The sequence below is a fragment of the Cannabis sativa genome, chromosome 5 (genome assembly GCF_029168945.1).
Source record: "Cannabis sativa cultivar Pink pepper isolate KNU-18-1 chromosome 5, ASM2916894v1, whole genome shotgun sequence".
Taxonomy (NCBI): Eukaryota; Viridiplantae; Streptophyta; class Magnoliopsida; order Rosales; family Cannabaceae; genus Cannabis; species Cannabis sativa.
Genome location: NC_083605.1, coordinates 4,737,930 through 4,809,635, shown reverse-complemented (window position 1 = coordinate 4,809,635; position 71,706 = coordinate 4,737,930). Strand labels below are relative to the sequence as shown.

Here is a 71,706-nt window from a genome sequence, read left to right as displayed (position 1 = left end):
ATATAAAATATTTTATATATGTATTTATTTTATTTTTTATTAATTAAACATACTAATTTAATAAACAAAATAATAATATTCACATAAGTTTATATATCACTCTACGTGTGTTATGTTTATTTTTTTTAGTAATTTTTTAGAAAATAAATAATATATATATAAAAAAAATTGTTTATCTTTATCTTTTTCTTTGTTTATTAATTGTGTCGTGTTTATTTTTTTTAATTAAATAATTTTTGGAATTTATAAAGTTATGTTTATTTATTTATTTTTTGATGTAAGAATTATACTTCAATAAAAAACTCGTTCACTAACTCATTAGAAAATAATCAATATATAAAAACAATAGAAAGAAAATATGCTTATTTTAGTATAGTATAAATTGACTATGTCTATTTTTATGTTTACAATTATAATAAACGTACTAATAATATAAAATACTTTGTATATATATGTTTATTTTGTTTTCTATTTATTAAACATACTACTTTAATAAACAAAATAATAATATTCACATATGTTTATTATATCACTCTACGTGTCATGTTTATTTTTAATAATTTTAAGTATTGATTTATATTTATATACATTAATGTTTATAATTTTGATATTGTATTTTATTAAAAAAAATCTTATTAAATCACAATAATTCATACTAAAATAGATAATAAACATTTATCTTTTAATAAAAAAATAATTTAACTTGTTTATTTTTATAAAACTGTTTAATTAATTTTACGAAATTGTTTATTTTGAGGCTTAATAAACATATTAAAAATGTACGGTTTCATGTAATAAGTTTTCAAAATGTATAAATTTTTAAAATAATTTTTTTTTGCACATTTTTTGTAATTATTTTGTTTTTGTTGTCCATTTATGAAAAAAAGCTCAAATATAAATTTTACAATATTTATTTCTAAATAAAATCATATTATGAATTTCAAAGTATGATGATAAATATATTGTTTCATTGAAACATTAAATTACTAAAGTCAAGACTAATAATTAAACGGAATGCCAAGTGGTAGGCTAATAATTTTCCACGTGGCATATTGATTTATGGTCCAAACAAAACAAGAAGTGATGTCCACTCATGTGTGTACAGATCTTCATCTTCATCTTCATCATTTTCATTCTTCTCTCCATTTTCTTCTATACCTCTTTCTCATTATCATTACCATTCTAACCAACACAACACTTAAACTAAACTCAAGAGAAAAAAAAAACCCAAAGTACAAAACAAATTACCTTCATTATATGACTAAAAGATCTAAACAAATAGTACTATATATATGTATGCATATATGACTCATTTGCTAAGGAGTTGTCCTAACACATCACTAGAATTCCGTACAGGGTCTTCCTATGGATTCTCAGTTTTTAGTAAAAGAAGCAATTTGATTAAGTCTAAGGAATTCAGTAGAAGAAATTTTGTGGTGCAGAGTTGTAGTACTTTGCCAGCTGGAGAAGTGGGATTGGTGGAGAATGAGACAACTCAAATTGGGACTAATGTTAAGGTAGATTTGGCTACTCAGTTTGGTTGGAAAGTCAGAAGATTGGCTCCAATTGGTGATGAGATAAGAGAAGCTGCTCAACTTCAAGCTCTATCTTTTTATGAACCCACTTTTATCTTTAATGACTTTTTCTTTGAGTTATTTAAGGTTTGTTTTACTCTCCCTACTTTGATATAAGTACAGGGGGTCTTTTTTACTTTTACTTTTTACAGTTATTTTGCATTAAGGTTTAGTTTTGGTAATTTTATAACATCTATCTAATACCAATTATCTATAGGAATTATCAAAATTAGGAGATTTAATAGAAGAAGTTATATTAATTTTTATATTTTTTTTTATTATTCTTTAATTTATACCCAAATTTATAAATCATATTCTCACGTAAGCATTAAAAACTCTAATTTTGATAAGTTATAAAATAGGGTATTTATTAATTAAAATTATTTTACAATTATATTTTATTAATTTGTAATTAAAAAAAAAATAGTTCTTTAACTTATTCTGATTTAATATGCTTTATTTACAGGCTGAAGTGCTTGCTGGACTTTTGTATAAGCTAAGAAACTCACCCCAAGATAGGTACATCATAAGCTTTATAAGAACAAATTTTTATTTTATTATTTTTTTCTAATTAGAGTTTAAGAAATTTGATTCAATTCATTTATTTGAATAATTAATATATAGGTATGCTTGCTTGGTTGCTGAGGCTGAATTAACTGGTGATGATGAGAAAGCTTCTAGTTCAGATTCCAAACAAGGACTTGTTGGAGTGGTAGACGTCACCGTTTTGAGAGACCAAAACGTACTTAACCATCTTCCACCTGATTCACAAGAATACCTTTACATCTCAGGAATTGCTGTCTTGGAAAGTTTCAGGTTTATGCTTCTTCCCAATCTATAAATATTAATACTGTGTATTTATATATACACATTGTACATATTTGACTCATAATGATAAGTAATAACAGGAGGAGAAAAATAGCAACTGTGTTGCTAAAAGCTTGTGACATAGTATCAAATCTATGGGGTTTCAAGTACTTAGTTCTGAGAGCATATGAAGATGATTATGGTGCCAGAGAATTGTATTCAAACGCAGGCTATAAAGTTGTTTCGGTTGATCCGCCATGGCAGACCAGTTGGGTTGGAAGAAAACGCCGTGTTCTTATGGTCAAACACAACAATCTAACTCCATAGTTACACTTGTACATATTATGTGTCTTCTTAACTTTATTCCCATAACACTTTATATTCCAATCTTTATAAACCCACTTTTTATTGATGCGTTTCAACAAAGTAAAAGAAGAAAATTAAAGGAAAAGAGATCAAATGTTGAGAACTCATATGAGATTGAAATGTTAGTAAACACAACTATGTACAAATGCCAAGAACCCAAAAAAGATGGCAAAGCTATAGCTTTTATTAAGCTAAGAAATATTTCTGCAAAGAAAATTATGGAAGAAACAAAAAGAATACACTACCTTTTTTTTTTCCTTTTTCTTTCCTCTCAACAAAAATTACAACTTTTTCGGTGTAAGAACTGTGAGATCCCGCCAAAGAGGGGAATGGGGTTAGTGTTCCTTGCGGATAAACAATGGCTGTGCAATGTGTTGTTCTATCCTAATTCATGAATTGTCGACAGTTCGGAGCTTTACATAGACAAGGGACTTTGAATTCATCTGGTTCGTCGGGGTCAAACAGGTAGTCATACCTGCCAAAGTCCCAAAAAAAGAAAGCAAAAAGAAAGATACCAATTAGAACAACTGATAATCAATAATCATTCACAAACAGCAAGAGAGGGAGATAGAGTAATACGTTAGCTCGTCGCCAGCAGCTACGTTAGTCTTGGCAATAAGAACAATCCGGCTTTCATCATCACCAACACTCATGATCCTCGCGTAGCAATTGGGCATGCACTGTATCAAACATAGCAGGGAACGAAAATTGAAGTGAGAAGAAAGCATGGCGATTAAGCAAATAAACAACTATCAACATTTTCGAAATAACTTACCGAATGATTGATTAGACGGGCTATGTTTCCTTTGTCAGTGGCATCCACCACTACCTCTTCACTGATCTTGAATAGCTGCATAGAAGGAAAAGACAGTAATTTTAAAAATAAAGATTGGATTTTTTGCTCTTTTCTTAAACAAATTAGCTAAACTAGAGAAAATATTCAGATCAGTAGAAGATTAACATAGACTTACATAGCAGTCTTTGCCTTCCAATCTATAGCGTGCCTCTCTAAGATCAGCAATACTACCCCTCACCTGCTCTCCGCGATATTCAAGAACCTACAGACAAACAAACGATTCTCATTCTTACAGGCCACAAAACAGAAACAATACTCTTCTCATTTCGTATAGAAAGTGTCTCCTTTGACACAACTGTAAAATGAATAAACTGTTGTACCATTTCTCCTTCTTGAATCTTTCTACGTGCGAAGAGTCCCCAGCCATGAATCCCAGATCTACCAAAGCAAACTCGATCATTTTCGGTTCTCTGCAGTTATCATCGACCAGACAACAAGTCAGAAATACAACCTGGGATGTTCTTTATAGAAACTAGAAAAGGATTCAAAACTTGCCTGTAAATGGTAAAGCCGTTCTCTGAACGACGAAAAAGTTTTAGGTTCCTCAACAACCTGCTGAAAGAAGAGATAAAACAAGGGAAAAAGGAAAAATCAAATTCTCTGGCAGTCTCGCATATAAAATCTTTGAAAAAAAAAACTCAAGTGAAATATAATTTCATGAAGTACAAAATTTACCATAAAAGAGTTCAAACTTCGAATTGCTTCAACAGAATGATGGGAAGGTCCTCCAACTTTGTGGGTAACGGTTTCTTCTTCAGTTCTCTAATAACAAAAAGAAATAGATGTGAAAAAGAAGAATAGCTCATCTCATCTCACCACAAAATACTATTAAGCCTAAACATGCAATGTAAGAGTAGCAAACTGAAGCCAAACCTCATAGGAAATTATTATATTAACTTACCTATTATAAATCATTGCTTCATACAAGTTTTTTTATCATCCAATCCAGTAAAGGTAAGCACACAAGTGTAAAAACATAGCAAATATGCACTGTGTGAGAACATCCAATCATGCATGAAAGATTAACCCTTACGAGAGACAATGAAGTCCCGATTTCCACTGATTTCACTTCAAAATAGTTTAAGGTCCATGGGATTTGATAAAATTATAGGACTGAAATAGAATGATTTGGATCGGGATAAACTTAATATTATCTCTTGTTTGGTGTCCTATTAGATTAAATTACTATCAAAATATCACTTAACCACCAGAAAGTCCTAGTAACAACCAAAATAGAGAACTAAAACGATTACAGAAATAAACATCTACGGTGACTTACCTTTTTGTTTTTATTTACTCTTTTGTATACCCGGCATCTAGCAGCAGATAAAGGCTCAGGCTCGACAGTTTCAACAGCTGCAACCTCTTCTGCTTTAATTCTATTGGATGAAATTAATCTTGACCCAGCCCTCTTCTTATTTTGGAGAAGGCTTTTGGCTGAAAAAACACCTACAGGTGTCTGTATGATTAAAACGGTATCTGGATTTGGAGCCCTGCACATTGTACGAAAAGGAACGAGTTAATAAAAACCATAGATGGTACTCACACAATAAACGAAAGAGTAAGAATATCAAAACGATCTCATACCTGTGATAAGCACAATAAGAAATCATCTTTGTGGTCTGTCTACCATTCTTTTCCAAACAGTGCATCTGTAATTATTACATCCAAAATTGTGTGTCAATAATGAGAGCAGTTGAAATAATTTTCAAAATCGCTAACAGACCGAATTCAAATGATCTCACCTCCATGCGATACCCTGCCCTTGATGCGCACATTGCATGGTAATAAGTAGAACACTTGCAGCATTGCATGCAAGAACCATGGATTTGCTGACAAATAACACAAATCTGAAATTCATAGAATAAGAATCACTTCAGATTTACAAAATACAGTAGCTACCCGAAAAAGAAAAAGCCGCGAGTTGTCCTGTCCATTAATAATTTGGGGTCCTCATTTAAGCTCGTCATTGAACTAAACAGTAATAAATCAATAAATGATTAGATCAAAGAATCAACCTTGACAAAAGAATTAGATGGAATACTCAATATCCCAAGAGCAGGTTCCATTATTTCGTCGCTTGCAAAAGAGACTTCAGGCCTGAACCAAGCACATGTAACATGAACCCACAGTGTCTCAACATCTGTAGGCTTTAGAGCACCTCCTGAGGAAGATAAAAAAAAGACGTCAACTCGAAATAGCACATCGAAACGTAACCATTACATTTATTTATTATTTAATTGATACTGAAATACCAGATAAACAATAGTTGTTCCTTTTCATAAAAATGTAACGGCAAAAATATAACTACTCAAAAACTTGCCTTTTACAGGACAGAGGCAACATTCTCTCTTCACTTCTGGAGTTTCGCATGCTTTGCAAACCCATGAAGTAAAATCTCGAACATTTCTTGCTCCATAGCATTCTTGATGAACAGCTATTTGGCATCTGAAAGATGAACATGTAAGTTTCCAAATACACACACTTTTATATCTAGTAAACAAACGGTCAGAGCAGGTCACATCACGGTCACAAAACAATACCTGTTGCAAATGATAATTTTGTTGTAATCCCAATCTTCAACCCATCTACATACAGCACATCGTTCTGTGGTCCATTTAGCATGAACAGGTTCATACTTTTCTGTAATAAGAAGCAGTTAGGTCACCTAGTTTCTGGAGATTTAATTATATATATGTATACAAAATTTGGAAACTATTTTTTTTCTTTTAAGAACAAAAGCACACAAACAACCTACCCTGCAAAAAGGCAAGCAACTTGTGCTTTCGTTCTTTCATAGAAGGTTTTTTAGGCTTGGTAGACACGAGAGCAGTAGCGTGATACTCTGCCAACTGAAGCATCTGCAGATTGAAAAAGATTGTACAAAATTATACTTAATTAATTTTAGATGTTCTTCCATAATTTGGTTTTTATTTAAAAAATTATTCTTAAAATGAAGAAACGCCAAATAAATAAAATATAAATAGTTACAAAAGATAACTAGAGTACAAACCCATTGTTCCAGAGGCAACATAGAACCTTTCACCCTAACACTCATCTTCCAATTTCTCGATTTAGCACCAGTGTGTCGCTCCCATTCACTAAGTGCTTGCTTTTCAGAGCCACAGAATCCACATTTGCAAACAACTCTGAAAAAATAAAAATTCAATGTAACATAAGAATGAATTATAAAAACACAAACTAATGTTTCTATGTTCTCATTAAATAGAAGGCAATTCCTTTATGCAAAAAATACTTAAAAAAGTAACATAGCTAACATAATATCTTTTTAATTTCCGAGCAGACAAAATTTGGAGAGAATACGATAATTTTAAAAAGTTATGCTTACAAGTGAAGGCTTGGAAAATATGTTCCTTCTACACCATTGCAGAGAACTGTGACTTTGTTAGGAAGCACCAATTGGTCATTACTTTTGTTCCATCTGCTGCAAAATAATCGTGACATAAGGAGATGGAAAAATACAAGCACGAATTACAGCACATAAAACGTCTGAAAACTTTTAAAACGTAAAAGACAGCTAAAAGCCTAAAAATAGAAAGTTAATAATTGATAAAATGAAAAATTCGACAAGTGATCAGACACATGGTTTACACCCATGAGGTTTGTGGTTCGATTCCTCATGGGGACCCGCCCAGCAATTTGCTAGAGTGGTATTCAAAAGAAGGGCCAAATACAGCGGAAATTTACTTAAAAAAAAGTATTTACTAGCAGCTTGAGTGACTTACTTGACTTTTGGTTGTGATCCCTTCTCTGAATCTGACAATTCGAAATTAAACTTCGCTTTGCAAGTTGGGCAGTAATAATCAGTTCCCCCCAAATTCTTCAAAAAAATAAAACATAAATAACCAATCAGGGAAGTCTGCAATGTCTTCTGCCTCCCGGTATTCAAATAGAAGCAAACAAAGAAAACATCGAAATCATGTGTATATATAGTTTGAAGGACAAACCTTAAAGAGGTTGCTGGAAATTTTGTCACACTCAGCGTGCACCCAAACTTTACAACCATCGCAACGAACCTGATTAAAGAGAAAAAATTTACAATAGTGAGAAACATCATGGTAAAAACTAGCAGTCATCCGCAATAGGAAAAACTAAAAATAACCATAAAAAGGTTATATTTTTTTCTTACCCAACTTCCACTATCCGAATGGTTCCAGATCTTTTTACATATGCCACAATAATGATTTGATTTCGTTAACTGCAATAAGAATTAATGGATTTGAACAATGCACAATAACTTTGAAATCCAACTAGCATACACAAAATAACAAACACAGAGCAACTTAGGCAAGACTAACCCTTGCACAAGATTTGCATAAAACATGGTCCGATGGATTTGAGGGATTCTTCTTGGTAGTCTTCAGGGGAAGGCTCAAGCCACAGCCTTCACAAGGTTGTGTGTCTTTTTTCTTTAAAAACATATTCTGCATAGGCAATAGAAGACAAAGAATTAGTTCAAATGAAGGAGCTGAACATATATTTATATTTCTCCACCGACAAACTACCATCTCTAATAGGGTAGTGATTGCTGCGAAAACTAAGAACAGTGATTTTCATCTGAAGCATCTTTCCTCAACAAACTAACAGACGTTAACTGAAAAAGATTCTACAAAGTTTGGTTGCACAGAGAACTTATTCTCAGATCATCACAGTGAGTGAAGCATCAGTAACAGTTACAAACAAACATATTGAGGAATGAGTTCAATTCCATTTGAAAAATTCATGGGAAATGTTTTAGCAATTCTACTACATCTACAATAAATTTAATAGAGGCTGGAAACTTCAAGACAACTTGCCTGGTTACGAAAGTGACCATGAGGATCCTGGTTAGAACAAGTATCCTCTACAACTCCATTAAGGATAGACACATCATAAGTTACATTGCCAGCCGCCACATTTATATCAGCAATAAGTTTCTCTGTAAATCCTTGTTCTGCCAAAAACGCCTCTTCGATTGCCATTTGGAATTCACAGGGCACACATTTGCTTAATTCGGATTGCCCCTGAAACCTATTTAGATAAAATATTACTCAGTATCACCAAGTGTTAAAAGTAACCGTCTAAAAAGGAAACGGTGCGAGCGCACACCTGTCAACATGATCCATAAATGGAAAGATGTTCCCCCTTCTAACCCAAGCATAATCCTGCTCAATATCATTGCAATATCCAATAAATAACCACATTATTAAACCCAATCATAATCAAATAATAATAACAACAAAATCAAGACTTCAATAAACTCCACTCCAACATTAAGGGAAGAAAAAGTACCCGTTGATTTCCCGAATACCCAAAGAACATAACACACGCGGCTAAAGGAATGCAAGCCCGCAAAACTAGTTCGGGCGCTTGAGACATTGGGTCAATGACAATGGCAGGCCAAAAGGGCTCCTTCCTCCCTGGCTTTGCCCACACTATATCACCTGAATAAAAGTGTTCAGGTCCATACAACCCATCACTCTCATTTTCATCCAGCAGATAAGGTCTTCTCTCAATTTCTTCAATTGGGCACCTGTCATTCTCAACCATTTGTTCATGAACCAACGTAACAGAATTCCTGGAACTTAAAAACTTTCTATATTCAAAATCCTTAACACCATTCACTCTTCCCTCAACTCCATCCTCATCTTCATACAATGTAGAATACTTAACAGCCTTATATCCATTCCTCTCCAAGTTTTTAGTCTTTTTCACATTAACACTACAAGTTTTCGTGGTCCTCAAGCTAAAATTCTCCTTTTTATATTCGATCTCATCATTTAATCCATTATCACGCACATTAGACTTACTATCTTTTCTCCAATCTTCAATTACAGAATCATTAAAACGAGAAGGAAGAACCTGAACTCGACCCCTTGAAGTTCTAACAAGGGGTGGCCTTGGAACCTCCACCTTCCCATTTATCCTCTCAGTCACTAAATCTGGAGCCTTTGACTTTAACTCCTCCTCCTCAGGTGAGCACGAGGCTTCAGTACACCACGAAGCAGAGAATTCCTTCCCTGTTGCAACAGAGCTAAGTAAACCATGGAAGCTCACCGGAATAATACCAGCAGCAACCTCACCAAGCAGATTAAGAGGGTAATACCCATTGGTTTTCTTCTTCTTCCTAACTGAGTTCTCGTCATCTTCACCCGCTGACTCAAACGGTCTACACCGTTTCAGACGCGGCATTTGGGATTTCAAATTCCGCTTAATAATCATGGCTTCAAAATCAGGAAACCTAAGAACAAACGAACCAACCCCCCCACTCCACGAATCTTCCCTAAATCCAAACAATCAACGATTCAACAAACCCCGCACTTTCACATAATAACACACACCATAACCCTATACGATTTCATCGTCGAAACCCCAATTCACAAAACACGCCCATAAACCCTAATTTCACAGAGATTGCAAAAAAACAGGGGGCAATTAAGAAAACAACGAACGCCAGAGAATCCCACACACCCAGATGGAAAAATCAAACAAAGAAAAGAAATTGAGCAGAAACAAAAGAATGCCCAAGAAAATTTGATCGAATTCACAGTCAGATGAGAAAAATAGGGATCTCTCTTCAATCAAGTCTTTTCCTTTCTTTCCTAAACACACTTCAAACTACAATATATATAAAATATACAGAGATAGAATCAAAGAAACTGCAATTTAATCAAGAAAAGTTCGAAATTAGAATTTTTTTTCCTTTTTTTCTTTATAGAGAAGATGAAGAAGAAGAAGAAGAAGAAAACATGGAAAGAGGGGTTTGTATAGGGCGGGTGAGTGGTGACAGAGTTTAAGAGAGAGAGAGAGAGAGAAGGGTCTCAGCGTTATCTTTGTATAAAAGTGTAAATATTTGAGGAGAGAGAGAGAGAGAGAGAGAGAGAGAGAGAGAGAAGCTATAACTTGCGGGTTACGTGTTTGTGGCACAAATCTTCAGTCAGTCTCACTCTGCTCATCACATTCGATTTTCTGGTTATATCTTAATATATATGTAATGTAAATGCTTATCAATTTTCATGGCCTAGTTTTCTGATTATTCTTTTTTTCTTTTTTGTTTAAATTTAAATTTTTATGATTACATTTATAATTGTAAGAAGAAGAAGAAAAAAAATTAGAAAACCAAATTTCGAAAGATCAATTCTTTTTTTTTTTCTAGGAAGAATTGCAAACTCTAGCATTCGAATTTGGTTGGCTTATCTTTTTTTTTTCTCAATTTTGAAGATGGTTGCAATAATTTTGTACATGGAAAAAAAATGACTAAGTTTCAGGTCATCGGCGGCTAACTTGTTTATGTATAAAGTTTCAATTTTTATTTTTTGGGTGGGAAAACGTTCACTGGTTAATGGACTGTATATGGGTCTGAGCTTTTTTCACCAATTAAATTTCTTAAAAATTTCCCCCCAAAGTTCTTGGAAGGGTATTTTTGTAGTTTCACATCTGTTAATAAAAAGGGATTAATTAACTTAATTGTGTTAAAAAATAAATTTTTACGTCGTAAAGATTTGAACTTTTTAATGTATAGAGGTATTTTTAATTTTATTGATTAGTTTTGAGTTCGTATGTAAAAGGTTTTGATCTTTAAAAGATATTTTAAGAAAATGAAATAGATAATATATATTTATATATGACAGATTCTTCATTCTTAGTTATCACTCTCTGTTTTTTCTTTGAAAAAAAGGTTCGATCTTTTTAATAATATCTATGAAACTTTTGGTCTGATTAAATATATATAGGAAGAACCCAATAAAAATCTCAATATTATTCTTTTCTTTATTTCTTTTGTTGTAACGTAACGTTTTTCCAAGGGTAATAATTTCAGGCCATCTTCTTCTTCTATTTTTTTTTTTCAGAAAATAATTATATATATATTTAAATAGATGCTTTGGTTTAATAGTGAAATTCTGGTAGATGGGCTTGGTTTGGATTACCATTTTGTGAAGTGTTAATTATTATTGTTTAGAAAGGAAAAAAGGAAAAGACTTTCTGGTAAAAATGGGTATGGAAATGGCATGTTGAATCACGTGGATATACTTACAACTTGAATATTATCTGTCATTTTCATTGGCATGTTGTTAATAGAGCAACGTGACCTGAGTTTAATAATAATTCATATATATATATATCAAAAATGAGATGGTACAATACAAATTTGGTTAATTGGTTCCCACAATAAGTTGAATTAAGAAATAAGTGTTCATTAATTATATATATATGGCACGAAATCCATGCACCCATCATTAAAATCAAACTCAATAATGAAGTGGGTTTTGGATTTTGGTAATGATATTATGATAATGATAACAAAATAATAAGTATGAATCTCAATCTCAATAAATATGAAGTGGGTTATGTTTTGTTTAGCTAATATTTTATGAATGAATAGTGTTATTATCGCCGGAGATGAATTTTCCGATGGGTTGGGGTATTTTTTTTTTTTTAGAATAATTGAATTTGAAGAAGGTGAAAGAGAGAGATGAAAAATCTAAAATGGGTCACTTTCTCTTTTTAGTAGTTTGTACTTTTTGGTGCTTTAGAGAAAAGGATATGGAATTTGTATGGGTCTTTTTTATGAACAAGTTGACTCATTTCTCATGTCCATTAAATTAATTGTTTTGAATTTTTCAAACTTAATTATATTTTGGTCAAATGGAAAAGGTTTAGGAATTTGTTGAGATAATAAATAGTGGACCACATTCGAAGTTGTCATTGGGTCGAGTTGAAAATGGAGAATTGTAAGTTTGATAATGGAGATGCTTCATATATATATATAATTATTCATAATACAAATACAATGATGATTAGGTATGAATATAATAAATAAGGTATAGTACTTGGATATCAAAAATGCTATACTATCTCCTCTTGAGTTTTTCCAGATTCTTCTTTTTGTTGTCTTGTTTTAATTCATTCTTGTCCTTAGAAAATTTACTATCCTAGAGTTCTCCATACACCATGGCTAGTAATAGAGATGAATTTTCAAGCTAATTAACTGCTCCTTTTTTTAGTCTCTCTCACATGTAGAAAATCTACTTCAAATAAATTAGATTTTCTTTATGAACTTTTTTATGTTCCTTATGAAAATAAAATTACTTCAGATTCTCTTTCTTTCTTATAAATTCATACCAAAATTTTCACTAAAAATCCTTCCTCTTTTGCTACATCCATTAAAATACTTATTAAACTATCCTTCAAGGTTTCAAAAAGAATATATTCAATCATCCAAATTCAGTCAATGCCAACTTGCATCAACATCAGAAGTCCAATTTGTTACCCTTAAAATCTCACTTGAACTCTATCCACAATAGATGGCATATAGTTACACCCACATCTACTTTAGTGTTATTCGCATTGCTCTTAATTATCACGACAAAAAAACGACTTCCAATCAGTGCTTGCATTAGTCTTCTTGACATTAGAATAAGGAAATATCAACATAGTATAACTACTATTGAAACTACTTCAAGTACAAGAACAATCGTCACTCTATTTCTATTTCCTAATGTCAATATGTCTCTTAGAGATAATCAGCTGACTAATGCTCTTAAAGTAGAAGTACAAACATTGACCAATATCGAACTTCTCTTAGTGCCACACTCCATTATCAGATGGCATATCGAATCCAAGATCATGCTATTGAACTCAACATCTCTCAAACACAAGACGCTTTAATCATCTCAGTTGATTCCAAATAAGTTTTGACTTGTACACATGTCCCAAAACAAATGACCACTAAAGAATTCACAAAGCTTCAAGCCAAATAGTGGGTCACCAACTATGAAAAGCTTCACAAACCACAGCTTATGGTTCAAACTAGGGATGTACATAAATTGTTGTAAATCACCCAGAATAATCTGCTTAAACTAAACTGAGATAACCCGACGAAAAAAGCAAACTGAAAAACCCGACGAAATATAAACCGCCCAATCTTTATATTGGGCGGATTGAAAATAATACCAACATGTCTAATTAACCCGAACTAACCCGACCAACGCGATTAAGAGATTTTTTTTATATATATATTTTTATTATATATAATATAATTCATATACATATTTATAAAAAATAAAAACTACAAACTACTATATTTTATTCATGGTGGTTGATTTGAACTTTGAATTCAATTTATATATATATATGTCTCATTATTACAATTAACTAAAATATAACAATTGAATGTAAAAAAAAAAAAAAAAGATATATTAGTGCTCGATTTGGACGGATCAATCCGACCAATTCATTGGGCAGGTTAAAATTTTTATTTTTTATTATTTGGGTGGGTTGCATTTAGATTTTTATAACTCGATCTTTACGTTGGGTTGAATAAAATAGAACGTAAACCGACCAAACTGACCGACGAACACCTCTAATTCAAACTACAACTGGACCTTCTTACCACACAAAATAAGGTGGTTCTATTGAAATTATTTTTGATAGAAGCCAAACAAAACCACCTAGTTGTTTTCGCACCCAATATGTTATGGCACTCATTCAGATAACACATGAAGAGATCATATACTTTGATTCCCAAGAGAAGCCAATTTATGCTTTTAAATCCTCAAACAGGCATAAATATTAGGATGTTTGTAACTGCAATAATTGTCTATAAGTTGATGAACCTTCATGATGTCCCACTCCAGGAAAACGACTCAAGAAAAGGCTAGAAAAGGGCAACAAAAATATTGGTCAATTAGGTCAACCATTTAAAAAATTTGACTATAAAGTCAAGTACAACAACCTACACCAGAACCCACTGGATGGGATTTAGATGATTCTTCAATAACATCTCAGCCACAACTACTTTTGCCTTGTTACACAAAACAAACAAACTAGATGAAGAAGCATGGAGAAGAATTTCCAACACCAACTGTACAGCCATCGGTTCGATCACTTCTTTATACAAATATGATAACCCCCAGCACATCCATTGATTATGATGTACATTTCTCTCCTCTCAAGAGGTTCAAAAAAACTGAAGAGCAAGGTACCACCTCACATCAATTAAAATACAAAATCCTACAACTAGGAATGTTGATAGAGCACTGCAAAAGGTCTCCACGACAGAAGAAGTATTGAATTGGCAAACAAAAATATGATTGCCCAAAACAATGTCTTAAAATGGGTAGAAAGACAAATTGCTCGCACAAAGACGATGGTCAAAGAAAAATCACAAGACACGGTCATCGAGAAGTTGACAAATAAGATTTAACAAACGCATGAAGAACTCATGACCATCATAAAATTATATTCCGCTTCGTTGTAAGTATTCTTGGCAAAAAAAAAAAAAAAGAAATAAAAAAGCTAAAAATTCGGTATGAATCTGCGAAGAAAAAATAAAAAAAAAATAAAAACAATTTTTTTTAAAGAGAATCATATTTTATGGGCTCTCAATCGAAATGATTGTTTCCTTTGAGTTTTATTAAACATGTTAAATGATATAAATACTCATATCGGTAATTATATATTAGTTTACCGAAATAATAATAAAAAATAAAGATAGGTTTAGAAGGGTTAACCCAATAAAATCAACAAAATTATTAGGCGGGTTAAACTTTTTTTTAATTAAGCGGATTACAATTAGATATTTATAACTCAATATTTATTTTGGGTTGGTAAAAATATACTATAACCTGACCAAACTGAATGATATAATAACATATTTTTGGGTTGAATAGAGAACTCTAGTGATCTAGCTAAGTTGAGAATTTTAGTGCTTCAGCAAAGATGGGTTGACTTGTGTGTGTGTGTGTGAGACTTTCTAGAGAGAGAGGGGCAAGAAAGAGAGAGGGAAACATTTAGATGAGATTGGTTTTATTATTTGAGGGGTATAATTGGAACTAAATAAACACACTAACATTTTCTCTTTGATATTTTGTGTGATGTATACTTAGGGACCATGCTTCACATTTAAGCACGGTAACTCAAATCTCCCTTTACAAACTTGTAAAAGCTCGTTACAAACTTATAATCCCTATTTTTTTAACGATAATAGATACGTTAATTAAATAGCTAAATCAACTATTGCAAGAGACTGCAAAGCAAAGGGAATACAGTCAGACTAGAAACAACAGTTACGAGCAAGACAATGAGCAACTTTATTTGTAGGTCGTAAAACAGAGCAAATGACAACATTATTAAGAGTAGATAACAAGTCATAACAAGTCCTTGCAATCACTAATAATTAAACCAAATGTAGAAGGCATCAGAGAGGATTCTGAATTGCTTGAACGACCATCGATCTATCAATTTCAACCACCACATTAGACCAATTTTTCTTCTTTATCCAACTTAAAGCTTCCTTCAAACTTATGGCCTCAACAATGACATGTTGAACACACCCCAGATTATGCATAGTAAAAGCTTCAAGTAAGAGACCATTCGATCCTCGAGCAACAAGACCAGTCCCATAAGAGTTCTCAACTTTGAAAATAGTCCCATCAACATTAATCTTGATCTTATTAGTATCTGGTTTTGTCCATCGCTCACCACTATTATTTGCATTTTGGACAAACAAAAGTAGATCAAATTTTTTAGATTGAGCAAACTTCCATTGATCAAGAATAAAGCGAGCTAATGAGATAATTACCGACGCTGAAACTATTTTTGAGTGCCAAAGAATATCATTGCGACTCTTCCAAAATGACCAAACAACAATGGCCACTTCCTCAACTAGATTCGACTGACCTCGAGAAAAAATGTTCTGGAATCAGCTGGTAAACTCCACAAGAAAGAGACCTCCACGATCCAAACTTGAACGATTCTAACAAGACTCAGCATACGGACAAGACAATAACACATGATAAATTTATTACATAGCCTGATGACAAAATAAACAATCAAGATCAACAAACACATGCTTGGAGTGAAGTTTTTGTCAAGTAAGGAGACATCCAGTAAGGGCCTTCCATGAAAAATGATGAACATTGGGTGGAACTTTAAGCTTTCGAAGGTGTTTCTAGGAATCTTCTTCCATAGACACATGCTAATTACCATTTTGTTCCTAAAGAATATTTTAAGCACTTTTTACAGAGTAAAGTCCAAAAATTTCTTTTGACCAAAACAAATTATCACTCTCGATATCAATTTGCAATGGAATCCCAAAAATCAAGTAACGATCTTTCTCCTCAAACAAATCACCAAAAACCTCCTCATCCCATTCCTTGCAATCAATCTTCATTAAGTAATGTACTGTAAAATCAACCATACCAGGTAGGGCTGTACATCGGTCGGTTTGGGCGGTTTATCCTATATATTTTCTAACCCAATCTAAAGTTCGGGTTGCTAAAATTTAAGTGCAACCGCCCAATTTAAAAAAAAAAATTCTATAAACCGACCAACAGTTTGGGCGGTCTGGTTGGGTTAACCCGCCCAAACCGGCCAATTTTTTTTTTTTTTTTAGTTTTAAAGTCAAAATTAACAAAAATTTTAAAAATAAATTAAAAATATCACATTCCACCAAAGTACAATACCATATGTATGACTTTAAAACTAATAATTAAGTATATAACTTTATATTATTATATATTTAATCATTTATATTATATATAATAAAAACTAAAAAGTTTTAAAAAAAAATAAAGTGCAAAATCGGGTTGGTCGGGTTGGTCGGTTTAATTGGGCGGGTTGGACCTATTTTCAACCCGCCCAATTAACAGATTGGGCGGTTTGTAATTTTTTCGGGTTATTTCGGTTTGTAATTTTTATCGATTTTTTCGGTTCGGTTTGGGCGGGTTATTCGGTTTAGGCGGTTTACAAATTTTTTTGTACAGCCCTAATACCAGGGTGTGAAGATTGGATAAGGACAGGAAAGATCAGGTAGCCAAGGGTTCGTAAGAATATCAATACTGCGCCCCGACCCCACATGCACACGAGCACTGGACTTAACTAGAGATTGAGATTCGAAAATGCTCTTCCAAATGAAACTAGGATTATGGCCTAGTTGGACATTCAAAAAAGAACCACAAGAGTTATATCTAGCCTTATAAATTCGACTAACAAGAGAGATGTCACTAATCAAGAGTCATCAACCTTGCTTACCCAACAAAGGAAGATTATAACCACAGAGACTTCTAAATCCAAGTCCACCAGTACTTTTATGTTTACACGATCGGTTCTAACTCATTTAGCTTATCCCACGAGAACTATTTGAGCCAAAACTCCACCAATACTTGGACATCAGACGTTCCAACTGGCTACACATTTTCACAAACAAAGGAAATACTGACATAACATAGTCAGGCAATGCTTGTGCCACAGTCTTAAGCATAATTTCTTACCAACCTTGGATAAAAAGCGATCCTCCTAACTCTGAATTTTATTTTGCATCTTCTCTTTAAAGAATGCTAAAATAGCAAATTTATTCTTACCCATAATACAAGGCAATCCTAAATACACACTATTAACATCAACATGAGCAATCCCTAAAAGAGGACATATTCTATCTCGAGTCCCTTGAGGAGTATTAGAACTGAAAAATACAAATGGCTGAAAAACTAACCTTTTGACCTGAAGCTTCTTCAAAAATACTCAGCAAGCACAGAACATTATTTGCATCTTTATTATTAGCACGATAATAAATGTAACTACTATCTGCAAACAACATATGAGAAACTACATGTGCGCCATTAGCCACTTTAATGCCCTTCAGATCACCACACCTTTATAAATAATGAATCAAAGAATAGAAGCCTTCAACAAATAATTAGAACAAATAAGGTGAAAATGGATCATCTTGCCTAAGCCCATATCTAGGAACAATAGGCCCCAAAGGCCGTCCACCATGAACAGCAGTATACTGAACCGAATTAAGAGTGGAAATAATGAGGTCCACAAAAAGTTGGGCAAAACCCATTCGAAGCATCATTGCGCTAAGAAAATCCCACTCAATACGATCATAAGGCTTACTTAAATCAAGCTTGAGTGCCATGAAGCTTTCCTCACCTTTACGCTTCCATTTGATATAGTGCATAATTTCAAATGAAACCATAATGTTGTTAAAGATCAACCGGCTTAGAATAAATACAATCTTGTTATCTGAGATAATCCAAAGATAAATAAAATTTTAATCGATTCGCAAGAACTTTAGAGACCACCTTATAATAGAATTACATAGAGATATAGGTCTAAGGTCGCCCATATTAAGCAGATTCTTCTTCTTCGGAATGAGAGAAATATTAGTACAATTAAAATCAGTCGGCAAAGTAGACGAATCAAAAAATGATCTGACTTGAGCCACTACATTCGAACCCACCACCCCTCAACACTTCTGATAAAATAATCCTATTTTTTTTTAAGTAAATCAGTATTTTTATAAATAAAATTTTATTTTTAATATTAGTTAAAAAAAATTATTTATAAACAAGAATTTATTTATTTTTAAACGAAATAAATAATTAACTAAAAATAAAAGAAACATTTGCGACGAAACCTCTTTAATATTCATAATTGTTATACATATGACTTTCATAAAAAAATATAGTAGTAAAAGTATCTTATCTTACGATTTTGTTGCAGTCGTAACTTTTTTTGGCCGTTAAATGTCAACTCAAAAACACGTGGCGACATATTATTAGACTATGTATTAAATAAACTAAAGAAATATATCGCAATGTATTTTTGAGCTGTCACTTAAGATTGGAGATGCTACGAAGGATGCTTGATGACATAAATGTATTTTTAATATTTTTTTAATTGATGTTTACCATTGGAATGAAAAGGAATGCCATACCATATCATAAAATCCTTTACATGTTCTCTTTTTATTTTTTTATTATTATTTTATCACAAGTAAGAAAATTTATTTATTTAATATATATTAAATAATAATATAAGATATTTTAATAATATTTTGAGATCCTTATTATTAAATTATTTTAGAATAAAAAGTGTCAAAAATAACGTAAAAATGAGATAAAATAAAATAATATATTTTTAAGTAATATAGAAGTTTTTGATATTCTTAAAAAATAACTATTAGAGATACTCTAATAGGCTTAATTAATACTTAACAACCAAAACTAACATTCATAAAATTACAACATATAATAGAAGGAGATGACTTGTATTGTAACTATGTTGCCTACAATGTGGCTAAGTGGGCGTTTACTCACCAGATGTACGGATCCTTTTTGGGGAACCTATTTTGTAATGACCGGGAGGTCTAACTATTATCTCTTATTTTTTTTTTTGAATAAAATCATCTAACTTTATTTAACTGCAATCATTCATGATTACAAAAAGCAAATCGGTAGATACCTCATTGCTCAAAAGAAACGATCAGCGACAAAATAGGATGCTCGAGCTAACGCATGAGCAACTCTATTTGCAGACCGTCTAACAAAAATAACAGAAACATCACGCAATTGTTCTAAAAACATTTTACAATCAGAAATAATACTTCCAAAATATGACAACAAAGGAAGATCACTCCTAATTGCTTGAACCACAGATAGACAATCCGTTTCAACAACCGTTCCTTGCCAATCTTGTTGTTTTATCCAGCTTAAGGCCTCCCTAACCCCCATTGCCTCCGCCAATTCAGGAGCCACAATCCCTGCCGACATCTGGTTATAGCCTCTACAAAATGACCATTAGCATCCCTAGCCACACAAACAAAACTGTAAGTGCCATTGCTGTAAAAAATTGCAACATCAATGTTCACTTTTATCGTGTCTGCAGCAGGTTTGGACCAACCCGAATGCCCATCATCCTCTGTTAGAAAAGCTGTTGTAGGAACGAGCAAACTGTCCTGAGCTTTGCACCAGTTCGAGAGTGTGTTCTTGGCCAAAAAAACAACAGAAGCCGCTGTCGATTGAGTGTCCGACCAAACCAGATCATTTCTAGTTTTCCATACAGCCTAACAAAGCACTGCAACATCAGCTCTCTGATCTTTATCCAACTGCTGGAACATGGCTTCCAACCAACCGGCAAAAGAAGTCACGACTTGGACAGTTTTCTTCAAACCAGTAAGCTCCCAACAGCTATTAGCAAAAGGACAATCGACCAAACAATGGTAAGGAGTTTCAGCATGATTCGCACACCTTGGACAACCATTATCAACTTGGACATGCCTAGACCGTAAGCGAGTTTTAGTAGGAAGACAATCCGAAGCCGCTCGCCATACCAGATCTTTAACTTTAGGAGGGACATACAACTTCCAAATGCCCTTCCAAATCACAGAATTACTTTGTTGAGACTCCCCGTTCTTTGACAATTGTAACTGCTTATATGTTGATTTAACTGAAAAATGCCCTGTTTTTTCCCAACACCAAAACCATACATCAACTCTACGACTTAAAGATAAGGGAATACTAAGAATTAAATTAGCATCCCTGTCATTAAACAAATCACGAACCAAGTCGACATCCCAGGCAACATCTTCAGAAGACATTAACACATTTACAGTTTGATTTACTCACGCCGGATGAGAAGAGGAAACTCTCGGATTATCATAGTCAGGCAGCCACGGGTCCAAGAGAATGTTTACAGTTGAACCATCCCCAATACGACACCTAACCCCACTCCGAACCATGTCCTGAGCTTCCATAATACTACGCCACACAAAGCTCGGATTACACCCCAAATCCCCTGATAGAAAACTACCACTTTTATAATAACGAGCTTTGAAAATACGACCCACCAAGGAATCAGGCTGACTTAACAGGCGCCAACCTTGCTTGCTAAGAAGGCTTAAATTAAAGTCTATTAGATTTCTAAACCCCATTCCACCCTTAGACTCGTGAATTGTTAATCTCTCCCAACTCTTCCAATGTATCCCTTTATTATTCTTTGCAGAAGCTTGCCACCAGAATTTGCACATCATTTGCTCCATTTCCGGACAAGCTTCCACAGGTAGAAGGAAGACATTCATGGCATAGCTTGGTAATGATTGAGCCACAGATTTAATTAGCAACTCTTTCCCTACTTTAGACAAGAACCTTCCTTCCCAGCTCTGAATTCTTTTCCTCATTTTATCCTTCAAGAATCCAAGCATAGACGTCTTATTGCGGCCCAAAGTGTTGGGAAGACCCAAATAAAAGCTATTCTCCCCAGCTTCAGCAATTCCCATTAAAGAACAAATTGTATTTTTGACATTTTGGGCAGTGTTTGGACTGAAGAAAATGGTGGGCTTCTGATGATTCACTTGCTGTAATAAAATTATAAATAATATATTTTTATTAATATTTTTTTATTAGGATTATATGTATAATAATTACAAGGCTAATTAGTAATTTTTCCCCCCGAACTTTGACATGTACTAAATCGTGCCCCCTGAACTTTTTTGACCGTTAAAAATTCCCCTCGAACTATTGAGATTGTTAAATTTAAGGACTTTTGTCTAATTTTAGTAAAAAAATACTAACATGGATGAAAGTTCAACGGACATAATTTAGTACATATCAAAGTTTGAGGGACATAATTTAGTAGATATCAAAGTCTGGAGAGCATGGTTTAGTACATAAACAATCACTGAAACAGTAAATTGAATGAAATTAGACAAAAGTCCATAAATTTAATAATTTCAATAGTTCGGGGGAATTTCTATCCGCCAAAAAAAATTCAAAAAAAATAATTTAATACATGTTAAAATTCTGGGAAAAAAAATACTAATTAGCCTAATTACAAATAATAAAATGGTTTAGCCACAAATATCCTTAAATAAAATAAAATAAGAATATAGGTTTTTTTTCTTTCTCTTACACTTCCTCTTCCGCTCGTTTCTCTCCCTCCTTACCGTTTCTTCTTCTCCGTTCAGACCAAGGCCGCACCACCACCTCCGGCCATCCACGGCCCAAACCTCTCTCTCCGTCGCTTCCATCCGCGGCAACTCCGGCAGCGTCCAAGTGTCTCCAATCGCGATTACAGTGGGCAAGTCTTGTCCTTTGGTTTTGAACAGGTAATATTCTGATTTTTGAAAAGAATAAATCTTTGTTTGTATCATTTTGTTTCCATTTCTAAAATCACTTCATGGTTCCTAGCAATATCTTTCTTAGCACATAACATTTGAGGTTTTTGCTCCATTTTACTGTCCTGTGTTCTTAGACACAGTTTTGAGCTTCAAAAGAATTTATAGTACTTTTGAAGTTTCTAATACTTATTATGGTTGTTCTGCTAGACAGGTAAAAATATATATCATAAGCATTCAGCTTAAGTGTTCATGCAATTAATTTGAAATAAAAGGAATTTGCTTTTGTACTGTGACTAAGTTTGGTGCTTACCTTAAGATTAACATTACATAATATTTCTATCAAGTACTAAGTATGACTTTACACTTTTAATATCTATATTGTTTGACAATTTGTAATGATATGGTTTTACTAATCTTTCTTTTGTTGGTCATCTATATTGAAGATACCATTGCATTGGTTATTGAATGAATTCTGATGATTTGAACTCATGTACCTTGCTCTCACATGAATTGGTCACTGATACTAAGTTATTGTTATTATGTAGGTACTTCTATTATGGTTTAATATTCATTGCATTGTGCCAACCTAGCTAAATGGGTCAATGGTAACAATCACTATATATTTTCAACTTAAATCGATCATGATGCTCTTGCCAATGTATTTGGCTCTGGCATTATTGAAAGGTGATATTAAAAGCGAAGATCTTGCAGTGGCTCAAGGAGGCGACAAGGGTACTAGCTACACGAGGTGGAACGACGGGGCTGGGTTCATCAAGCTAAGACAGAATGAGTTGGGAAAGGTGAATCAAACTGTTTGTATTTCTTTCCTTGATATGATTTATATGAAAAAACAAGTTTGGATTAAAATTGGCTCTGTTTACTGAATTTAAGTAGAACAACATTATTTTCATTGTGGCTAAAACTTTTAGCCACAAACTTTTTAGTGCTTTAGGCTTATTGAAATTTGAAATTCTCTATGGCTGAGTTTAGATATCTTGTAGGATGATATTTTCATTTTTTACTTGGCATATAGTTTTGTTTATTCCCTCACTTTCTCACAAATATTTGCAGGTTGCTGATTAGAAACTTCCCATGTATAAGAATTTGGACAAGTTCCTTACATTGTGGGTTTTCTTCCCAAGCTATTTGCTTGGCCCAACAAAGCAGAAGTCTTCTAGAGTTGCCTGATTTTGGTTTTGATTCTTTCAAATATGCTGACATGCTTCAAGACTGCATCGAAAATCGCAAACCCAGAAGGGGAATGGGACTTCACTGTGAAATTTTAAAAAGAGGCGGTTGTTTGGACTTGTTTGCTAATAACATTCTTCTCAACATGTATGTCAAATCAAACTTACTTTCTGATGCACACAACCTGTTCAAAGAAATGCCTAGACTAAATACTATTTCATTTGTTACTTTGATTCAAGGTATATCGGAATCTCAGCATTTTGTGGAGGGGATTAACTTATTTGTTAGGCTGCATAGAGAAGGTCATGAGCTTAATGGGTTTGTTTTTACTACAATGTTGAAGTTGCTTGTGAAGATGGGACGTGCTGAGCTTGGTTGGAATCTCCATGCTTGTATCTTGAAGTTAGGGCACAATTCTAATGCTTTTGTTGCAACTGCTCTAATTGATGCCTACTCCATTTGCGGGCACGTTGATATTGCTAGCCATGTTTTCAATGGGATAATTTTCAAGGATATGGTATCTTGGACTGGTATGATTACTTGTTATACTGAGAATGAGTGTTTTGAAGATGCACTGGAGCTTTTCTTTAGGATGAGGATAGTTGGTTTCAAACCAAATAATTTTACTTTTGCTTCCTTGCTTAAGGCCTACGTTGGTCTTGAGGCCTTGGATGCAGGGCAAAGTATGCATGCATTTGTTATAAAATCACATTATCACGACGATAAGTTTGTTGGTCTTGCTTTGCTTGACCTTTACACCAAGTCAGGGGACATAGGTGATGCTTGTCGGGTATTCGAAGAAATGCCCAAAACTGACGTGGTACCTTGGAGCTTCATGATTGCGAGATATGCTCAAAAGGACCAGTGTGATGAGGCTATTGATTTGTTCCTTAAGATGAGGCAAGCTTTAGTTTCCCCCAATGAATTTGCACATGCGAGTGTGCTTCAAGCATGTTCTACAAAAGGAAATTTAGTTTTAGGGAAGCAAATTCATGCTCATGTAACCAAGGTTTGTCTCGACACAAATGTGTTTGTTTCAAATGCACTAATGGATGTCTATGCTAAGTGTGGAGAGATAGATAACTCTATGAAACTATTTGTTGAATCGCCGAACATAAATGATGTGAGTTGGAATACAATGATTGTAGGATTTGTGCAACTAGGGGATGACGAGAAGGCGTTAAGTTTATTTTCTAGAATGCTTAGGTTACAAATCCCAGCAACGGGAGTCACATACTCTAGTACTCTTCGTGCGTGTGCTAGTATATCAGCCTTGGATCCCGGACTTCAGATTCATTCCTTGGCAATTAAAACATTACACCACAAGGATGTTGCAGTTGGTAATTCTCTGATAGATATGTATGCCAAATGTGGAAGAATCAAAGATGCCCGATTGATGTTTGACAAATTAAACAAACAAGATGAAGTATCATGGAATGCTATGATTTCAGGGTATTCTATGCACGGCCTAGGTGTGGAGGCTCTAGAACTGTTTGAAATGATGCAGAAAACAAAGTGTAAACCGAGCAAGTTGACTTTTGTCGGTGTTCTATCAGCATGTAGCAATGCAGGACTACTGGAGCAAGGACAAGCTTATTTTAATTCCATGACACAAGAATACGGGATTGAACCGTGCATAGAACATTATACATGCATGGTTGGACTTTTCGGAAGATTAGGTCATCTTGATAAGGCTGTGAAATTGATTGAGGAAATCCCATATGACCCTAGCATTATGCTCTGGCGTGCTCTGCTTGGGGCTTGTGTTATTCATAATGATGTTGAACTTGGAAAACAATCTGCTGAGCGAATACTTGAAATCGATCCCCATGATGATGCTACACACGTGTTATTGTCAAACTTATATGCCAATGCAAAGAGGTGGAATAATGTGGCTTTTGTTAGGAAAAACATGAAAAAGAAAGGAGTAAAGAAGGAACTAGGCCTAAGCTGGATTGAAAACCAAGGCGCGGTTCATTATTTCTGTGTGGGAGACAATTCTCATTCTGATATGAAACTTATAAGAGGAATGCTTGAATGGTTGAACATAAAAACCTGGAAATCAGGATATGTTCCTAATTGCAAGGCTATTCTACTTCAAGTGGAGGAGGATGAAAAAGAACGCCTTTTGTGGTTACACAGCGAGAGATTAGCTCTAGCATTTGGGTTGATTAGAACACCACCCGGGAGCCCTATACGCATCATTAAAAATCTGCGGATATGCATTGATTGCCATGCTGTAATGAAGTCTATATCCAAGATTGTGAAGAGAGAGATTGTTGTCAGAGATATCAACCGGTTCCATAACTTTCAGGATGGAATTTGCTCCTGTGGTGATTGCTGGTAATTGATATGACTGATGGGATTTAGAGTTAAATTATCAACTGATTGAATTTAGTATTTTGCTGCCTTAACTCCAGGTAAACCTGTTCTGCTTTTGCTTGTTTTGTGTATGTTGATGCTCTAATTATCTTATATTAGATATCATGATTTGAGTTTCATTTCATTTCATTTTCGAAACAGGCCATTGGTAATAACAAAGAGCGAAATCGCTGCCTCAACGGTTGATTTGTCTCTGTCACTTTGCACTTTGCAGGAAATTTCAAGCGATTTTCATGGTAAGATTAGGCGTATTATTCTTCCAGATTGGTGGAGTGACACTATAGCTTAATTTTTTTGTACAAATTCAATCGCCTGCCAACTAGAAATTTTGAACTAAATTGGTTGGCAACATAAATTTACTTAGCACAAGCAGATTACGATTAAGAAATTGTTATATATGTAAAATGTACATATTTGAAGTTGAACTTCTCTTAAATACAAATGCAGGTTGTTTTGGATTAGGAAGCTTTGTTTCATTACTCAACATCAAAACAACTTCTGACATGGTTGGTTGATCGATGACATACTCTTGTATGCACAAAAATCCAATTGTAATGCATCTCAATGCATGGTAACCAAATAATTCATCTATGGATGACCCCATCATTTTCTAGGCTCTACCTTTTGTAACTTACCAAAAAGTATATATAAACTATCTAATTTTAACTTACATGCCTAATTAAATTGGAGTCTAAGCTTCAACTACTTGAATTTTCAATATTCTTTTTTATTTCTTATTAAATGAATAATATATTTTTAAAAAAATTCTAACTATTCATTGGGGAATCTTATGCTTATTACTCAAACAAGCATAACACACTTGCGTATTCATCTATAAATTAAATTGAATATGTAATTATTGGAATTCTAATAATAATAACTAGCTTTTTACCTATAGTAATATCAAGTATCATAACTTTGAATCTATATACTGACTGTTTCAAAAATTGGATTAGTGTCTCTTTCAAAAAACTGTATATTTATTTTTACTTTAATAATGTTTATATTTTTTTTTATTTAATTCTTTTCCTTATACTTAAAATATATTTTAATTATATTTTTACTTTTGAAGAATGTGAAAAAAGAAAAGAAAAAAAGTGAGTAGGTTAAAGAAAATTTTACTTTATATAAAAGAAAAAATTTAATGAGGTGTATTTTCACTTTTATGGAGTGTAACTAAAATTCTCCTTAATTAATATATGACATGTGTTTGGGGCTCTTGTTTGGTTACAAGGCTCTCCTTCCAAGTTTGGATCAAACAACCCCAATAAATAACACCAAATCAACAAAGCAAAGAATATTCTTGGCAGAGGTTGAAACTTGAAGCATAATAATATTAATTGGAGGTATGGACATGGAGTTTTACTACTCTACTTCAACTTTTTTTTTCCATCTCGAACTTTAATATATACTAAATTATATTTTTTTAGTCTTTTTAACCGTTAAAAATTCTCTTAAATTATCGAGATTGTTGAATTTAAAATTTTTTATTCAATTTTAATAAAAAAATTTAATATGAATCAAAATTTAGAAGCATAATTTAGTACATGTCAATATTTGAAGTACATAATTTAATAAATATTAAAATTTCAAGAGCATAATTTAATACAAAACAATCACTAAATTAGTAAAATTAAATAAAATTAAAAAAAAATCATTAAATCCAACAATTTTAATAATTCAGAGAAAACTTTTAACAGTTAAAAAAATTCAAAAAACATGATTTAATACGTGTCAAATTTCAAGAGAAAAAATATCTTAAATATCATTTATTTTTTATTTTTTTCAAAAGTGATTTAGAAGTAGGAAAAAAAACTCAACATATTACATTTCATAACATATTATATGAACAAGTACAGCTTTGTTTTGGTCTCCCCTTTTTATTTAGCATATTATTAATTATACCCTATTTACAACTCTACAAGGCCAAAGTTGGTCAACAGAGGAGGTTATTACAGCAATAAAACATATCTACTACTATGCAGAATTTTGGAGGAGGATGATCATGAGGGGGTTTATTGAGAAACATCACAGGACCAGGACCTACCTAGCTACTTTATTCCTAAGATGATTCTCAATCTTATTATGTAAAAATCAAAGTTATTGCCTCTTTCCATCAGATTCTTCGGTTTTCGCAAACCTTCCTCGAATCCTTGGTTGGTTGTCAGCAAGAGCCTTCCTGCAAGCATACTGTAATAAAAAGTAGTAGTCAGTTTCATGGTGTTGTTAATATGTAAAGAGTTTTTATTTATAATCCATAAATGAATGATTGGTAGTGACCTTGATTTTCCTGCCAAAGTTCCTCTTTGTCTTCTTATTCCTGTATCTCGAAAGCTTTTCCTTGCGTTCCTCCGAGATGCTTTTGCTGATGATCATCGGCTGCTGGGGAGAATGGATGAGGCTTATGTTACCATTGCCAAGAGTCTGTCATAAAAACTCAGAATCAATGATCCAGCCCCATCCTGTGGAAATGACCAGAAACATCTAAACACTTCTCAGTTCCTAACTTTAGTTACCCAATTCAACAATTGCCACACTCACTCAATTTCAATTTGCATAGCGCTTTCCGGCCAATCCCACATCGGGTTTTCAAATGAACAACATAATTTCTACTCTATTCTATTCTAACTACCTTAAATAAACCTCAAATACAACACAATTTCATATTGTAAAAAACTATATGAACAATAGAGTCTGACCTTAATGTCTCCTTCACTAAATGCACGGCGCATTCCATAAGCAGCAGCACCGAGATCCATTCCTGGGAAATCAAGGAAATTTGGCTTAGTCACAGGTCCTTGCATCCACTCCATTGAGCTTAAACATTCTGAGCTGATGCTTTTCTGGAATGATGAATCTGAAAACAGTTTGTTTTCTTGGATGAAGTTTTCGTCTATCCTTAGAGAAGGAATCTTAATATCCAGGACTTCAGACAGTGGCATATCCATGGCTGCTTGTTCTAACAGATCCTTTTCACACTCATACAAGACCTCACTCAAAAGCTGCTCCTTTTGAAATGATTCAATGTCTGCAACCTTGAGTGCTTGCCGTGATATGACATCTTCTCCACAAGATACCATTGAAATAGCTGCTGCTGTCACTGGATCAAGTCCCATGGCTGCTTCTTCTATAATTGGTTCTGGAGCTTTGAATAGATCACCTTCTGCTCCCATGTCATATTCTGATATCATGGAAACCTGAACCATGTTACTCTGTATTCAACCAACCAAAATCGAGTTAGCCATTAATGAGATCACCAGTGATACAAAAATATGTTATTTTCAATCCTTACTCAAATTCTTTTCATCAAAATAAACACAAGAGTTTCAAGTTTTGTATTCATTCAAAAAATTTGCACAAAATACCAGATATATATATTTTGAAGTGAGGATTTCTTCTAGGTAGTATGTAGGGACAAGTACAAAAAGACCCTTAGAGGGTCCAATCAGAGAAATGTTTAGAGCTGAAAACCATCAAAAGGAGAGAGCTTCAAGGTTGGTATTTTTGACTTTGGTTGGGACTTGAAAGTGTATTTCCAGAAACAAACAAAACAAACCCACCTAGTCTTTATCAATTGGAGTCACAGTAGAAACAGAATAAATAGGTTCCATTAAGCTTTTGAATCAAGCACTTAGCTTAGAATGATTCAAAAACACTTTCACTATTACAAAGCAAACACCACTACTTAGTTGTCTTTAACCATGTAAAACACCAAACCTTTTGATAAGAGAATCACCCAGTTTGAGCAAAAAAAACACAGCCCATGAAAGGGTTCAAGAGTTGTTCCTTTTTACTTTCCTAACCAAAATTTTAATCTTTTTAGCTTTGGAATCTAAAGAAGGAGAATTAACTTTACTATCTTGTTACTTATTTTTTTCCCCAACTCCCCAACCCCTATAGAAAAGGAAAAAGAGAACCTTTTTCAATTTTGGTATTTCTGTAAGTGCGGTGGAAAAGCAAAAAACCCAATACAATTTCACATCAAAACTAGAAGAAATATCAAGCAACACGTAACCATGACAGAAAGTATGGGTTTTTCTTCCACACACATACACACTCACATATATATATATATATATATATATTTATATACACACTTCTTTTTTCTTTTTGTTTTTCCTAATCTATCTCTTTCCAGATCCAGCATAAAAAAGCTAACTCCAGCTGTTTCCATTTATGCTTCCAGAAAAATTAATGCCACAAAACAAAAGCTTTTTGTTTTTTCATTTTTGTACAAACGAGCATATCATCAAACACATGCAAGACATACTTAAATCCAAACACCCAATCTTTGAATTATGAAAAAATTGAACTTAAAGTTGAAAGAAAGATTTGAGCTTTCATTCTGAATAAACAATGAAACAATTTCTTTAACTCCCATGATGATCAACTTCACTAGAAAACAAGCTAAAACCAACTTCAGAATAGTCAAACTAAAGAAAATTAAGCAAACCCAGATGCAAAATTTGAAGAAAAAACTGAATTAACAAGTACAAATAATTTATACCATTGAAACATTAGACTTCTCTGTTCTGCAAAATTCATCATATTGCTGAAGTTCTTGAGAAAAATTCTGGAAACAAGGGAACAAAAGCCCTGCCTCTGCATACATTTCTCAAAGCCACTAGAAAAATTTATATATATAAAAAGAACAAAGAACAATACTTTATTCAAAACAGAAGAAGGACCACACTGAAACAGAGCAGCCAAAATGCAAAGAAGAAAAAGAGAGTAATATGGTTTGGTTTTAGTTTGATGTTTTTCTTAGAGTTGCTAGGAGAGAGTGTATATTATATATATATATAAATAATGATGGGGAGTGGTAATTGAGTAATTAAGTAATTATTGCAAGATGATGTAATATAATAAGGACAAAATATGAAAAAGGACATGATTATTTTTATAATGCTTGTCCCCATGTCTATTATCATACTCTTTTTTTAATATATAAAAAAAAATACTATTTTATATGCTCTTAGCTCATATTAAACTTTTCCCAACTTAGAATATTAGATTTAATTTGGGTATTATTATACTGCAAATTGTACAATGGTGAGTTGCACCAAGCCCATTTCTCTGGACATTTTTGTGGGCAACACTGTACTCTTCACTCATCTGCAGTAGTTATCAGTGTTTAGGCTTACAGTTTTCTTCACGCGCTTTAAAGCGCGTGATATCTAATCTAATGAGGTATTATTATATGTTTGATGTGAGGTGCCAACTTGAATTGAAATATCTCTCTCATTACATTATTCATGTGTTATTGTTATTGGATTTTTACTTGACTTCTTTTTATGAAAATACAAATATTATCAAAATATTATACTTGTGAGTTGATACTTTTTTAAATTAATTATGTCACATTATTTTATCGTTGTTGTAATGTTTTGGTTCATGTTTTAGAAATAAAATAAGAACAATTTTTTTTTGGTTTTTTTATACCACATAAATGTTTTTTTTATTACGAGGTGAAATTTTGTTCAAAAATATTATGTATTTTTTATAATGTGTATTGTATTAAGTTTCTTCTGTTATTCTACTATTATTTTTTAATTGTTTTACTGTTATTGTTATTGTTCTGTTTTATGTTCCACTATTGTTTTATAAAAAAATAGTATATTTGAAAAAAAAAATTATGTGGTAGTATTTTTATAAAAATTAATTTAAATTTTAGTATTTTTGTAAGTTTTATTTTTATTATTTTTTGAATGTTATGTCACTCCTCATCTAGATGGGGCCTCATTTAAATTTATTTATTTTATATGTATATTTTGTATTCTATATTTTTATTTGTTTTTCTTTTAGTATAGTAGCATTTTAAAGGTTATGAAAACATATTAGGAATACTTTCAAAATATATATTTATATCATATATACATATTAGGGACAATGTTTTATATTTTGAATGATAACATTGTGTAATATTTTTTTTTCACATAATTTATTTCTTTTAATATTACAATTTTAAATTTTAATACAACAAAAATAAATAAATAAATAAATGTCTCTAACTCTCCTCCATAGAGGTGGGTGGGACAAAGTATAAATTGGTTAGCATATGAGAGCACTCCAATCAACTTTTTCACTTTATCATTTATAAATATTTCACTAAATTTTTTTATTTATTTTTTTTTTATTTTACCTATCATTGACAGATTGCTTTGTCACTACCTTGGTCCAAAATAAATATACCCGGCTTGCAAGTTTAGCTAAAAGAAAGAGGCCAAGTCAGAAAAGTTAAAATTAAAGATGGTCAGATAAAATAACAACAAGACACAAACTTACCTTAGTACAGTTCCTGAGAAGATTCCCCATCAGGAAGTCAGGCGGAAGGATATCCGAACAAACCAACAACTCCTCGACATCTGCTTGGAGCCTCTCCTGATAATGATTGCAGACTTCCTTGACACGCTTTGGCTCAACCAAGGGGGCAAAGCCTGCCTTATCCTTAGGCTCCTGAGTGGTTGGGGCTGGAGGAAGTAGAACCTTTGAGTTCTTGGCCAACTTATTTTTTGTCCCGACCACCACCGAGTTAGCATTAATAACAGTGCCTTCTTGAGCAGAGACTTTGGAATCGGTCTACTATACTTTACTCGGGTTTTCCCTACCTGTCGACTCACCTGCTTTCCTCTTAAAAGTAGACATCAACCTGGTCGACGTTTCTACACAAGAGTAATGTTGGCAGTCAAATTAATAAAACACACAAGTATAATAGCTAAAGTACCCTGGGCGTGAGGAGGAGCATCCTCTGAGACAATGATAGAAGGTGCATCCTCGTCAGAAGATGACTCCTCAACATCTTCGACAACAACTTTCCCTTTTCCTTCAACATGTTGCACGAGTCGACGAACAAGAGCATCTTCGGCGTCATTAATTCAGATAAGAACCTCGACTCGGGTAGGTTTGACCCTGCCAACCTTAGTTTTCTTCTTTTTCTTCTGATTAGTTTCCTTAGAAAAAGGACTTCCATGCTTTGGATATAACCCGTACTTGATAAAGTTTTCAGACAACGTCAAGAGGATAATATGCAGAGTGAACTCTAACAAGCACAGGATAGCTTAGGCCCTATCTCAGAAACCAACATGTGAAAGTTGGGTGGATGTAAATCTTGGCCCGTTGAAAGGCAGTAAAGTTGATTGGCATCTCCGTTACAATATAGTAATTGCGCAAGAAACCACCAATCTTCTTAACCACACTCTCATTTGTGTTGATCAGCCATGAGCACTCTAGTTGCGAGAAGTAGAAGTACCCTGGGCGGTCACAGTGCATAAAAGACTTTAACTCAAAGAACCAAATAATGTCGTGCGCAGACGGCTCACCCCATCCATGTTGTGTGTATAATATGAACATGGTGGTCAGGTAGTGTGAACTGTGCTGGGAAAATTTTGAAATAATTGACTATCTTCACGAAGTAAGGATGTAACGGCAGGAGAGCCTCGTGCTTGGCATGCGGGCCGGACCACGCACATAAACAATCCCCTGAGTCATTTGCAAGTTACCTCTTGAGAGGGAGGAATACATCAACGTTTCCAAGGCAACTTTCTTTGTCCAAGTTTCGAAGGTGCCTCTTAGTAAGTTTGGATGGTGAGGATACCCAAATTGGGCTGTCACAAAACTGGAATTTAGATGGCTCGGCCTCATCAAATTCTTGGTCAGTATAATTGATGCCTAAAAATAAAGGACAACAACAAAAATCGTAAGGCTTCTTATCCTTCAACCACCAGCCAGCCTCGTGAAAAGGCATGATTGCATACCTTCGGCTGTCGACTTGTTCATCGACTTCCTAGACTTTTGGATCTTTATTTAACATGGGATCTTCTCCCTCGGAGTCTGACCCAAACAACTCACATTGTCTAGCCATTAGTCGAGCAAATTCTAGATTGCCCGATCCAATCTTACAATAAGTCTACTTTGTCCGAGCCAGATTCCTTGATCGGAATGGATAACTTTGCTCAGGGTGGTCCACTACAATCTTTACTTCGACCTTTGGGAGGAGTGAAGGTTTAAGGTAGGCTTCTGGCAAGGTTGTGGGGACGTCTGGTTAGACCACATAGGTCTAGATGGAAGGCAAGTATTCCTTTCAACCAAAATTATACTCTCTAATGTACCTGCTGTACACGTCACCTCCAATTCGGTCCAGATTGCAATGACTCTGGACGGTCGGAGCGACTTCCTCTTTGCTTGGTATGTCCCACTCCTCAAAGCTGGATGAAGAGTTGGTGGGAGATGGAGGCAAGGCTTGAAGTCATGGCTGTTCTTCAAAAAGTAATTGCAGCAAGTCGTTGTCAATTCATTTTTTACCTCTTGAAAAGTCATTCAGATTCATCTACAAAAGAGGGAAGGGGAGGTAAATACCGAACAAAGTTATAGAGACAAATTTTTACAAAACAATCTATATATCTCGACCAGAGGAAATTATGGATCAAGGAAGAGGCTTCGTCAAAATGATGTGAAGATCGACTTTAATTGAAAGATTCGAGGAACCCTAAAAAAACTAAATTTTATACCTTGCAGATAACGATTCAACTAAATTCTTCAAAGAACACACGATTGGTGTAATAATTCCACATAGGACTGAGCAAAAAATCTAAAAAACCAAAAAAATTGAGTATATTGACTGTCCGAACACCAAAAAAACTAACACCGAAAAAACCGAAAAACTACCTCCAGTTTAAACTGCCTTTGCACGGTCAGTTTTAGTGTCAATGGCAAACTGAGAACCGACCAGACATATATGTCACACACTGTACATATATAATATAATTATTTTTTACATATTTAATATAAAATTTTATTAAATTAGTCTTACTTTTTATCTTTTTCAATCAAAGTCTCACTTCTTCATATTTATTATGTTATTTATTTTTATATAAGCTTTTAAAACTTTTTTCCTTAATTAGTAATTTAATTTTGATATATTTTAATTATAATAATTCATTAATTTTATATTAATTTATAATTACCATTCATATTTTATGGCTTTTATAATCCATTTCTAATTTATAATTTTCTCTATACATGCATATATATGTTTTAATATATATTAATATTTCATTTCAATTATAGCATATTTAATATTATATATTTTTCTTATTTATAACATATGTTTAGTAAGTTGTGCATTTTTAATTGCATGATTATTAGTATTATTTTGTATTTAATTTGGTTTTTATGTGACAAAAGTTAAATTATTTAGGTTAATTTGTGAAATATCTTCATTTTTTAATTTATTGTTTTTAAATGATAGTTATATTTAGAGATTATTTATATTTACTTCAAATATTTATTTTATTTTTATACCTTTGTTAGTACTTAATTAGCTTTGTTTTTGTACCATTTTTTATGGTTTGGATGTCTTTTATGACTTTTGTGCCATCTTTATGGCTTGCCCCTAATTGTTTAGGGTAGATTTGTAGTGTGATCAATGGATAAGAGAAAGGTTTCATATTTGGTATTCATGGCTTTTGCAAATGACTTTTGAGATTTGACAGATAAGTGTTTTAAGTTTTGATATTATTATATGAATTGTTTTACAATCTTTATTCACATTACATATTTTTTCATTATATTGTGTGATAATAGAGTTTTATTGTTATTTTGTAGGTCAATTTTGTGGAGGGCCTACTGTTATAAAGACTTTGCTGATAAGTTTTTAAATATACTTTATTTGAGAGTTGTCATCTTTTTACTATTGAGATTTTCTTTTATTAGTTTTTAATATCATCGTTAGGGGTTAATCTACTTTTCTTTGTCTTTTTTATTTTGTAGATAGTTTGTGGAGCATTTTGATATGTAAATGAGTTGGTGTGTAGTTTTCAATGTTATAAGTTGATGCTCTAGCTATTTTGGTGTGTTGTTTGAGGACGTTATAGCTTTATTGTTTAAATTTTTGGGGGCAATTTGTCTCATGTTGCTCGCTTACTTTAGCAGTTCATGATTTGACAAGCATGTCCTTCGGTTAGACTATGAGCTATCTTGGTTCAAGGAGGTTCCTGCGCGGTTTGCGGATATCTGCATCGTAAATTCATGAGTGATTCTAACAGCACATATATCTGCATCATTGCTTTATTTTATTATAATTTGATGTATTTATGTATTGTATACACACATTCATAAAGTAATACAAGTTTCTTAATATAACTCATTACTATACTAGTAGCACATATATTTTGAGCAAATTTTTAAAAAAATTATTTTATATTATTTATTTAACTAAGAAAGTTTTTGTTCTTAAATTGTATGATATTTGATACAATACTCTAATTTTTTTAGTTTTCAAATAATTATAGCAAATTTAAAGACTTTTTTTTTTTTTTAAAAAAAAAGGATGAAGCTCGGTTTGGTTGGTTTAAACCGACCAAACCATGGATTAAAATGGTCAATTTTTTTTACATTTATATAATGGTCGGTCGGTTTTTGGATTATAACCATGAAAATTGAAAACTGAATTTTGGATTTTTTTGTGTAAAAAACTGACCAAACCGACCGTTGCTCACCCCTACTTCCACAAATTCACCCTACATAGATATGTTCATCGTTTTAAATCATCATAAACTTAAGCATTTGTTCAAACAGTGAAGAACACTCATACATCAAGCCCAAAATTTTGCAAAAAAGAAAAAAAGTGCAAAACTTCAAATGCAAGGAAAAAGAGGTAAAACGTATTCAAGATACTTACTCATTGGGAAGATGGTCACGAAGTTCTCAGAGTAGAACGCTTGGAAATTGTCAAAACACGATGCTTGAAAATTCAAAGAGAGCTCTCTGGTTCTTTGAAAGGTGAAAAGTGACAAATGAAATTTTTACTCTACTTTTATAAATCTTCCTAGGGGCACGATGGTAATTTGGGCGTCCAAACTAAATTTCCATTTTCCCTCAAAAAGTGGTAATGAGTACACTATAGGAGTACAACCATTAGTGCAATTACCAAGAGCACGAAACCTTTAAATTGAAGCATCAAATGCCCCACGTGATTGAAGAGGCCTGAAAAGAAAACCTAGGATTTCATGATTACCGAGATCACCACGTGTCACCTTACTAACCCACTTCACTCATCTGGACCGTAAGCCAAACAAGTCCTCGCACCAACCAAGAGGTTCCCACATAGACTTGGGGTAAATATTATCCCAAAAGTTAGTCGTGTGACTTGGTAGGTTCCTTTGGGTGACACGTATCTCTGCCATGGGGCCTAGGCGGATAAAAGATCTCAAAAGTCAGCCGCCTAAGGTGTTTTCCAATCAGGAGGGATATCAACCGAGTCAAACGTAATGCGCTGCACAGTTTCAAGACGCACACACCTGGTCAGAGGAAATGAATCTCATACAAGCTAACTTGAGGGAAGACGCGTGTCGTAGATGCAATTGACAATAATCTTAGTTTGAATATGTATTTAATGCCCAGTCAAAAGAGAATCATGATTATACATCCTTAATTTTATGAAGAGGAGTTGGTTCCCTAAATTAGTGGGATGACAACTCGAGGAAGTTTAATCCCATCATAAACATCCTCTATAAATAGTAGATCAGCTCTACTGAAAAGGAATCTGAAATCATTTCTTTGAGTGAGCCTATACGCTGTTCAATTTCCTGTAAAACTTTTGAGAGAGAGCAATCCTTTTTCTTCTCTTCTCACAAGTTAAATACAATAATAACGAGAGTAGGCCATTACCAAAACATTGGGCTGAACCTCTATAACATCTGGTGTTCTTTATTTTATGATATGTCGTTTACATTTCTTGAAACTTATAAATATGTTGTTGCTTTAGAGACTCAGCGTCATTGACCAAAAGCGAGGTCAACACACACATAATTAAAAACTTAAACTAATTATTATTGTCTTCATCAAGTACATTATCTAAAAATTCTAAACCGTTGGTGTTCAAGTTTAAATGGGTTGTTTGTGCATTGTCCTGAGCTTACGTTAATGGCAGTGAAGGGTAATATGGTTGCTGGAAAGATAATAACTTAATAACTTGTTGAGTCTGTGGTTGTTGTGGCAGAGTTAGAGATTATTGCTATTATAAAAAATTCAGAGATTGTTGTTAAAGCTGACTGGGAAAAAAAATATTGATTTTGTGGACTGAAAAACTGGCCTTGAGAAAGTTGCTGCAGTGAACCCATAAACATTATCAACTGCTAAGATGAGCTCCCAAATTGACCAAACATTAGTTGTTGTGACTGTGATCCTCCAAACAAATCAACGTAGAAAAGTTGAGGAGACTGGGAGGAGCGTCCAAACATGTTCAGAATTAGAGGGGATTAGGAGGGACTTCCATGCATGGTAGGAGAGAATTATTGAGCCTGCTAAAATAGTTGTTGTTGCGGCCTTGAACAAGTTGTACTACCTTGAGGCTGTGTTGGTGAATATTGCTGGAGGAAACTATCAAATCGCAAGTCATACAAATCAGAAGTGTTGTGTCCTGGTAGAAAGTGTAACATCCTGAACCGTAAGGGCGCCACATTTGTGCTTTTATAAATAGTTTATAATAATAAACTAGCTGTTTAAGAAAAGTGTGGTTTAACTAAAACTTTAGTAAAATTATTTAAATTATAACCTAACTTTTCATTCAAAATACCACTAGATTTAAGGATCCCCTTAACTTTTACAAAATATTACAAAATAACTTATTACAAAATACTGTTACATTTTCAAAACACAACAAAAGGAAGATCCTGTCCAGTGAGGACCAACATTGCGAGGAGACCTCTGACTTATGGCTGGTCCAATTTTTCCTTTCCCTTACCTACACCACAGAGCACCCGTGAGTCACAAAGACTCAACAAGAAAAGCAAGTAAATCACAAACATCACATACAACATAATATTTTAATAATGCACAACAAACAATGCATCATATAGTATAAATAAACATTCAAAGTGTAATCAAATGTTAACGATTAATTTATTTACCTTATAAGACAAATTAACCTCGATGCTTTATAAAGCATCCATATTCCTCATTACCAACAAGTTATATATGTCACTAGCGTTGCTTGATTAAGCAATTAATAAGTGAGAAACCTATCAACGGTTTCAAAAGTGAGTAATAACTCATTCCTTGCAACAGTAATTACCGTATCTTTACCTCGATCATAATCGAGTCACAAACAATAATAATCATATCTTATTTGTCATGTTAAGTAGTGCAAATGACTTTTCTTACCTCAAATCCAAAATCAGGTGTGCGGGCCGACCTGAGTTGAATAACACTCGACGATCTCAGATCCTATATCACGACAATAAAAACTTGATAAATAACTTAACCAAATCCCAAAATTGGCCCTAAACTTAAAACTAGACAAACCCTAATCAATATTGGCTTAGAAATAGCCTAAACATCGATAAAATATCCAAAACTAAGTTATGGAAAAACACCCCAAACGGATAACCAGTTTTAGAAAATTAGGGATCCCTTGCTAGTCAACCAACTGTCCGGTTCCATAGTGCCCTGTAGAATCGTTTAACCGGAAATGGGAAAGCCCTTATTTTTGCATCAAAACAACATTACAAAAAGGCCCACCCAAAGCTCCTCCAAACCTAATGAAACATTCCAGAACAATCCAACAATATAAAAAAACATACTCAAACATTCAAAACTCTGAATTACACTAAAAATACAAATCCACCATAGTTGAGTGAGATTTGAGTTCTTGAACTCAACTCGCTCAATTCAAAACCTAACAGCCATAGAATCATCAAATTCACACTCAAACAACTTTGAATTAAACTTAAAAATCATACTCTGAACTCAATTAAACCTACAGCTCCGAATTAAAGCAAAATCCAAAAGAAAACTTAGCCTAAGACCCTAAAAATCAAGAAGAACTAGATAGAGAACTTACCTCAAAGCTTGAACAGCTCCTAGACTTGATTAATTCAACTGAGAAATGGTTGAATTCAGAAGAAAATTCCCTGGTTTCAGCTGGACTCTTAGGGCTTCGAAGGGAAGGAAAGAAAGAGAAAATGATATGCAATGTTTTCTTTTTCTTAATTTTGATTTTATCTTCAAATAACTAAAACATTTAATTTAAGTTTAAAACTAAACTCATTTCAGCCTAATAGTTACTAGAAAAACCAAATAGGACAAAAAAAACTAAAATACAATAAAATGACTATTTTACCCCTCCAATAACACTTAAGCTAAAATATAACTTAGTTGTATTTTTGTTAAATCAACTATCCCAATTAAACCAACAACTCAACATTCTAAACTTGTATAATACAATTCTAATATATCTCATTCTTTTGACATTGTGACATCTTTCACCAATCCATCGAGTTTTCACTATTGGCAAATCCAAAAATATTTTATTTCAAAAACAATATATATAATACCCACATGTTCCAATAAAATCTTCGTAATTTATAAATTATACTTAATTATTCATTTACTTGAAGACCATTAATTAACTCACGATTGGCTTAAGTAAGATTATAATCCTACTTTAATATTCATATAACTACATATTTAATAAAATATGTACCATTAAATATAATTATAATTTTCAGAATATTACAACTATCCCTCTCTTACAGGAATTTTGTCCTTGAAATTTACCTGAATAACTCGGGATACTGCTCCTGCAACTACGAATCTAACTCCCAAGTCGCTTCCTCAACCTTGTTTCTCCACAACACTTTAACTAGCAGAATAGTCTTATTCTGCAATATTTTCTCCTTCCCATACAAGATTTGAACTGGCTGTTCCTCGTAGGATAAGTCGGGTTGAAGTTCAATGTCCTCGTAACTCAAAATATGGGTCGTATTAGACACATACTTCTGGAAATATGGAACATATTGTGAACTCCAGATAAAGCAGGGGGTAAAGCTAGCCGATAGGCTACCTGACCTACCCTTTCCAGTATCTCGAACGGACCAATAAATCTGGGACTTAGTTTTACTTTCTTTCCAAATCTCCAAATCCCTTTCATTGGTGATACTCGAAGGAAGATGAAGTCCCCAACCTGGAACTCAATATCTCTATGCTTTGGATCAGCATAGCTTTTATGTCTACTTTGTGTGGCAAGCATATGAGCTATAATCTTTTCAATGGCCTCACTAGTTCTTTCGACTGCGTCGAGTCCAAGGTATCTCTATTCACCAACTTTATCCCAATGAATGGGTGAACGAGACTTTGTTCTATATAGCATTTCATACGGTGCCATACCAATAGTACTTTGATAAATATTATTATATGAAAACTTAACTAAAAGATGGTACTTGTTCCAAGAACCTTCAAAGTCCAATACACACGCCCGTAGCATTTCTTCAAGTATCTAAATAGTTCTCACAGATTGAACATTAGTCTGAGGATGAAAAGTTGTACTGAACTTTAACTTAGTACCCATTGCTCATTGTAAACTCTCCCAAAACTTGGGTGCAAACTTTGGATCTCGATCTTAGATGATTGATTTTGGAGCACCATGAAGATGAATTATTTCCTTAACATATATATCAGCATGTTGATCTATTGTATACGTAGTCTGCACCGATAAAAAGTGCGCTGACTTTGTATATTGATCCATAATTATCCAGATGGAATCATAGAACCCATCCAACCACAAAGTCCATGGTTATATCCTCTCATTTCCACTCAGAAATCTTTAGAGGTTGAAGTAATCCTGCTGGTCTTTCATGTTTTGCCTTAACTTGTTGACAAGTTAGACATTTTAACCGTATTCCACTATATCACCCTTCATACCTGGCCACTAGTACAGTAATTTTGTTGGGTTTTATGCCCTAAATAAAACTCTGTTTCAATGTAATCCAGATTATTCTATATCAATAAAGTAACAGAAGTAATTTTTCATTCACTTGTGTATGTTTTGGTTCACTTAATCAATTGCTTGTCTATTTGATTTATAAATTCATCCAAACCCCTTTCACATACTTGAACATGTTTATTGTGTTGTCAACACAGTGGAAAATAAACATGACTATGTGAATAAAGTATTCCTAGATTTATCAGAACACTGGGTTTCACTGATATGACAATCTACAACAGAGTTTACTTACATTTGGAGAAATGTTATGTTCTTTCCAGAACATAGGTTAAAGTAAAGCTCAGGTTGGATGCATGGAGTATGCATTGGAATGGACCGATATTGAACTTTGAATTAGATTTTGAAACTTACCGTAAACATCTATTCAATTCAATATCAGAAGTTGATCCTAGATCACATGATCTAAATCCTGATATGGTTAGGCTTAATTTCAAGAGTGTTATTCGTGTTCTTTGATTTGTTAGTTAAGCCTAAAACTTTAGTCTGGGCAATACATACATTTTGGGAACACGGTAGTGCGATTGAGTGGGAGCGCTAACATAAATATGGAGTCTATAGCTTTTATCTGGCGAATAGTAAGCAAAGGGTGATCTCCTTCGAGCTTAACCAAACGAGATAAATGATTGAGTACTCATTTCACTTAGTTGAAATATCATTTATATAGGGTTAAGTGTTTTAAGGATAAAATACATTGTAGGGTGTTACGGTAATTTAAGTCCCTTTACAGTGTAGATCATCCATATAGAGGATCATTGATCACATTAGGATTATAACAATGGATAACTAATAATGTGTCTATATGGTGGAACATATAGAGCATTCTATATACTGAGAGTGCAATTCTGAGTTCTATGTGTGGATTCAACGAAGAATTAATAAGTCAGTGAATTTAAGTGGTAAATTCAAGATCTGCTTATTGGAAGCTCGGATATATAGAACCATGGTCCCCTCACTAGTTGAGATGATATTACTTGTAGGACTCATTTAATTGATTTTAATTAATCAATTAAGAATTCTCAAGATAAACTTGTCAGTTTGAGAATTTAGCACTCATTAAGGGCAAAACAGTAAATAGAGATTTTGAAGGGCATATTTATTAATTAGGAAACTTTAATTAGTTTCATTATTAATAAAATAAATGATAATATATTATTTGATAATTATTTTTAATTATTAAGTAATTAGATTTATCATTAATATGGTTGAACAGTGGAATTGGCAACATTTCACAAAAAGGGAAACTATCAAGTGTAGGAAAATGAAAGTTGGAAAAGAGGCAAGCCTTGTTTCCACATTGCCTAGGCCGGCCCCCTTTACCTTCCTTTTCCCTTGATTTTCTCAGTTCAAAATGTCAATCATAGCCCTTGGTGGTCTTCTATAAATAGAAGGCAAAGGCTTCAGTTTTTAACATCTCTGAAAAAGCTTTTCACAGCATTATTCTGAAAGAATTTTCTCTCAGAAAATTCTCTCTGAGCCGCCACCCTCTCTCTCTCTCTATACCTTCACTGTTTCGAAATGTATGAGTGCTAGAGTAGTGCCCACACACATCAAGTAATACCTCAATCATAGTGAGGAAGGCTGTGTAGATTTCAGAGACAACAAAGAAGGACTTTCGGGCTCAGATCTTGATTATACTCTGCTATAGAAAGGAATCAAGGGTTAGAGATCTGAGTGGGAGGAGACATATATATTCCGCTGCAATCACTGTAAGATTTCTGATACTCTTATGTGTTTAATTTCATATCGTTTTAGAAGTTCATATTTAGGTTGTTAAATCAACATACTTGTGAGTAGATCTAAGATCCTGGTAAAATAACTTCCAACAACTGGTATCAGAGCCATGGTAACTGATTTGCTTGCAAGAAATTTGGACTTAAAACGATTTGCTTATTTTTTTGGATGGTATCATGTTGCTTTGAGTGTCATATTGATGTTTGAATGTTGTTTGTGAATTCTGGGAAAAATGGTTACTGTTTTTATTCTGTAATTATTTTTGTTGGATAGTTTGGAAAATTCTAAGCAATTTACTTTTTTACAGAACTCGATTTCGATTTAATTTGAATTAGTTATGAATTTTTGAAAATTGGAAAAATCGGGGTGACGAGCAACCTCATCACGCGCGCGGAAGGGCTGCTTGCAGCCTCCCTGCGCCGTGATTTCTCGGCCAATCACCCCAGATCCGCGTGCGGATGGCCATGCACAGCATGCCATCCGTACAGTTCATCCAATTTTCCAATTTTTTCGATTTTTCATGCTATTTCATGGAATTAAATTCCGATTTTTTGTGTAGTTTTGTATGTTGATTTTTGTTTTTCAAATTTCAAATCTAATTATCAGAAATAAATTAATTTTAATTTTTTAAAATTAATTTTAGATATTAGTGTAATTTGATTTTGAAAATAGGAAAAAATCAAGTTTTGCTTACCTTTTTCTTATTTCCTTTAAAATTTGATTATTTTATTTTTTTAAGGTCAGATATTAATTTTTTTTTGGTAACTTGACCTTAATTAAAATAAGATCACAATAATCATGATAATTTTAAAAGAGGAAATAAGGTATTTTTGTTAATTTTTAAATTTTGTTATTTTTTAATTAAATTAAATTGTAAAACAAGAAAAGAGTATGTATTTACCATTTTCTATTTTATTTTTTAATTTATTAAATAACATGAAATTTAAAAGGAAAGTTAGCAATTTATTTTGAAATGACAATTAGGTTACCCAAAACCTAATTTTTCAAAATGGTAGGTTTAATTTTATTTTATTTTTCGAAATAAATGATTAAAATTAAATAAATCCTACATCCAACTATCCAAATCTAACCTTGTTGCAGGAGTATGTGTTTTAGATTGTTTGTAAGTTTTCTAAAACCTATTATTGCTTGATCTAAATTGCCTTGGTTAACTTGATAATAGATCAGATGATCTAGTTTTAACCAAAGGTTCAATTGACGATAGATCAAGTAAATAATTTGTAACAGGTAATTTTTACAAACTTCTTTCATCTGTGTATGACTTAGCAACATGATAGGATCCATCCAAATGTGTATGCATGTGTGAGCCTATATGTTTAATTTCTATTATAGATACATATAGGTGGTTGTTGCTAAATAAAATATCATAACTGATAGATTTTATTTAGGCTCATTTAGTTGTGAGCCTATTCAATTAATAACAGTCATTCATTGTAAGGTTAAATTCCTCTCTTTTGGGCCTTGTGTGAGAGTTGTGAGCCTTAGAAGTGGGTGCGACATACTGGACCCAGCTTCCCCTCACATGAACAACCCCAATTGTGAAGGCCCATTTGCCTGATTTGGATAACTGTGATAGGTTAATTATATTAGTTTGACCTAATAAAAGATTGATTAGCAACATAATTAATTTCATTGTTCCTTGAAATTAATTTAAGAAAAAACATAGTTTGAATAGTCATATTCTAGAAAGCTATATGTATTTTTCTTGTTTTAATTAAATATGGAATTATAACCATATAAATTCTTTCTGAATCTTAATTTTATAATTTCATTAAATATTCCTATTTAAGTTGAGATTTAGTTAAATCTATCAAATCAACTTAGATTTGAATATTTTTGAATTTCCTATTATAAATTAAGTTGAGGAATTTTGGAAATTGGTTATTAAGATTCTTTAGATATTTTTTAAGTTGATATTTTCTAAATATGGGAACTTAAAATGGAATATCTTCTAAATTAAGTGGTTACTACTTAATTGGTAATATTTAATTAAGTCATTTTTGAAGAATATTTTAAGTTGGGTATTTAGATTTTCTAAACAACTTAAATAAGATATTTTTCAAAATTATTCTATTTTTGAAATTTAATTAAAGTTTTTACTTTAATTTGTAATATTTCATTATTGAGATATGGAATATAAATGATTAGACAAAATACATGTTTAAATAATGAGCTTTAATCAAAGAGAAATTCGATCTCCATTGTTGGTTTTACATAGCTATTGTTTTAGTGAGTAATCCTCCCTAATGGAGGAACGTTCATTAGCAAGTTAGCGCCCTTTAATCTCGAAAGATAAGTATTCTTATAGGTTTATTTATATGGTTCATGACCACCCTAATGGTGGCGACTATGTAAGACTTATAAGAATACGAAACAATGGTAGAAGCTCATAAGATAGAATTGCCTTGACTCTCGCCTAAACGGGACAACGCTGAATTCCAATCTTGATCGAATAAAAGGTTGCTAGAATGTTTGACATTTTAGATGAATTGACAACTCTATTCAATGGATGATGCTTTGACTCTCGCCTAAACGGGACACTGTATCAGTTCGTTGGAAACCTTGGAAAATAAACTATGTTAGATTTAGTATTTTTATAACATAAGTGATTGTTTGTTTTCTGAACCTGTGTATGAATTTATAGAACCAAAACCTTACTTCTGTTTATTGATATGTTGTAGTGCCAAAATGAATAACCCTCATCCCGATCCACTCCTAGTTAGTATCTTTGCAAAAGAACTCAATAGTGTGAAAATGCATCCTGGTAGTTGCATTAACTCGCACCTATTGTTGATGAATCTGAAATTCCAAAAGGCAAATCTACTAGGAATTGATTTATCAAAGGAACAATGGGTGAAACTCATACTTTATAGTCTTCCTCAGGAGTAGGCCGGAACATAAAAACCGCTAAACCGTAGGAACCGCCTAACCCATTAGAATCCGCCCGTATGGAAACCGCCCATTAAAAACCCGCAAAAATTGGATTGGGTTGAATTTTAACCCGCTGTTTGGCGGGCGGGTACGGTTTAGCCTAAAAACGGGCGGGTTCAACCCGACCCGTAATATATTATTTTTTTTTTTTAAATTTAATTTATACTATTACGGTAATGCCTAAATTGAAAAACTAAAACAAAAAACCCTAAATCTAAATAACCCTTCTTTCTTCACAGCCGCCAACAGCATCGCCCCCCACCCCCACCTTCTTCTCCGGTCGTCGTCGCCCCTCCCCCCTTCTTCTCTGCTCGTCGAGCCACCACCTAGCCAAGACTCTGTTATAATCGTATTGATTTCGGGTAATGTTTGATGTGGTTAATCGACTTTCAACTACACCATTATACTTAATCTTTACTATCTTGAAAACTTTATGGCTTCTTTTTAAAGATTTTGTTTTCTTTGTACTTGCAGAGTAAGCATTTAGTAGTGTTTACAAAAGTGTGAATATCAACTTCCGTGGTATTCCAGATTTTCGAGGCCCGAAGGGAATTTGGACTCTTCAGGTGAGAGTCACATGTCTGATTTTTTTGAAGTTTAACTGCTAGTGCTTCTCTTGCTATGCATTATAATGAAATGACAACTGAGAATGGATTTTTGATTCCTTGAGACTAATTAATACAAAAAAGAAAATTCTGAAAATTCCTTGAGACAACCGAACCACTACAGGATCTTGTACATTTCCGAAATTTAATAACAAAAATCGTGATGTCTAATGATGTCTAATAGTCGACATAATCCTGAAAATTCTGAATTCAATGTATTCTACTATTTCTTTGAATTTTATATTTTGTGTGCTGTTAATGATGATGATGTTAATGATAATGATAAAAATGATATTGGTTATTGTTGATTGTTGATTTGAGATGGGTTACCTTATAGTGTTAATGTGTATACATACAATCATAGACAACTAGTATCTCATCAATAGAAGAGAACACCCTATATTCAATTATAAATGATGAATCATACTAATAATTCTCAAAGGTTTTCTATTTATTAAAATGTTTGTCAATCTAATAAAAAAAATATATTGGAGGAGCAATAATGGCCATTTCAATTTAATTGCAGATATCATAATTAACTCTTATGTAGTCAATGAGTTTGGTTTGATCTTCAGTGATATTATTGAAATATTTCTTGAAATTTGTAGGGGTGTGCGTGGTAGTCAATTTTTTTTTTTTTTGGGATAGAACTCTGTTGTTCATTGATTATAAAGGAAAAGGTGTTGTGGTCAACTTAAAAGTTAAAATAAAGATTTGACTTGGAAGAAATGGGGTAGAATTCAAACGAATTTTAACCACAATCACTTATATACTGATCTTTGTTTAAACATTTATTGTTTTGTCATTATAATTAAAAAATTATTTTTTTGTTTTTTTTTTAAAAAAATTATTTTTAAAAATAATTAGGTTTGTTGGCTTGAAAACAATTTTCAAAAAACAAAATTACAAAAAATAAGAATTTTAAAAACAGCAAAATGTTATTTTTTAAAAAAAACAATTTACTTTTGATCAATATCATTTTTAAAAAACACTAACCAAACGCGACTTGTATTTTAAAAACTTCAAAAAATATTTTTTGTTCTCATTTTTAAACACACTTTTTTGAAAACAAAAAACAAAAAACAATATCAAACATGCTTTTGGATGATCATCACATCTTTGTCTTGAATTAATTAAAGATTGTGTTTGAATAACTGAAATTTTTGTTTTTATTTTTTATTTTTGATCTTGTTTGTTTTGATTATTTTTGTGTATGAAATTTATTTTGTCATAGTCTAAAATTAATTTAATTATTAGGTGGAGTTATGGATATTAATATAGAAATACAGGATGTGGTTATAGAAGATAATGATATGCCTAATATTGAAGTGGAAGAGGAAGTAGAAAATGATAAAGAGGAAATGGGGAATGAGAAAAATAAGAAGCCTAAGGGGAAGTCAGATATTTGGCAGTTTTTTACTAGAATTGTGGGTGGTAATCTTGAGGATCCTAGGGCAGCATGTAATTTTTGTGGGAAGGATTATGCTGCTCACCCTAAAAATTGCGGAACTAGTACTTTATGGAATCACTTGAATCGGTGTCCAAAGAATCCTAATAGGGTGAACAAACAAAAGATCTTGTGTTTCGAACCTAAGAAAGAGGGAGAGGGTGGTGCTACTGCGAACTTGATTGCAGTGCAATTTGATAAACAAAAGTGTAGGCAGTCTATTGCAAAATACATTTTGTTGGAGGAGTTGCCTTTTAGGCATGTGGAGAGTGAAGGGTTTAGGCAATTGATTCGTCAGTTAGAACCGAGACTTGAAACTATATCCCGTATGACAATTGCTAGAGACATTTATCAACTGTACTTGGATGAAAAAGAAGTAATTAGAGGTGTTTTGAAAAAAGTAAGGGTTTCTCTTACTACTGACACATGGACTTCTATCCAAAATATAAACTATATGTGTCTCACTGCACATTGGATTGATAGTGATTGGAAGTTACAAAAAAGGATCATTAACTTTTGTCAAATCACTGATCATAAAGGGGAGACAATAGGGACTGAGATTGAAAGTTGTCTTAATCAATGGGGGATTCATAAGATTTTCACAATTACAGTTGATAATGCTAGTACAAATAGCACTGCGATTGAGTATGTTTTGAGAAAATTCAAGAGCAAAAGGCATGCTATAATTTTGGATGGAGAGTTCTTGCATTTAAGATGTTGTGCACATATTGTCAATCTGATAGTAACTGATGGGCTAAAGGAGAAAAATGAGTCAATTGCTGCCATAAGAAATGCTGTGAAATATGTAAGATCATCACCATCAAGGTTGTTGGCATTTAAAGAATGTGTCAAAGCTGAAGATATTGAGTGTAAGGGGCTATTGTGTTTAGATGTGCCTACAAGATGGAACTCTACTTATTTGATGTTAGAGTGTGCTCTTAAGTTCCAAAAGGCATTTGACAGGATAAAGACTGACAAAAATTATAGGTATTATTTCACTGAGGAGGATAATGGAAAGAGTAAGGAAGGACCACCTAATGAAGATGATTGGGAAAATGCAAGGATCTTTGTGAAGTTTTTAAAAACGTTTTATGAAGTCACTTTGAAATTTAGTGGGTCTTCTTATGTGACCTCTAACTTGTATTTTCAAGAGATCTGCGAAATTCAGAATGAGTTGATAACTTTGTCAAAGGAAAGAGATGGAATGCTATCCTCCATGGCTGCTAATATGAAGAGAAAATTTGATAAATATTGGGGAGAGTCAAAGGCAGCTAATGGTGCATTAATCATTGCTACTGTTCTTGATCCTAGGTACAAGTTACAATTTGTGGTTGACTGTTATGAAACTTTCTATGATATATCATTGCAGTCAAAGTTGATTAAGAAAATTGAAGAGAATTTGCGCAAGCTGTTTGATTTTTACAATGAGATGCACTTTGGTGTGGGCCCAAGTTCAACTACAAGTTCTAATTTATCGCTCGTTGAAGGAGATACAACTAAACCTGGGGGACTTGTCTCCAAGTTTATGTCTAAAAAACGACAACATGATGGTGAAAGAAATAGAAATGAGATTGACAAATATTTGGCTGATGATACTGAAGATTTTGTTGTGGGTCAGCGTTTTGATATCTTGAAGTGGTGGACGGGACAATCGAATAGGTATCCGGTATTATCTTTGATTGCTCAAGATGTTTTGGCCATTCCTGTTACCACTGTGCCATCAGAGTCTGCATTTTCAATTGGGGGGCGTATTCTTGATCCATTTCGAAGCTCATTACTACCAAAGACAGTGGAGGGTCTAATATGTTTGAAGAATTGGTATAGTGAAAGCAACCAACCAATTATTGTCAAGGAATACATGGATGAAGAAGAATTACTAAATACTTCTGAACAACTTGAAAATGGTAAAATATACTATTTGATCTTGAAAACTCCTTATACATAAATTTTATTATTACTGTTACGCTAAAAAAAATTATCTTGTTATGATATATATTTCATTCGTTTGCAGATATTATTGCTAGCGAGCATCCTAAATGATATATAGCGTTGTTGCAAGTTTGAAATGGTTTCATTAGAGATTAAGGTTGGTTATTATAATTATGTATTGTAATTTAATCAATATCAAGTTGTTATTTATATGGTAATTAAATTTTTTTATTATTTTGCAGAGTTGCATTTCATTTGGAGCCAACTTTTGAAGTCACTTTTGTTTTAATTATGGAGACTTTATGAATTATTATGAACTTAGATTGTGTTATGGACTTAAATTATGGACTTTTTTTTGGATTGTTATGAACTTGTATGGACTTTTTAAGGACCTTTTCTAGATTGTTACGAAATTTTCATGGATTATTATTATGCCTTGTTATGGAGTTTATAAAGATTGATATGAATTTTTTAAGGACTTTTATGCATTGTTATTAACAGGTATAAATTTTTAGTTAATTTTTTTTTTCTTGTGACAATATACTTTGGAAGTTTTGATTTTTAAGCAACCCAAACCGCCCAAAAAACCGCATAAAACCGCCCCTTAAAAAACCGCCCAACCCAAACTTTTATTGGGCAGGTATGGGTTGTGATTTTAAAAAACCGCCAAATAAAAAAACCGCCAAACCGCCCAAAAACCGCCCAACCCAACCCATGTGCAGGCCTACTCAGGAGTATAACAGTTTTGTTCTATATTACTTATTGAACAATCCTAACTCCTCCGACATGGACAAACTCGAGTCTGAGTTGAGGGCCCATGAGCGGGATCTGATTGCAATGAGACCTGCTAGCATTGCAAGTTTTAATCAGAGGAAGAAGATTAAGCATGAGGGCTCCAACAAAGCTGCTTCTTCAAGTACAAATGCCAGACATCATGTTCTATGTGCGAATTGTAATGGAAAGGGACATAAAGAAGAACAATGTCCCAGGCTTCTAGACAATTCAAACAAAGGTGATGCTTTTGTATTTGAATCATGTGTTTTAGAGAACGACAAATCCTCCTGGATTGTTGATTCTGGATCTACTAACCATGTATGTTCTTCATTACAGCTGCTTGAAACTTGGGAGAATCTTCACCCAAATGAGTTAAAGCTTAAAGTTGGAAATGGCGAGTTGGTATCAGTTAAAGCAAGAGGAAGAGCCCGAATCAAGTTTAATTCTAAGAAGTTTTTACTTTTAGAGAATGTTTTATATATTCCTAATTTTAGTAGAAACTTGATTAGTGTTTCATGTTTACAGACACAATTTTATATATTGAATTTTTCGAGTTCAAATTGTTCAATTTCTCGTAATGGATTTCATATATGTGTTGCAAACATGGAACGAGGGCTTTATGTTTTAAGACCTGATACTCAAACCTCACTAAATACTGAACTTTTCAATGTAGCTAGACCTAGAAGCCTTAAGAGAAAAGAGATTGATAATGATGATCAAACTTATCTATGGCATTTACGTTTAGGTCATATAGGCTTTGATAGACTCAATAGGCTAACCAAAGACGGTCCATTGAAAAATGTCATCTTAGGAGAGCTGCCAGTCTATGAGTCTTGCCTAGAAGGTAAAATGACCAAACGTTCTTTCTCTGCAAAGGGAGAGCGTGCCAAAGAACCACTAGGGTTAGTACATTTAGATGTTTGCGGACCACTGAATGTAAAAGCCAGAGGAGGTTATGAGTACTTCGTCACTTTCATTGACGATTTCTCTAGATATAGTTTTCTTTACCTAATGCAAAAGAAATCTGAAACGTTTGAAAAGTTTCAGGAATTTCATGCTTTGGCTCAAAACCAATTAGGTAAAACATTAAAGATCTTGCGAACTGATAGGGGTGGAGAATATATGGATATGCAGTTCAAAGATCATTTAATTGAACTTGGAATTGAATCCCAATATACTGCCCCTAGCACTCCACAGCAGAATGGAGTTGCAGAAAGAAGAAATCGCACTCTCTTAGAAATGGTTAGGTCTATGCTGAGTTACTCAACTCTGTCTACGTCCTTCTGGGGATATGCTATTCAAATGGCAAACGACATTTTGAATGTTGTTCCATCTAAAGCAGTCCCTAAGACACCCGTCGAACTATGGAATGGTCGCACACCTAGTTTGCGCCATTATAGGATTTGGGGGTGCCCTGCTCACGTCTTAAGAAAGAAAGGAAGCAAACTGGAATCGCGAACTGAGGTTTGCATGTTTGTCGGAAATTCTAAAGAGACTACGGGTGGACTATTCTATAGTCACAAGGATAATAAAGTGTTTGTCTCTACAAATGCTACTTTCCTTGAAGAGAACTATATGAAAGACAACAAACCGAAAAGTGAAATTGTATTAGAGGAAATGCTCACAGATACTGTTCCTTCAAATGTACCATCTTCTTCTACTCAAGAAGAGGAACATCCCACTCCCTCAGTCGTAGCAACTGAGAAAACTACTACTAAAGCTCCTGTTCAGAAAGTCACCGCTCCTCGTCGTAGTGGGAGGGTTTCAACGAAACCATCTCGTTATGGCTTGGATGGTGAAATCAATATGGTCGTTGGTGACGGTATTGATGACGACCCATTGACCTATAAACAGGCAATGGCAAGTCCGCAACGGAAGCGATGGTCAGCCGGTATGGATTCAGAAATGGATTCCATGAAGAAGAACAAAGTCTGGGAATATGTAGAACCACCTGAAGATTTTTCGTCCAATTGGATGTAAATGGGTCTACAAGAAGAAAAGAGGTGCTGGAGGCGAAGTCGAAACTTTCAAAGCTAGACTGGTCGCCAAGGGTTATACCCAAAGAGAAGGTGTGGACTATGAGGAAACTTTTAGTCCTGTTGCCATGCTCAAATCCATCCGAATTCTTCTCTCCATAGCTGCCGCTTTAGATTATGAAATCTGGCAAATGGATGTCAAGACAGCTTTTCTTAATGGGCTTCTTGAAGAAACCATCTATATGGAGCAACCAGAAGGTTATGTTCTTCCTGGGCAGGAGAATAAAGTTTGCAAGTTAAATAGGTCCATATATGGGCTTAAGCAAGCTTCTCGCTCATGGAACAAGAGGTTTGATGAGATCATCAAGACCTACGGCTTTCATCAGAATGAAGATGAACCTTGTGTTTACCATCTCAAGGAAAACCAAGTAGTAGTATTCCTGGTCCTTTATGTTGATGACATTTTGATCATTGGAAACAATGTCAAGAAAATGACTCACATCAAGGAATGGCTTGACACTCAATTCGACATGAAAGACTTGGGTGAGGCAGCCTATGTTCTTGGTATTCAGATTGTCAGAAACCGAAAGAACAGATCCCTTGCTCTCTCTCAAACAGCCTACATTGACAAAGTTCTTGAGAGATTTTCCATGACCAATACCAAAGGGGCGAACATGCCCTCTAGACATGGTATCCGTCTATCTAAGGAACAGTGTCCTACTGATCCTCAAGAGATAGAAGACATGGCAAAAATTCCTTATGCTTCTGCAGTTGGGAGTCTGATGTATGCTATGCTATGCACTAGACCTGACATCTGCTATGCAGTTGGAATCGTGAGCAGGTATCAATCAAATCCAGAAGTGGTACATTGGAACGCGGTTAAGTATATTTTGAAATACTTAAAGAGTACAAGAGATTATGTATTAGTCTACAAGGGTGGTGCTTTGAATCCCTTAGGCTATACAGACTCAGATTTCCAGGGATGTCTTGAAGACAGGAAATCTACATCTGGGATGGTGTTTACTCTTGGGGGTGGAGCAGTGGTTTGGAGAAGTGCTAAACAAACTGCAATTTCGGATTCTACCATGGAGGCAGAATACATAGCTGCGGCTGAAGCAGCTAAAGAGGTTGTCTGGCTTAGGAAGTTCTTCACCAGTCTTGGTGTAGTTCCTGGAATGGAAAGGCCTCTAGTCCTGCTTTGTGATAACACTGGAGCTATAGCCAACAGTAAGGAACCTCGGAGCCACAAGAGAAGTAAGCACATAGAAAGAAAGTATCATATTATCAGAGAATATGTGGCAAGAGGGGATGTACTGGTGGAGAAAGTGGATACGCAGGATAACTTGGCTGATCCATTCACCAAAGTCTTGGCAGTAACTTCATTCGAAAAGCACCGTCAGAATTTAGGATTAATTGAAATGTACTGATTTGTTTTATATTAGTGCAAGTGGGAGTTTGTTGGGTTTTATGCCCTAAATAAAACTCTGTTTCAATGTAATCCAGATTATTCTATATCAATAAAGTAACAGAAGTAATTTTTCATTCACTTGTGTATGTTTTGGTTCACTTAATCAATTGCTTGTCTATTTGATTTATAAATTCATCCAAACCCCTTTCACATACTTGAACATGTTTATTGTGTTGTCAACACAGTGGAAAATAAACATGACTATGTGAATAAAGTATTCCTAGATTTATCAGAACACTGGGTTTCACTGATATGACAATCTACAACAGAGTTTACTTACATTTGGAGAAATGTTATGTTCTTTCCAGAACATAGGTTAAAAGTAAAGCTCAGGTTGGATGCATGGAGTATGCATTGGAATGGACCGATATTGAACTTTGAATTAGATTTTGAAACTTACCGTAAACATCTATTCAATTCAATATCAGAAGTTGATCCTAGATCACATGATCTAAATCCTGATATGGTTAGGCTTAATTTCAAGAGTGTTATTCGTGTTCTTTGATTTGTTAGTTAAGCCTAAAACTTTAGTCTGGGCAATACATACATTTTGGGAACACGGTAGTGCGATTGAGTGGGAGCGCTAACATAAATATGGAGTCTATAGCTTTTATCTGGCGAATAGTAAGCAAAGGGTGATCTCCTTCGAGCTTAACCAAACGAGATAAATGATTGAGTACTCATTTCACTTAGTTGAAATATCATTTATACAGGGTTAAGTGTTTTAAGGATAAAATACATTGTAGGGTGTTACGGTAATTTAAGTCCCTTTACAGTGTAGATCATCCATATAGAGGATCATTGATCACATTAGGATTATAACAATGGATAACTAATAATGTGTCTATATGGTGGAACATATAGAGCATTCTATATACTGAGAGTGCAATTCTGAGTTCTATGTGTGGATTCAACGAAGAATTAATAAGTCAGTGAATTTAAGTGGTAAATTCAAGATCTGCTTATTGGAAGCTCGGATATATAGACCCATGGTCCCCTCACTAGTTGAGATGATATTACTTGTAGGACTCATTTAATTGATTTTAATTAATCAATTAAGAATTCTCAAGATAAACTTGTCAGTTTGAGAATTTAGCACTCATTAAGGGCAAAACAGTAAATAGAGATTTTGAAGGGCATATTTATTAATTAGGAAACTTTAATTAGTTTCATTATTAATAAAATAAATGATAATATATTATTTGATAATTATTTTTAATTATTAAGTAATTAGATTTATCATTAATATGGTTGAACAGTGGAATTGGCAACATTTCACAAAAAGGAAAACTATCAAGTGTAGGAAAAGGAAAGTTGGAAAAGAGGCAAGCCTTGTTTCCACATTGCCTAGGCCGGCCCCCTTTACCTTCCTTTTCCCTTGATTTTCTCAGTTCAAAATGTCAATCATAGCCCTTGGTGGTCTTCTATAAATAGAAGGCAAAGGCTTCAGGTTTTAACATCTCTGAAAAAGCTTTTCACAGCATTATTCTGAAAGAATTTTCTCTCAGAAAATTCTCTCTGAGCCGCCACCCTCTCTCTCTCTCTATACCTTCACTGTTTCGAAATGTATGAGTGCTAGAGTAGTGCCCACACACATCAAGTAATACCTCAATCATAGTGAGGAAGGCTGTGTAGATTTCAGAGACAACAAAGAAGGACTTTCGGGCTCAGATCTTGATTATACTCGCTACGTAAAGGAATCAAGGGTTAGAGATCTGAGTGGGAGGAGACATATATATTCCGCTGCAATCACTGTAAGATTTCTGATACTCTTATGTGTTTAATTTCATATCGTTTTAGAAGTTCATATTTAGGTTGTTAAATCAACATACTTGTGAGTAGATCTAAGATCCTGGTAAAATAACTTCCAACAGATTTCATATCTTGATACATCTTAGTTGTTTTCGAGTGTGATGAATATGGCGTGGTATGAGACTCATCTAGAATCTCAAGTTTGATACTATCATCAGCTGGAACACAAACCCTACCTTTATATCTCAATAACCCATATGATGAAATTGAAAAATCCTTTACTGATCCAGCTTCAACCTTTTCTTTATACTCTTGTAATACTAGATCACTTTGTTGGGTTGTCTTGATTCTCTCTAAAAAATCAGATTGTAATGTAATGTTAGCTAATTTTCCCAATTACAAACTCAATTCTTGCTCTAGTCATATCCTCAGCCAATTCCGGTGAGATCTTCTTCAGTTCATATACTTGCCCCAGACCTTTTTGACTTAGAACATCTGCTACCACATTTGCTTTCCCAGGATGGTAGAGGATCTCACAGTCATAGTCTTTAACCAATTCCAACTATCATCGCTGCCTCATATTCAAATCTTTTTGAGTGAAAAATTATTTGAGGATTTTGTGATCCGTGTAGATTTCACACTTTTTGCCATACAGGTAATGACACCAAACTTTCAAAGTTAAAACCATTGCTGCCAATTCAATATCGTGTGTGGGATACCGCTACTCATACGCCTTCAATTATCTAAACGCATAAGCAATAACTTTACCAGAATGCCTTAAAATGCAACCTAACCCTTGTTTCGAAGCATCACAGCAAATCATGAATTTCTCATCACTGATTGTCAAGGTTAGTACTGGTGCAGTAATTAGCCTTAGCTTCAACTCTTGGAAGCTATTTTTACACTTGTCAGTCCAAACAAATTTACAGTTTATTTGAGTTAATTACGTTAAGGGGGCAAAAATCTTGGCAAACCCTTCAATGAATCTTTTGTAGTATCTTGCTAATCCCATAAAACTTCTAACTTCAGTAGCAAACTTGGGTTGAGGCCAATCCTGAACTGCTTCAATTTTCACCGGGTCCACCAGAATGTCATTCTTGTTCACAACATGCCCTAAGAAACTTACTTAGTGCGGCCAAAACTCACATTTCTTAAACTTTTTAATTTTTGGGTGGATTTTACACTTAGTTTGGTGCTTCATGTGTTTTTAGAGCATAATTTAGAGTTTTGGATGTGATTTGGAGCTTTGAAATTTTGCTAGATTTTTAATTGAATTTTACTGCAGCGAAATTGGGCATGAACAAAAGACTTTTGTTGTTGATTTGAAGAAGTTCGTCTGTCGCAGTAATTTTCTAGCAAAAGTGGTACAAGTTAAAGGAGCAATCAACAATATTTTTGTTGAATTTTTGTGAAAATATTGCTACAATAGGCGTAAGTTGGGATTCTTTGCAAGCTGTGAAGGAATTTTTAGACAAGAAAATAAAAAAAAAGCAAAACCAAATCATAATTTCTCAAATAATATCCTAACCCAAACAATCTCAAATACCTCAAATTTCCTTTTCTCATAATACCCTATTTTCCTATCTTCTTCCTTTTCCGTCCTAACCACCATAGCCACCTCGTCTCTACCTTCTCCTCGCCTGAACCACGACTACCTTGACCACCATATACCCTTCTCCACCTCCATTTGCCAAAAACCCCATTATCAGACCCCAATCACATTTTTCATCTCTTCTTTCCCCACCATCACCAAACCCAAAAATCAACTAGCCTAGAAGACCCTCCGCTCACTTTACTCTCATCTCATCATCATTTTCAACTTCTCTTCACCCGAACCACAACCTCATCACCATCTTCGCCTGAACCAAGCTGCATCAGTCTCAACCCGCCTCGTTCATTATCATCTCATTAAAGTTGGCAAAAAATAATAATAATATTGTGTATCATTTTAGAGAAACAAAAAAAATTAAATCATGGCTAGAAAATAGAGGAGTTAAAAATAAATAAATAATAATTCTATATGCGCTACTTAATGTTAACCAAATAAACTACAACAAATCATTACCATCAGATTAAAAATCAAAGGTTTAAAAAATATTTTTACTGGTGAGAACTCTAAGAAAAATCCTATATATATGTATGATATTTTTTTAAAGTACGATTTGAGATATTTTTAGGATATAAAAATGAATTTTTAATCTTAGTTTTTGATTAAAAATTGAGAAAAGAGATAAATAGGTTTTGGTGTATATATTTTCTTAATTAATTATTCAATTAATAATTATAAACCTAATAAAATATTTATAAAATGAGAGATTTAAGAAGAAAGCATATAAAAGTATTTTAAATTATTTTAGACTACTATATCATTATTTTATACATTAACTTTATATATATAAAAATAAATAATAAATATTGTAACACATTTATATAATCAATCTTCTTATATTATTTTTACAATTGAATTCAATTATTTAATTTATCTTCCCTAATAAAATCTCTGACAATAAATATGGTGTAAAATTATTTCGGAAGGGAAAATAGTATTAATTAATTATAATTATTTTTTCAAAATTAAATGTCAATGCTTAAATTTTTTTTTTTTTGAATAATAGTTAAATTTCATTAAACTAAATCATCCAAAATCAAGGATGCAAAAACAAAAGGTAAAGAGTCTCTACTAAAAGTACGGTCAGCCTCAGAAAGAGAAGATTGTGCCAAAGCATGCGCAACCTTATTAGCAGACCGTTTAGCAAAAATAAAAGAAACAATATCAAAATCAGCAACCAAATTCATACAATCATAAAGAATATGGCCATAAGGAGAAGCCATAATTTTGAACTTTTGCAAATCACTAATGACCCTTAAACAATCAGACTCAACGACAACATGTGACCATCCATTTGCTTTACTCCAAGAGAGAGCTTCCTTGATTCCAATGGCTTCAACAATATGAGGTTGCAAAGCACCTTCTCTAGATAAGCTTCTGGCCCCCAAAACCCAACCCGCAGCAGACCTTGCAATCAAACCCAGACCATACCGCCCTTGGTCGTCAAAAAGTGCACCATGCACATTAACTTTGACAAAAGGGAAATCAAGTGCTGTTCATTGCTCCATAGGTAGTACAATTGGCCCGCTTAAGCTTACATCTGTGGCATTAAATTTTTGAACATTAAACCAATCAACATAATTTAACTGAGCCATTGCCACCACCTCCCCCGCATCAGGGTGTTTGGAGTTCCAAACCAAATCGTTACGATGAGTCCAAATTGACCAACAAACCATACCAGCCTCAAGAACCTCAGTCGTATTCCACGATGCCAAACCCGCTTCAAACCAACTTGAGAACAACATTGCATCAGGCGCCACAGCAGTAATTGGAACCTTGCTCTAACAACTTTGAGCAAAAGAGCATCGCACCAGCACATGCAGAGTCGTCTCAGGAGCAGCAAGACAGAACGGACATGTTGCAGCAATTGGAACATGTTTTATGGAAAAATGAAACCGAGTTGGGAGACTTTTGGTAGAAGCTCTCCACATACAATTAAGAACTTTTGGAGGGAGCTGTAACTGCCACAAGAGCCGCCAGAACCCAGAGCTATCTGGGATATCTCTGTTTGATTTTATTGATTGAAGCAGAGAATATGCACTCTTAACAGTGAAAACCCCTGACGCATCATGTAACCAGTACCACAAATCAGAACTCATATGACTACTTAGCAGAATTTTCCACACCAAAGCTTGATCTCTAGCAGTGAGCACTGTTGGAAATATTTTACCAGGATCTATATTTACTATCAAGTATGTTTGATTAACATCCTAATATGAATTCTAAAACAATGAAATAAACATATAAGAGTTTAAGAAAACCTTACATTGGGTGCAGCAGAATATAATGACTCCTTCCCTTCAGATCTCTAGCCCTTGATTCCTTTTTGTAGCAGAGCATTATCAAGATCTGAATCTGGATCTCTTTCTCTCATTCTATGATGCTGATTTTCCACATTCTTACATACTATGATTGAGGTACCACTTGATGTGTGTGGGCACTACTCTTGTAACGTCCTCGCTTCAAGCCTCCATTGGGCCCTTACACCCACGGAATGAATGACTCTTATACACGAGTACGTCACTTTGGCTGCTTCATGGACTGACGACTGACCCTACAGACCAACACGAGTGTTTCCAGCGTGCTTTGTCCTCACTCACACGCTTCCTGGGAAAACTTCCCAGGAGGTCACCCATCCTTGAAATTGCTCCCAAGCCAAGCACGCTTAACTGTGGAGTTCTTTCGAGATGGGCTACCGAAAAACAAGATGCACCTTGTTGACATAGGTAGTACCAATCAATCCATTTAAGCTCTCTTAAACTGTGCATTCTCATACCTACACAGTCTCAGAATCATCCCACTTGACCATCCCAGGTGATGTGGGATTGTACAGCTAACCCGGTATTTCCCCTTACGAATCACGGGACTACTGACTGTCACAATCACCCCCCTTACGGGGTCCGACGTCCTCGTCGACCACACTTCCGGCTGGGTCAAGGCTCTGATACCATTTGTAACGTCCTCGCTTCAAGCCTCCATTGGGCCCTTACACCCACGGAATGAATGACTCTTATACACGAGTACGTCACTTTGGCTGCTTCATGGACTGACGACTGACCCTACAGACCAACACGAGTGTTTCTAGCGTGCTTTGTCCTCACTCACACGCTTCCTGGGAAAACTTCCCAGGAGGTCTTACAAATGGTATCAGAGCCTTGACCCAGCCGGAAGTGTGGTCGACGAGGACGTCGGACCCCGTAAGGGGGGTGATTGTGACAGTCAGTAGTCCCGTGATCCGTAAGGGGAAATACCGGGTAAGCTGTACAATCCCACATCGCCTGGGATGGTCAAGTGGGATGATTCTGAGACTGTGTAGGTATGGGAATGCACAGTTTAAGAGAGCTTAAATGGATTGATTGGTACTACCTATGTCAACAAGGTGCATCTTGTTTTTCGGTAGCCCATCACGAAAGAACTCCACAGTTAAGCGTGCTTGACCTGGGGCAATTTCAGGATGGGTGACCTCCTGGGAAGTTTTCCCAGGAAGCGTGCGAGTGAGGACAAAGCATGCTGGAAATACTCGTGTTGGTTTGTAGGGTCAGTCATTAGTCCTGAAGCAGCCAGAGTGGCGTACTCGTATATAAGAGCCATTCATTTCGTGGGTGTAAGGACCCAATGGAGGCTTGAAGCGGGGACGTTACAACTCTATCACTCAAGGGAATTTTGAAATTAGAAGAGAAGAAAAGAGAGAGAGGGGCGGCTAGGCTTTTTCTGAAAGAAACAAATGTGCAAAGTCATGAGTTTCCTGAAGCCAACACTTTCTATTTATAGAATGCCCTCTAGGTTTATGTTAGAATTGTATGGCATTAAAATAATGGAAAAATAAAATGGTAAAGGGCTTTGCATAGTGGGCGGCCATTTAAGGAAATTGGGCCTCAGTTTGCAACTTTCCCATTTTGTTATTTTTTATTCCCATTTTCTCAAAAATGCCAATTTTTTAATTTAACCTTTTAAATGCCAATTCTAATTATTTAATAACTTAAAAATAATTATTAAATAATATTGCCATTTAATATATTAATTTAGACATATAAAGTATCTTTATTAATAAATAAACCTAGAATCTCTTCTCTTTACAATTCGCCCTTGCTTATTGAAAATTCATAAAGTAGACATAGTCTAACTTTAGAATTATAATTGATTAATCAAAATCAATTAACTGAGTCTTACAAGCAGTATGGTCTCAACTAGTATGGGGACCATGGGTCTATATAACCGAGCTTCCAATAAGTCGAACCGAATTTACCAAGTAAATTCCCTAACTTATTGATTCCTTATTGAATCCACACTTAGAACTTGGAATTACACTCTCAGTCATATAGAACGCTCTATCTGTTCCATGATACAGACACGTCATTAGTTTTCCATTGTTATAATCCTAATGTGATCAATGACCCTCTAATAGATGATCTACATTGAAAAGGCACTTAGTTACCGTTACACCTTCAATGTATTTTATCCTTAAAACACTTAGCTCCGTATAAATGATATTTCAGCAAAGTGAAATGAGATCTCCACCATTTATCTCTGTTTAGCCAAGCTCGAAGGATATCATCGTTTCACTTCTAAATTCCTATAGAAGTTATAGATTCCATATTTATGTTAACGCTCCCACTCAATTATACTATCATGTTCCCAAAATGTACGTATCACCCTGACCCAAAAGTAGGCTTAACTAACAAATCAAAGAACATGTATAGTACTCTTGAGATCGAACCTAAACATATCAGGATTAAGATCATTTGATCTAGGATCAACAGGTGATATTGAATTGAATAGATATTACGGTAAATTTTAATATATCTAATCAAAGTTCAATATCGGTCCCTTCCGATGTATACTCCATACATCCGATACTGGTAAACTTTGCCAATGTCCTGGAAAGGACATAACACTTTTCCCAGGTGTAAGAATACCTATCGCTGATTATCATGTCAGTCTAAATCCAGTGAACTGACAAATCAGGGAATAAACTTTCGAACATATAATTAAGATTATATTCCACTGTGCTGACAACACTATAATCTTTAACAAATTCATATGTTCTGGACTTAAATAGAATTCATACACTATATATATAATCATGAAATAAATCATGTGAACCATGCAACATAAAATGTTATTTCTGATCTTTATTAATAAGTAAATCTGATTATATTGAAATGAGTTTTATTTAGGGCACAAAACCCAACAAGCACATCAGCTAATACTTCCCCATCCCATTCAACCAGCCCTACCTTCATTAAAGAGTCGACCGACTTTCCCACAAGGCCCGGATGGACAGATTCAATGTAAGGGTTCATCTCATCAGGAAGCCAAGGCTCAGACAAGATATTAACGGTAGAACCATCACCAACCAATCGCCGAACCCCAGCTTGAACTAACTCCTTGGCCTCAAACACACTTCTCCAAATATAACTCGGATTACAACCCAAAGTCGATGTGAGAAAAGACCCTGACGAAAAGTATCTAGCCTTGTAAATTTGCCCCATCAAGCTATTCCCACAAGTCAAAAGTCTCCACCCTTGCTTAGCTAGTAGAGCTAAGTTGAAGTCCCTTAAATCTCGAAATCCCATACCACCATTGCTCTTGTGTTTCGTGAGCTTGTCCCAGCTTAGCCAGTGTATGCCTTTATTCTTGTTGGACCTCCACCAGAACTTGGTAATAGCTCGCTCAATGTCCTGACAAATTCCAACAGGAATGAGAAACACATTCATTGTATATGCCGGAAGAGATTGAACAACTAATTTAATAAGAACTTCCTTTCCTGCACGAGATAGAAATTTATTGTCCCAAGACTGGATCCGCTTCTGAACTTTGTCCCGTAAATAACCGAAGATGACATTTTTATTCCTGCCAACAGTACTCGGGAGCCCCAAATACATACTGTGCTCAGTCGCTTCATGGATGCCCAGAGTAGCACAGATGGCCTGCCGCAAATGAGATGAAGTATTAGTATTAAAAAAGACAGAAGACTTCCCAAAATTAACACGTTGTCCCGTTGCAGTAGCAAACATCCTAAGCAACTGAAGAACCCGATTCATCTCACCATTGGTCGCCTTACAATACAAAAAGCTGTCATCCGCAAAGAGCATATGAGAGACACTAGGCGCTCCATTAGCCACTTTACAACCATGCAGCCACTTCCTCTCTTCAAACTTGCGAATAAGAGCAGAAAAAGCTTCAGCACATACCAAAAAAAGATAAGGAGATATAGGGTCTCCTTGTCGTAGGCCTCTACTAGGCACAATAGGCCCCATAGTTCGGCCACTACTCACAATTCGGTACTGTACCGAGGACAAGCATCCAAAAATAAGACGAATCCACTTATCAACGATTCCCAACAGAGCAAGCATAGCACACAAGAAATTCCAATCCACTCGATCATAAGCCTTACTCAAATCCAACTTCAATGCCATAAAACCATCCTTGCCCACTTGCTTCCGCTTAAGATAATGTAGAATTTCGAAAGAGACCATAATATTATCAGTAATCAACCTGCCAGGGATAAAAGCGCTCTGATGCTTGGAGATAACCTCAGACAGTAATCCCTTCATTCTGTTAGCAAGAACCTTAGTAATAACTTTAGCCATGACATTGCAGAGAGAAATGGGGCGCAGCTCACTCATTTGCTCAGGATTCTTCTTTTTTGGGATTAGCACAATATTCGTATTATTCAGCCCTACTGGTATTTGTTCAGTTGCAAAGAAATGTTTAACTGTATGGATCACATCACTGCCAACAATGGACCAATATTTCTGAAAAAAATTCGGATTCATCCCGTCAGGACCGGGAGACTTATCTGGATGCATTTGAAAGACTGCCTCTTTAACTTCTTGATCCAATATAGGCCGTAGTAAAGCCTCATTATGCTCATCTCGGACAGTAGGCACAACACAATCCAACACCTCCTCCCAGCTAGTAGGTTCAGCAGTAAAAATATCCTTGTAGTACTCAATCAAGCCCATTATCCCATTGTCTCAAGGTCCCCTTAGAGTTTTTCAATCTAGTAATGTCAATGCTTAAAATTAATTTAATAGGAAAGAAAATAATATTTACTATACTAATCCCATACTTCATTAATTAGTATTATATTAATTTGTTTTTTTTAATGGAGAGATTGAAATTATTATATTTTCTTTTGATATTTATAAATATATTTATTTTTCTTTCATAACTATCTATTTTAATAAAAACAAAATAAGATATGGCGCGTGCTACTGCTGCTACAGGTGAAATATGAGCCTTTTATATAGTGCATGAGTGTGACTGCCACCCTATCTAATTATATATAATAATCTAAATTTATCTTTGTTAATATATTTCAATTTGGACATGTATGTCTATAACATTTTCTTATGTGGAATTAATTATGTTAAATATATATTGTACAAAGTCTTATATGAAGTAGAGTTATTACAAAAAATTGTTACTTTTAGTTAAAACAAAATGTTACTCGTGACTAAAATATAATAATTAGTTACAAGTTGTCACTAATTTAGTTTTAGTCGCAACAAGTATTGTGACTAAAAATATATTTAGTCACAACAAATTGTAAATTTTGTGATTAATTTATAATTAGTCATAATTTTTTTCACTTTTAGTCACAAATTGTTGTGACTAAAAGTAAAAAATTTTGTAGTGATGAGTAATTAATAGTAAAAATTTTTTATATTGTAATTTTTATATATTTATTTTTTTTTTTTGACAAAATTTTTTAATTTTTTTTTTTTTTAATTTAAAGCCCTCGATTAAATATTACCATTAATTATCTGTGAGAACTTAAATATCTTATATAAAATATAAAGGTCGACGTTATTCTTTTCATATGATCTATTAATTTTAAAATAAAACTCATATGTATTACCATACACTATAATAATAACAACTTGTGACTATATGACAATATTGTTTTAGTTTCATAAGTTACAAATAAATTTTTATTATGATAATTTTTTTTTCTCTTGAAGATATTATAGATTAATGAACAAGTTCATTACAACATTAACATTAATATATCAGTAACATTTAATAATAATAAAAAAAACATATATAAATGATTTTAGTAGATGAATGTTGCTAAGGTTTAAGGTTCATCACTATGGATCAATCTATTAATAATTAGTACTCATCTTTAAAATTTGAATGATCAATTGCTAGATTCATTTCTTGAATTGAGATTAAATAATTCGATCGAATAATATTATCATAAAATTATCCTCGTGTGTTTTAACAATTGATGGTTCTAGAATTCATTCATAATTAATCTTATTAGTCATTTGATGTGTAATATAAGAATTAACAATTATGACAAGATTTACGTTATGTTTATTGGTTTGCACTTAATAATGAATAATAATAATAATAATAACACACACTCTTTGTCAAAAGCTTAAATCATTAATAGTACTTTGTTTTATTAACAATTCAGAAAATAATAATTAATAAGTAAACAAATCACACATATTCAATTTGTAATCTAATGATATAATAATATCTCTAACAAATGAAAATTGCGGCTTATTAGAGAATCTATAATAATAACCTTGCAAATAATAACTAAAAACTCCACAAATTAGAAAATTAACGATCGAGCTAGGGTTTTACCTTCATATATATATTTTTCTTTTGATTACTTTCTTGACATATTTAAAGGTATTTTAGATATATATGTCAAAGACTTTATCAAATCAGAGTTAGAATATAGGGGTGTGCAGAAAGTCATTCAATCTAATCCCAACCAACCGATCCAATCACAACCGATCCAATAGAATCGGATATCCAATCATAATTGGATCGGATCGGATGCAAATTTTTAAAATTCAATTGGATCGGATCGGATGGTGGATGAGACATCCGATCTAATGGATAGCCGAACCGATCCAATCCAATATCATCCAATGTCCATCCAATCATATTTAATATTTATAATTTTATATATTTAATTATTTTATTTAATATTTTATATATTATTTTATTATCTATGTTAGATTATTAGGTTTTAAATTATGTTTTTTCATATATATATTTTTAATAAAATTAGCCTAATTAGTGGCTAAAATAGATTGGATTCATCCATGAGATCTATTGGATGGATCCAATCCAATCCAATAAAAAACCAGTTAAAGCATCCAATGGATGGAACCGATCCAATCCAATACATCCATTGGATCGGATCGGATTGGACGACTCAATCAATTGGATTGGATCGGATGGAAAAATCCAATATCCAATAAATAATTGGATTGCATCGGATGGGTCCAAATCCATTGGATGTGATCCAATGAACACCCCTATTAGAATATATATATATATACTAGTAAAAAGCTACGTGCGAGGCACGTATACTAAATTTTATGCTAGTTTTTTCCTATGTTATTTGAAAGTGATATAATTAAAAATTAAAGAAAAAATATTTGAGATTATTATTATGTGTATCTAAATATTATAGTTTATAATGTTGTCAATTAAAAGTGAATAGCGAATGCAATATATTAGTGTTTAAGAAAGTTTGATGATTTAAATATGCTCTTAAGTTAATCCAAAAATAAATTAAAAATTGATGTTCCAATACTTAAAGAAACATTACTTAAATAAAATGGGTGTAAGATAAAAATAAAATTAAAAATCAATCTCTAAATTCTTGATAATTGAAAATAGCATTTGTCTAAAAATTGTAGATAAGAAAACTAATGATAGTCATTGGTGGATTTCAATCTTCATTTGCTTCGATAAAGACAATAGTGTAATTTTTGTATTTTGCACTATTCATTCTAGCCGGGTCCGCATATATCTGGATTGTCCATTTTTTCATTGATAAATTGAATATGGTAGTGTCGACAAAAAAGTAAAAACCATGTTTAACAAAAAGTGATAGTATTCTATAACAAAATACTATTAAATTATTTGAATTTAAATTATTTTAAAATATTATATTTTATTAAAATAAAACTCTATACGATTAAAATTTCATATTTATCTTTATTCAAAAAGAATAAAAATTGATAAAAAAAAATGAAAAGTTTCTATTATTATCTCTACTGCCTTTTTTAGTAGGGCTGTACATCGGTCGGTTTAGTCAGTTTATACTACATATTTTCTAACTCAACGTAAAGATCGGTTTGTAAAATACTGCATACAACCTACCCAATTAAAAAAAAAAATCTTAACCCGACCGACGGTTTGAGTGGTTTGGTACCCGCCCAAACCGAAATAAGAGGGTTTTTTTTTTAGTTTCAACTAAAATAAAAATTAACCACATAAATACACAATATATGTGAGAAAGAATTTTATTGAGAGGTTGAGAAAGAATTTTAGGATTTGGGACTTTTTTTTTTAATATATATAAAATAATAAATAAAAAAAAGTGAAAATCAGGTTAAATCAGGTTGGGCGGTTTAATTGGGCGGTTTGGGTCAATTTTTAATCCACCCAATTAACTGATTGGGCGGTTTAGAATTTTGTCGAGTTATGTCGGTTTGTATTTTTTATCGGTTTTGTTGGTTTGGTTTGGGCGGATTATTCGGGTTAGGCGGTTTACGAAAATTTTTGTACACTCTTACTTTTTAGATGTGAATAATGGTCTCTTCTTTCTTTATTTATTTGTTGTATATTGTGTTTGCAGTATATATATGTAAATTATTACGTAACTTTAAAAACCTTTGCTCCTGGAAACTAATGCATATGTCGAGCACTTACAATCATTTGTTAGTTGTAAACTTTGTTGGGTTGTGTGATCCCATGGGAATGTCCAAATTGTAATAGGAAAAGGAATAAATAATTAAAGAAAACCCAATCGTAGATGTACAACAGCAAAAACCCAATCGTATTTTTTTTTAGATTTAATGAGATTTATTTTATTTATTTTATTGTATATAAATAAAAAGTGATCCATGAATTTCTCATAAACCATTTTATTTTTAATAATAAACTATTTTATTTTTAATATAAATAAAAAGTCAACCATGAATTTCTCATAAACTAAGAATTCGGTTATATAGGCACACTTTATATAGAATAGATATATAGATTAATTAATTAGTTTTAATAAATTTTAAATTCTAAAAGTTTGAATTTTAAATTTTAAATTTTCCCTTATTAATTTTAGAGAAAAAGACCTACTATAAAACACTCATATATATATACTAGGTGCTTGTTACGTGCCAAACCACGTAGTGTTAGTTTTATTTAATATTTTAATTTTTTATTTTAATTTTTTATTTTAATTAATAATTAAAATAGTATAATTATTTGAACAATTTGTTTTATAAAAATAAAATATGTGTCAGTATATTTAGTAAGTAAAACATAGTTGTGCAGTCAGGGGCGGAGCCATAACTAAATAGTTGGGGGGGCCAATATCGAACAACACAGTATACAACAAATTTAAATTTTGGTGATTAAAATATATTTTAAGGATGTATGTCAATTGTGGAAAATATTATGATTTTTAAACTTTATAAATATTTTAAAAAATAATCAAATAATTAAATTAAAAATAAAATACGAGTGATAGTTTAAAATTTGACAGAGTTCAATTTAATATTACCAAAATTAATAATGATATGTAGTTTCTTCAGGAAAAAAAATCATATTGATTTTAAGAATAATATAATTGGTTAATTTTATTACTATTAATTAAACAATTTATTAAAAATATTTTAAAATTAATACAAATCAAATTAAATATAGAAAAAGAATAATATAATTATTATATATGATTATGATACTTAAATTCATATATAATAAAATTATATATAATATTATCAAAAATAGTGTATTTATATATATAATTATGTTTAATTAGTATGGATTTTTAAAAATTTCTGGGGGGGCCATAGCCCCTGTTGGGGTGTATGTGGCTCCGCCCCTGGTTGTGCTATAATAATGTATGTTATTAATAGTAAAATGTACATTAATCTTCTAATTGAAAAAAGTTCTATTATCTCATTTCATATCTAATAATAGCTACACAACTATATATTTATAGACTTTCACATTCTTTGCAAATTACTAATAAGCACCAATAATATTTTCATATTCTAATATTTTTCAACCTTCTCCTCTTGGTGGTAAAATTAAAAATAAAACTAAAAATAAGCACAAACATATAAGGTAAATACTCATATACAGTCTCACATTTATATTATCTTTTCTAGATATTTTATCTATATTTTTCTTTTTTAAAAGATAAATAAAAAAAATTATTAATATTCTCCCAAGATAGGTTTGTTAGAGAGAGATGGGGTAAGATGATTTTTTTAATTTAAAAAGAGATTATTAATATTTAAAAGATTGTTTAATTTTTTGGTTTAATTATTGGGTTTATTTATTAACGGGAGATAAAACGTAATCGTTAAATTTAACAGAATATTCTTTTATTTTTTAAGTATATTCTGTTAAACCAAGAAATGCCGTTAGATAGACACTTTTAATATATAAAGATATATAATGTGGATAGATAAGAAATTAATACTCATTGTGTTCTTACAATTCGATTTGTTTGGCTTGAATTTGATCGACTCTAAATAACTTCTATTATTTATATTTTTTTAAATAAATTGTTCTAAAAACTTTGAGCATGTGATTTATTTAGATTTAATGTGATTTATTTTATTATATATAAATAAAAAGTGACCCATGAATTTCTCATAAATCATTTTATTTTTAATATAAATAAAAAGTCACCCATGAATTTCTCTTAAACCATTTTATTTTTAATATAAATAAAAAGTCACCCATGAATTTCTCATAAACCAAGAATTCGGTTATATAGGCACACTTTATATAGAATAGATTTATCATTATTTTACCATTTATTTATTAAACTATCCCTTTTTGACAAAAATAAATAAATACGTTTTTATTTATGATTTTATAGGCTAAAGAAAAAGTATATATAAGACATATGTTTATGTAATAATAGATTGACAACAACTTGATCGATTTGAAGTTATTATAATAAGCCAGCAATTATATCATGAATTAATATAATATCGAGTGTACTTAAAGTATAAGTTGTAATTTTCATAAGTCTTTTCAGTTTTCTTTAAACCATAAATGAACTCCACCAATCATATAAATTTATGAGAAATATTAAAGAGAATCATTAACCTTCCTATGTATTATTAATATAGATATTTTTATTGATCAAATTAAATATTAAGTGTGTTATATAATTTAATATAATAATTTTTTGAGTACATTGTTAGCCAATCGCAATGTCACTAAGCACGAGCTAGATACTACTAATAACTAATTATAATAATACTCTAAATATAATTACACATACATATGGACACAACCATTAATAGTTTTGCCTAATATTTTTGACATTAATTACTAGCTACTACTTGATTTATTATTAGATTCTTGTCTCGATCGAATATATTTCACTATAATTTTTTTTACTTTTAGTTAATTAGAATAAAATTTGTGATTAAAAAATAAAAATATTGTGACTAATTATAAATCATATATAATTCATATGTTGTGATTAAAATATCTGTGACTAAAAGTATTAGTCATAAAAATTACAATTTATTGTGATTAAAATTAAATTAGCGACAATTTGTAACTAAATACTATATTTTAGTCACAAGTAAT

The 71,706-nt window shown here is 33.2% G+C and overlaps 7 protein-coding genes across 12 annotated transcripts; 2 read left to right on the top strand and 5 right to left on the bottom strand.

Annotated features, from left to right (window-relative positions):
• Positions 1 to 1,082: 1,082 nt before the first annotated feature.
• Positions 1,083 to 2,821, top strand: LOC115715926 (GCN5-related N-acetyltransferase 10, chloroplastic). The gene is made up of 4 exons (XM_030644608.2): positions 1,083 to 1,661; positions 2,041 to 2,093; positions 2,199 to 2,390; positions 2,483 to 2,821. Exons 1-4 carry the CDS (start codon positions 1,293 to 1,295, stop codon positions 2,706 to 2,708), a joined length of 840 nt encoding a protein of 279 aa, XP_030500468.2. The 5' UTR covers positions 1,083 to 1,292; the 3' UTR covers positions 2,709 to 2,821.
• A 20-nt stretch (positions 2,822 to 2,841) lies between these two features.
• Positions 2,842 to 10,655, bottom strand: LOC115715925 (histone-lysine N-methyltransferase ATX5). Of its 4 annotated transcripts, none has more exons than XM_030644606.2 (23): positions 8,896 to 10,655; positions 8,713 to 8,768; positions 8,421 to 8,634; positions 7,923 to 8,048; positions 7,754 to 7,822; positions 7,572 to 7,640; positions 7,350 to 7,444; positions 6,953 to 7,048; positions 6,617 to 6,752; positions 6,362 to 6,464; positions 6,147 to 6,246; positions 5,927 to 6,051; positions 5,622 to 5,767; positions 5,349 to 5,453; positions 5,191 to 5,255; positions 4,883 to 5,096; positions 4,279 to 4,365; positions 4,099 to 4,155; positions 3,924 to 4,013; positions 3,719 to 3,805; positions 3,523 to 3,597; positions 3,327 to 3,427; positions 2,842 to 3,222 (listed from the first exon to the last, which is right to left on the bottom strand). In XM_030644606.2, the coding sequence occupies exons 1-23, from the start codon at positions 9,823 to 9,825 to the stop codon at positions 3,132 to 3,134; spliced, it is 3,237 nt and encodes a 1,078-aa protein (XP_030500466.2). In that variant the 5' UTR covers positions 9,826 to 10,655; the 3' UTR covers positions 2,842 to 3,131. The 4 variants fall into 4 exon arrangements, with proteins under 4 accessions (XP_030500466.2, XP_030500467.2, XP_030500464.2 ...); XM_030644607.2 differs by having other exon boundaries at positions 6,953 to 7,045; positions 8,896 to 10,565; XM_030644604.2 differs by having other exon boundaries at positions 4,099 to 4,158; positions 8,896 to 10,563.
• Positions 10,656 to 20,455: 9,800 nt separating this feature from the next.
• Positions 20,456 to 20,989, bottom strand: LOC133038104 (uncharacterized). The gene has a single exon (XM_061116154.1). The coding sequence runs from the start codon at positions 20,987 to 20,989 to the stop codon at positions 20,456 to 20,458; it is 534 nt and encodes a 177-aa protein (XP_060972137.1).
• A 24-nt stretch (positions 20,990 to 21,013) lies between these two features.
• On the bottom strand, positions 21,014 to 21,667 carry LOC133038103 (uncharacterized mitochondrial protein AtMg00310-like). The gene has a single exon (XM_061116153.1). It carries the CDS (start codon positions 21,665 to 21,667, stop codon positions 21,014 to 21,016), a length of 654 nt encoding a protein of 217 aa, XP_060972136.1.
• Positions 21,668 to 22,297: 630 nt separating this feature from the next.
• On the top strand, positions 22,298 to 26,850 carry LOC115717185 (putative pentatricopeptide repeat-containing protein At5g13230, mitochondrial). 3 transcript variants are annotated; one of them, XM_061115299.1, is made up of 6 exons: positions 22,298 to 22,495; positions 23,053 to 23,112; positions 23,219 to 23,307; positions 23,579 to 26,115; positions 26,219 to 26,313; positions 26,525 to 26,850. In XM_061115299.1, the coding sequence occupies exons 3-4, from the start codon at positions 23,294 to 23,296 to the stop codon at positions 26,040 to 26,042; spliced, it is 2,478 nt and encodes an 825-aa protein (XP_060971282.1). In that variant the 5' UTR covers positions 22,298 to 22,495; positions 23,053 to 23,112; positions 23,219 to 23,293; the 3' UTR covers positions 26,043 to 26,115; positions 26,219 to 26,313; positions 26,525 to 26,850. The 3 variants fall into 3 exon arrangements, with proteins under 3 accessions (XP_060971282.1, XP_030502004.2, XP_060971283.1); XM_030646144.2 differs by lacking the exon at positions 23,053 to 23,112 and having other exon boundaries at positions 22,301 to 22,495; XM_061115300.1 differs by lacking the exons at positions 22,298 to 22,495; positions 23,053 to 23,112; positions 23,219 to 23,307 and having other exon boundaries at positions 23,707 to 23,842; positions 23,935 to 26,115.
• A 1,030-nt stretch (positions 26,851 to 27,880) lies between these two features.
• LOC115716560 (uncharacterized) lies at positions 27,881 to 31,184 on the bottom strand. The gene is made up of 4 exons (XM_030645377.2): positions 30,585 to 31,184; positions 28,777 to 29,289; positions 28,358 to 28,501; positions 27,881 to 28,267 (listed from the first exon to the last, which is right to left on the bottom strand). Exons 1-4 carry the CDS (start codon positions 30,687 to 30,689, stop codon positions 28,178 to 28,180), a joined length of 852 nt encoding a protein of 283 aa, XP_030501237.1. The 5' UTR covers positions 30,690 to 31,184; the 3' UTR covers positions 27,881 to 28,177.
• Positions 31,185 to 40,662: 9,478 nt separating this feature from the next.
• On the bottom strand, positions 40,663 to 41,423 carry LOC133038102 (uncharacterized). Its single transcript, XM_061116152.1, has 3 exons — positions 41,367 to 41,423; positions 40,929 to 41,168; positions 40,663 to 40,854 (listed from the first exon to the last, which is right to left on the bottom strand). Exons 1-3 carry the CDS (start codon positions 41,421 to 41,423, stop codon positions 40,663 to 40,665), a joined length of 489 nt encoding a protein of 162 aa, XP_060972135.1.
• Between the last annotated feature and the right edge of the window lie 30,283 nt (positions 41,424 to 71,706).

What these genes read in the sequence shown, in the direction of transcription:
- LOC115715926 (XM_030644608.2), top strand. Translation starts at nt 1,293, where the DNA reads ATGTATGCATATATGACTCATTTGCTAAGGAGTTGTCCTAACACATCA. An exon ending in TTTTCTTTGAGTTATTTAAG is followed by an intron (nt 1,662 to 2,040) that starts GTTTGTTTTACT and finishes CTTTATTTACAG; the next exon opens with GCTGAAGTGCTTGCTGGACT. An exon ending in GCTGTCTTGGAAAGTTTCAG is followed by an intron (nt 2,391 to 2,482) that starts GTTTATGCTTCT and finishes AAGTAATAACAG; the next exon opens with GAGGAGAAAAATAGCAACTG.
- LOC115715925 (XM_030644604.2), bottom strand. Translation starts at nt 9,825, where the DNA reads ATGATTATTAAGCGGAATTTGAAATCCCAAATGCCGCGTCTGAAACGG. An exon ending in TATTTTCCAAGCCTTCACTT is followed by an intron (nt 6,753 to 6,952) that starts GTAAGCATAACT and finishes TTATTTTTTCAG; the next exon opens with AGTTGTTTGCAAATGTGGAT. An exon ending in CATCTAATTCTTTTGTCAAG is followed by an intron (nt 5,454 to 5,621) that starts GTTGATTCTTTG and finishes TATGAATTTCAG; the next exon opens with ATTTGTGTTATTTGTCAGCA.
- LOC133038104 (XM_061116154.1), bottom strand. Translation starts at nt 20,989, where the DNA reads ATGTCTTCTGAAGATGTTGCCTGGGATGTCGACTTGGTTCGTGATTTG.
- LOC133038103 (XM_061116153.1), bottom strand. Translation starts at nt 21,667, where the DNA reads ATGGGAATTGCTGAAGCTGGGGAGAATAGCTTTTATTTGGGTCTTCCC.
- LOC115716560 (XM_030645377.2), bottom strand. Translation starts at nt 30,689, where the DNA reads ATGTATGCAGAGGCAGGGCTTTTGTTCCCTTGTTTCCAGAATTTTTCT. An exon ending in AGAAGTCTAATGTTTCAATG is followed by an intron (nt 29,290 to 30,584) that starts GTATAAATTATT and finishes GGTTGAATACAG; the next exon opens with AGTAACATGGTTCAGGTTTC. An exon ending in TTAGTGAAGGAGACATTAAG is followed by an intron (nt 28,502 to 28,776) that starts GTCAGACTCTAT and finishes TTTTTATGACAG; the next exon opens with ACTCTTGGCAATGGTAACAT.
- LOC133038102 (XM_061116152.1), bottom strand. Translation starts at nt 41,423, where the DNA reads ATGGGTACTAAGTTAAAGTTCAGTACAACTTTTCATCCTCAGACTAAT. An exon ending in CTCAGACTAATGTTCAATCT is followed by an intron (nt 41,169 to 41,366) that starts GTGAGAACTATT and finishes GTTGGTGAATAG; the next exon opens with AGATACCTTGGACTCGACGC. An exon ending in CGTTCGAGATACTGGAAAGG is followed by an intron (nt 40,855 to 40,928) that starts GTAGGTCAGGTA and finishes CCATATTTCCAG; the next exon opens with AAGTATGTGTCTAATACGAC.